General features: G+C 37.0%; 3 protein-coding genes across 4 annotated transcripts in view; all 3 read right to left on the minus strand.

Annotated features, from left to right (window-relative positions):
• Positions 1-2,004: 2,004 nt before the first annotated feature.
• On the minus strand, positions 2,005-36,373 carry NUP35 (nucleoporin 35). Of its 2 annotated transcripts, XM_028121305.2 has the most exons (9): positions 36,280-36,373; positions 33,114-33,284; positions 29,974-30,101; positions 27,755-27,821; positions 10,168-10,309; positions 6,955-7,024; positions 5,393-5,521; positions 4,178-4,342; positions 2,005-2,617 (listed from the first exon to the last, which is right to left on the minus strand). In XM_028121305.2, exons 1-9 carry the CDS (start codon positions 36,317-36,319, stop codon positions 2,540-2,542), a joined length of 990 nt encoding a protein of 329 aa, XP_027977106.1. In that variant the 5' UTR covers positions 36,320-36,373; the 3' UTR covers positions 2,005-2,539. The 2 variants fall into 2 exon arrangements, with proteins under 2 accessions (XP_027977106.1, XP_027977107.1); XM_028121306.2 differs by lacking the exon at positions 5,393-5,521.
• A 23,511-nt stretch (positions 36,374-59,884) lies between these two features.
• DUSP19 (dual specificity phosphatase 19) overlaps positions 59,885-72,089 on the minus strand; it is a 22,152-nt gene continuing 9,947 nt past the window's right edge. Inside the window, exons 3-4 of the mRNA XM_028121339.2 lie at positions 65,606-65,758; positions 59,885-60,150 (exon numbers count right to left, since the gene is read on the minus strand). Coding sequence (XP_027977140.1) covers positions 59,911-60,150; positions 65,606-65,758 — 393 coding nt within the window. The 3' untranslated portion in view covers positions 59,885-59,910. The remainder of the gene's footprint in view (positions 60,151-65,605; positions 65,759-72,089) is intronic.
• LOC114224870 (translationally-controlled tumor protein-like) lies at positions 69,483-70,977 on the minus strand. The gene is made up of 2 exons (XM_028124144.2): positions 70,885-70,977; positions 69,483-70,040 (listed from the first exon to the last, which is right to left on the minus strand). The coding sequence occupies exons 1-2, from the start codon at positions 70,975-70,977 to the stop codon at positions 69,624-69,626; spliced, it is 510 nt and encodes a 169-aa protein (XP_027979945.1). The 3' UTR covers positions 69,483-69,623.

Genomic DNA, 72,089 nt, shown 5'->3' on the forward strand with positions numbered 1-72,089 from the left:
TGACACTTCACCTCAGAGAACTAAACAAATCTTCAATGGTAGTTTGCTGTGATCTTATTAATAAGCACATCAATACCTTCCCATACAATGTGCTATTTTATTCTTTATAAAGATGTATTAAAGAAAGATGCAGATTACCTAGATACTTGTACTATGATGAAATATTATTTCAATTAAAAACCTCTTTTCACTCAAAAGCCAGCTTGATGAGGTTCTACTAGCTAAGGGTAATAATTTGAACAAAAGAATAATGACAAGTGACTAAAAACAGTGATAAAAAAAAGCTGTGTCTAGTGATACTAAAGGGAAAAACATTTTTTTTTAACTCACTGGACACCAATTAGAGTTGCCAGGGCGCCAAAAATTACTCTGAAAAATGTAAGAGGAAAGGATGAAATATTTATCCTGCCATTCTGGTATGAATATATTCCATGTAACCAAATAGCCCTAGTGGGTGGAGCAAGGTTTTTATATGTAAAAGAATTCCAGCTAATAAATACAACAGAAAATGATAGATTTGGAAATTTTTCATTTTGCAAACCTTAATGAAATAACTGACTCAGGCAAATACCATTAACGAACACTCTCAAAAACATAATGCAAAAAAGTTATAGGGAATTTTCCAACAAAGGTGTCAAGATTTTGCCTATGTGCCCAATGACCAATTGGAGCCTCAGTAAAAGTGAGACAACCAGAATTAAATGCATAGATTAAATATAAGGTGCACCATACTATCAAGTATTATTGCTCAAAAAAAAAGGAAGAAAAGAGAAATCAGAATCTAGTTATTCCTCTCTAGATCCAACTTTTAGGATACAGGATAAATGACAGAACAAATTAAACACAAGAGCAATCAACCAAACTGAGTCTATGAGACTCTATAGGCAACTCCCATGGTTTCTTCAAGAAGTCACGGTGTGAAGAGAGCAGGAACTAATTTAGATTTCAAGATACTTTAAAAATAAAACAACCAGGGGCACCCGGGTGGCTCAGTTGGTTAAGCGCTGACTCTTGATTTCAGCTCAGGTCATGATCTCAGGGTCCTGGGACTGAGCACCCCATCGGGATCCCCGCTCAGCAGGGAATTTGCTTGTCTCCCTCTGCCGCTCCCCCTGCTCTCTCTAAAATAAATAAATAAATCGTAAAAAAAAGAAAAAGAAAAAACAACCAAATATACCATGTACACCTACTCTAGACAGTGATTTGAACCAACCAACCATAAATACATTTTGGAGATAACTGGGAATTTTTTTTTTTTAAGATTTTATTTATTTGGGACAGAGAGAGAGAGCACATGAGCAGGGGGAGGGGCAGAGGGTCAAGCAGACTCCCTGCTGAGGGTGGAGCCCAATGCAGGGCTCAATCCCAGGACCCTGAGATCTTGACCTGAGCTAAAGTCAGAACTTAACCAACTGAACCACCCAGGTGCCCTGATAACTGGGAAATTTTTAAATGGACTGTACATTAGATATAAGAAACTGTTACTAATTCTGTCAGGTGTGATACTGATACTGTAATTATAAGTGGGAATGTTCTTTTTTGATATATCCTCAAGTATTTAAATTAAAATGACATCAGGGCGCCCGAGTGGCTCAATCGGTTAAGCGTCTGCCTTCGGCTCAGGTCACGATCCCAGGGCCCTGGGATCAAGCCCCACATCGGACTCCCTGCTCAGTGGGGAGCCTGCTTCTCATTCTCCCTATGCCTGCCACACGCTCTCTCTCTCCATCAAATAAATAAATAAAATCTTTAAAAATAAATAAATAAAAATAAAATGACATCATATCTGAGATGGGCTTTAAACAAAAGGGGGAGAGAAGAAACAAGGCAAAATATTGATGGTTCTTAAAGCTAAATTACAGGTATGTGGAGATTCATGACATATTTCCTCTATTTCAGCGAACACTTCAATTTTTTTAAATAGTTAATAAAATAAATCACTTACAAAAAAGGTTCAACATATATAATTGACAAAGTTTATTATCAAGAAACTTTAGTAGGTTTTTAAAAAGACTGTTTTGGTTTTAGAATACTGAAGGATGACAATCCACGACAAGACACGACACATATAAACAAGGATAATTAAAATATTAAATACTATCTAAATTAAAAGACCATAATTCAAATTGTTAATTATAATCTTTGTGTCTTGTCATAAGGAGCTGTACAAGTTACCCTTCATGAAATTCACCCCACCAACTCATGAAGACTACAAATCTTCACCACAAATTCAATTAGATAATTTACGGTAATCAATGCTGAGTTTTTGCGCTTAAGCATGCACTATCACAGAGAGCACAAAATCCTATTTACAGGGATTTTTTGTTTCTTTAAAACGTATCTCAAGCATCTTTTAAAGTGCGAGCTACAAATATGCTGTATCCTTAAAGAAAAAGGCTTCTAAAGAAAGTGAGATAGCTATCCAGTACTGCCATGAGTGGTTATACAACTAACCAAAGGAAAGGCGGCAGTACTCTGCTAACTCTGTTTTAGTGTAGCAGCCTCCTCCATGGTAGGTGAGTTCTTAGCTCTTACTATACTACCAGCCGAACATGTACTCCATTGCTTTGGATACAAGACTTTCATCTTTTTTTGGCGTTTGTCTGTCAGAAATTACCTATTAAAAAAACACAATTGTTAGGTTATAGTTTCCTCAGGATCATAGTCAATTCTAGAGTTAACTAATTTAAAAGAGCCAAACAGTTAAACGCATTTGTAATATTTAAAGATTAATATGTGGATTCAGTTAGAACATCCTTATGCTCTAAAGAAGGACAAAATCTTACTCCTTTGGCAAGATAAATTACATCTGCTCCTTTTATTAGGAAACTGAACAAACAACACAAAAGCTACAAGAGTTTTGTTTTGTTTTGTTTTAAAGTAGGCTACACGCCCAGCATGGGGCCCAATGCAGGGCTTGAACTCACAACTCTGAGATCAAGACCTGAGCTCCTGAGCTGAGATTGAGTCGGATGCTTAACTGACTGAGCCACCCAGGTACCCCAGGAAATGAGGATTGTTATTTTTATTTTTTTATTAACATATAATGTATTATTTGTTTCAGGGGTAGAGGTCTGTGATTCAACAGTCTTACACAATTCACAGCGCTCACCACAGTACATACCCTCCCCAATGTCTATCACCCAGCCACCCCACCCTCCCACCCCCCTCCAGTCCAATAACCCTGTTGGGTCTCTTATGGTTTGTCTCCCTCTCTGGTTTCATCTTGTTTCACTTTTCCCTCCCTTCCCCTATGATCCTCTGTCTTATTTCTCAAATTCCTCACATCAGTGAGATCATATGATAGGAAATGAGGATTTTAAAATACTGCTTTAGGGGCACCTGGTTGGCTCAGTCGGTAGAACACGTGACTTTTAATCTCAGGGTTGTAAGTTCAAGCCCCGCACTGGGTGTGGAGCCTACTTTAAAAATAAAAAAAAATAAAAAATACTGGTTTAAAAGAAAAAACTTAAAGGAAAAAAATACTTCTAGTCTCCAAATTTCAGGGTAAATCAAAAGACTAAATTGTCACTACCTGTCTTACTAAAGTGGAAAGTGTTTTATCCGCTGTTTCAGGACCCATGTCTATAGCTAGGCAAGTTCAGAACCTGGTTAACTTAGTAGGGGACAATAATAACATACTGAATGAGAGTCATAATACTTTTATCATTCTTCAATGAATACAATGAACTTTTCCTTTAAACTTTTTGAAATGAGAAATTATGAAATGGGAGCTGGCCAGTAGTTTCTCTGATAACCACAGCTACTCCAACCTGAGATTCTTCATTTGTGATGCCATCAGACTTAGTCAAAGGGTTTTGATATTCCCTCATGCCAGAGATGTTCACAAGAGAAAACTTTTAATGTATGCAAATATAACTCAGAAAAAACTAAAACTCTCAAAATGTTTTAAATAATGGGAAAGACATTTTTTAAAAATTCAACATAAGTTTTCAATTGGCCAAAGTTCTAATTTTTAAAATAGGAAATTTAAGAATGCAAAGTTTATAGGTATTTCATCAAGGCAATCACTTCAGTAAGAAATATTAAATGGCATACAAATCAACCCAATGAAAAAGTTAAACATGCTAGGCACTTCCCCCTTTAAAGTGTATCTTTTAATAAATAAATACAAAAACAAATAAAGTATATCTTCTTTATCTAATTCTTAAAATACCTGATAGTCACTAGTAGAAGCTTTGTATGCTGTAGCAAGAGGTCTCATGGTAGAAATCCTAGGAGTACTTCCAGGTTGGGTTGGTGTACCTAAGGTTTTGATTGGTGGTGTAAAGGCTAGAGATGGAGATGATAAAGCACACCTGTCATTGTTTTCCATAACACTCTGGAAAAATAAAGATAAAGAACTTCTCTGTTTATAAAGATAATATGTTATTATTCACTATTACATCCTATTTAGAAAGGAAACTTTATTAAAAGGAGCATATTTTCTTTGATCTAATTAACCTTTCAAACAATTTCAGCCTTGCTAAAACAATATAGGCTTCTTAGCTTACACTATTTGAGATACAATGCTCAGACAGAAAGTTCACTTCAGTGGCCTCAAACATGATCAAGACAACTAGAGACTTCAAAGAGTAAAAATCTAACAAATACTAGGAAAAAATACAAGGAAGAAAAACCAGAATCTTGAGGAAATCCTGGGGGAGGGGGGAGGACTGAAGTCCAGTGTTACTTAGTAGCCAGGAACCCCAGATTCTCCTCTAGCCTCTACAAACATCTGTTACAGCACAATATAATAATTACATAACTTTACAGCAACCACAGATTATAAGAACAGGAACCATACCTGCTTTTGTGCATTAATGTGTGTATACAAGCACCAAGCACAGTGCTGGTGGACAGTAGAAGTTCATGCAAAATTATTTAAGAATGACCATGATTTCACAAGCCACAAAGTATAAATTGTGCTAAATATTATTTTATAGGTATATATGTTTTAAAAGATTTTAAAAAAACGACTAATAAAAAGCTTCAGCGATTTAATAGTTAACCCTGTTAACTATTCCTGTGAAACCTTTTGTTCTGAAACAGCAGCATTCTTTTAAAGTATTTAAAGAATTTGATGTTGCTTTGCACAAGAGAATGAGAAGTTAAGAGACCTAAAATCTAGGTCTCACCTTTAACCACTGTAAGTTATTTAGGTCCTCTTGGCCTCTTAATCTGTAAAATGAAGTGGTTTGTATGGATTATCTCTAAATTCTAAAGTCCTGTGACATCTTTGGCTTCCCATGAAAACAGTACTATAACATCATCACATTTTGCAAGAAAAAGGGGCATAGTGAAGCAAAGTGGCATAACCGTCAATGTCAGTGCTTAGATTCCTGCTCTTCATATAGATTAAGCTATTTTCCTTACATCAGCAATAACTTACTTTATCTATACATGGTTTTACACCAATCATGATAGACTCTCCAAAAATCCTCCCATCTTTGCTTAAGGCTTTCCGGGCCTGCAGTTTAGATTGATAACGAATATGCATCCAATTTCCTGTGTTAGACATCTGCAAAGAATGAAGTTGTCTCTTAAAACATAAAATATATAAAATCTAAAAAATGAATTCTATTAGAAAATACAAATATATGAAGATATAGGGGCGCCTGGGTGGCTCAGTCAGTTAAGCATCTCCCTTCGGCTCAGGTCATGAAGCCAGGGTCCTGGGACTGAGCCCCACATTGGGCTCCCTGTTCAGTGGGGAGTCTGCTTCTCCATCTCACTCTCCCTCTGTACTCTCCCTCTCTCAAATGAATAAATAAAATCTTAAAAAATATATATATCTGCTTCCACTTTTTATTTGATGCCCCATAACAAGCTGTATGCAGGATTCAACAAAAATCCTATTAAACAATTTTTCTTTTTTTAAAGATTTTATTTACTTATTTGAGAGTGAGTTAGCGAGAGAGAGCACGAGCAGGATGGAGGAGCAGGGGGAGAGAGAGAAGCAGACTCCCTACTGAGCAGGGAGCCCGATGCAGAGCCCAACCCCAGGACCCTGAGATCATGACCTGAGCCGAAGGCAGATGCTTAACCAACTAAGCCACCTAGGCGACCCCTTATTAAACAATTTCAATAATTTCTACCTAACTCTCAATTCTCTACTATAAAGAATATGTGGCAAATACTGGGGCGCCCGGGTGGCTCAGTCAGTTAAGCAAGGAACTCTTGATTCTGGCTCTGGTCATGACCTCAGGGTCCTGGGATGGAGCCGCGTGGGGCTCCACACTCAGCAAGGAGTCTGCTTATCCCTCTCCATCTGCTCCTTCCCCAGCTCATGCTCTCTCACTCTCTAACATAAATATATAAATAAAATCTTTAAAAAAACGAGAAAAAAGGATATGTGGCAAATATTCTCTGAAAGTAATCCTCAAAAGATAATTGTTCCTTATAAATAAGTCTTATTAACACTTGCTATCAAGTTTTTAAAAATTGTATTCATCAATCTTATTTTCTGTAGGAATTAAAGTAAGTCAATCCCTGGTAACAGAAAAAAGATTTGTTATTTATAACTTGTTATAGGTAAGGTAAGATACTTTTTCAAAAAAGCTCTCTACAAGTTAAAAAAAAAGCCCTAAGAACTCTGTAAATCAGGAACTTCTCTCTTTTCCTTTATCTCCAATAAAACAAGCTCACACTGGAAGAAAGTAATATAATATTTGATGTAATTTTTGTTAAGACTGTGAACTATTAAAAAAGAAGTGGGGGGGTGGAGCCTGAAATTCTCACTCTCTTATCTTCTCTCTTCATCCCTTTTTATCAACTACTATGCAACTTCTAGCCTTCTAGACTCCAACAGACATATTCAATGAAAATTTAAAAAAAGAAAGAAAAACTTTTAAGTTTGGAAAAAGCAGACAATATTCAGCAGCAGAGTTTCCCTCAATTTACAGCTTATTTTTCTTCAGGCTAAATCTTGAACTGAAATGAAGTAAGCCTTACCACATGTTTTAAGATATTCCCATACTGTGCAAATTGTAATAATATATAGGAAGCAGATGCTTGAGGAAACCTGAAAAAAGAGTTGTCCAGTCAACTTTCATAATAAATACAAATGCAAATTACCATACTTGTGTTTCAAGATAAGTTTCCCATAACAGACTAGAATAATAGGAAATCCCTGATCATTGTTTCCCCCTGTATCAGCTTAAATCTATCATTGCTTATCACCCAAATGCAAGTATATTAAAGATAGTTTTGACTCAGCCATTCTTCTCCATCCCCAGATTCCATCTATGAAAACTCTAAAATTCCATTCTCACTGCCATTACCAAACCCTTAAGGAAAGAACTATGATGTTGCAGCTCTGTATATATTTTACAAGGGCATGTGAGCGTTTGTGTGTGTCTGTGTGTGTGTGTGTGTGTGTGTGAAATACTTAGGTATACTACAGTTATTAAGAGGAAAAGAATTTTAAATTATATACTCATATTATTATACATTGAGCACCAACTGAAAATTCAGAAATTTAGTTCTGAAACAAAAACGAAAAGTCAGTACCAATATCAATGGTATAGAAACATTTAAAAGGATGGTTACCAAGGTTTTAATAGCCAAAAATCTCTGAGAAAATTGTGATTTTTATTTTCTTCTTAAAGTTCTGTATGGTTTAAATATTTTATCAGACATTATTTTTATAGTCCAAACAATAAAGCTATTTTAAATTGAAAATCTGGAGTTTCCTTAACAAGTAACTCTCAGTTATCAAGAACCTGGATTAGAACCTAAGGGAAAAAAATCTGAGTCACAAAAATAAATGATAAAATCCACATATTAAAATGTGTATGAGTAAAATACTGCATTCAGGACTGAAATTTTACTTTATGTTATATATGTTTGGATATAAGATTTGTAACCTCAAAGAAAAGCAACAAATAAAGCAAAGTGCCTACAAAGCAGAGTTGAAGAAAATAAAAATGAAAGAAAATTAACGGTTGCAAGTGAGGGAGGTACTTGAAAAAGAAAATGTAATTCTAAAACTCTAGGGACCACTTTGAGTGGAAACATTCCAGTATCCTGTAAAAGAACCCCTTAAAATAATGAATAACATTTCATGATGACCCTGAATCAACAGGAAAAAGTTAAATTATCAAAGAAAGAACATCCATATTTTAGATGTACTACTCTAGATCACTATAAATGATCAAAATCTTTTTTTTAAAGATTTTATTTATTTATTTATTTTATTTGACAGAGGGAGACACAGCGAGAGAGGGAACACACGCGGGGGGGAGTGGGAGAGGGAGAAGCAGGCTTTCCGCTGAGCAGGGAAGCCCGATGTGGGGCTCGATCCCAGGACCCTGGGATCATGACCTGAGCGGAAGGCAGACGCTTAACGACTGAGCCACCCAGGCGCCCAAAATGATCAAAATATTTTATCCCTTAGAAGAAAACGTTTCATTTCTTGCAACCAAACTCATATAGAGGGTTACTAAAACATAAAACCAACAGAAAATTAATAGGTGGGAACGTGTATATCTTAAAAATGAAGAAAAAGACTAACAGAAGAACGTCAAGTAATTTATCTAATTACTGAGGAATCTTAAAAGTGACACCATTACTACTGAGCCCCAAAACAGATTTGGGAGTAGACATCCAAGTTCAAAGGCATAGCCATGTCGTGAGAGAATATGAAAATTTAAACATAAAAAAGAAAAAAACAATCAAGCCATCCAATTGCTATGAATGGGCTTTCTGGAGAATAAGATGATCTCCATTTTTACCTAAGGAGGATTAGAATCTCTCTGGAAGGTTACACAAAAGACAGGTGGCAAATACTGCCTTAAAGGGGAGAAAAACTGTAGCTGGGGACAAAAGTAGGAAGGAAAAGTTTTCACTGGAGATTCCTATATATTCCTTTGAATTTTTAAATTTTAAATAAATTGAATATATAAAGTCCACTAACATTTACTGTGCATTGTTCTTCAAGAAGCTCACTTTTTACCCCAAAACTAAATATAGTAAGACCAAATATCAGTATGACGTATCACACTTTCAGAAGCAAACCTTATGTAGTACAGTATGAACAATAACAGCTTAAAAATCAAAGGACCTAAGGCTTTTTGCTGACACTTTACTAATAACTAGATGTAAACCTCTGAATAAATCACTTAATCTAAAACCTCAGTTTTCTCATCTGCAGATGATGCAGTATGATCTCCAAAATGCTTTAAAGTACTTTTTTTAATCTAAAAATCTATTCAAAATGTATCTAGGGCATGTACAATTTCTATTAATACTCAGTATCCTGTAACTATAAAGTACCAACCTTGTGACACAGTATGTACATATACAAATGAAATTCAATTTGATAGTTCCAAACTGGTTAAGTCCAATATAAGCAGAGTAATACGGGCAACTGGGTGGCTTAGTCGGTTAAGCGTCTGCCTTCAGCTCAGGTCATGATCCCAGAGTCCTGAGATCGAGTCCCACATTGGGCTCCCTGCTCAGTGGGGAATCTGCTTCTCCCTCTGCTCCTCCCCATGCTCGTGCTCAATCCCTCTCTCAAATTAAAAAAAAAAAGGCAGAGTAATAACCACTACAAAGAAAGGAGATTCCTAAGTCTAAAGAGGCAATCCTGTTCCATTATCCAGCAAATACGCTTAAGAGAAAAGAACATGAGAAGTGGCAAACAGATAAACGATTAAAAAAAAAAACTACATACAAATACTGAACACTAGTTAATAATGTGCATGCTGGGGGCACCTGGGAGGCTCAGTCGGTTAAGTGTCTGACTCTTGATTTCAGCTCAGGTCATGATCTCAGGGTTGTGAGATGGAGCCTCACGTAGGGCTCTGCGCTGAGCATTGAGCCTACTTAAGATTCTCTTTCCCCTTTCCCCTACCCCTCCCTCTCTAAAAAAATAAATTAAATTAAATTAAATAAATAATATATATTCTGAAGTGTCAGGGTGATTGATTTGTAGTGATGTGTGCAACTTACTCTGAAATGTACCAACAAAAAAAGATGAATTAATGGAAGATAAAATGAATGTAAGTAAAATATTAACAACTGTAGAAGCCAGCTGGTAGGTATATGAGCATTTGTTGTGCGATCCTTTTTTTTTTTTTTTTGGTATGCTTGTTATTATAAATGCTGGGGATGGGTTTTTTTTTTTTTTTTTTTTTGGAAAGGTAAATGATTCAGAAACCTTACCCGAACACAGTCACCCAAGTGTCATCGAGATGATCTTCAGAAGTCAGAGAATCTCCTTGAGTATAAAAAGGATCCAACTGTGCAGGAGATAATGTTGTCTTTCGTGGTTGACCAATGTTTGCTGGACTAAACATACTTTGCCCTAGATTAGTATATTTAGTAAGTTAGTTACCAATTATAAACATCTTGGTTTATTTTAAATCAAAGATCTGTTTTACATGAAAAAAATACATTAAAAGCTGGCAACTGCAAACATAGTTCAAAACATACAACTGTAATTAAATGATAATTTTATACTACCATACAATTTCAGAGCTCATTAATAATTGAGCATAACTTATGATTTTGCAAAAGTTTTGTTATTATAAATTTGCTAATGTTTTAATTTCCAGTTCAGCCTACAGCAGAAGGATTTCCAATCAACCTCAAGGACTTCCATTTGGATTCATCTTCCAAACCTACCACTTTCATCACAGCACCTCTGCCTTAAAAATATGCAGTAACTCATTACCTACGGAAAAATCCAAATGCCTTGGCGTCCACAATATAGTTCCAACCTTATTTTTTCAATATTCCCCTAAAATGTATCTACCCTAGCTCCTGAGATGTAAATGCAGTTTTCTTTTATTCAGGTCATTTCTATCTGAAATGTCTAATTCTGTTCTTTCTTTGCTTACCCTTCAATAACAGCTACCAATTAGTGAGTACTGTTACATGTCCAAAATGCCAAGCTAAATGCTTTACATGTTCGTTTTATTTCAAAGGCACTGTCTTACTGAGACCACACATTTCTGAGAAGCAGAGATTATTCTTTCATCTTCAGAGTAGTAATAATAATGATTCACTCAAACAAAAAATATTTTTTAGCACTTAAATATGCACCAAGCAGGGGCACCTGGGTGGCTCAGTTGGTTAACCATCCGACTTTTGATTTCGGCTTAGGTCATGATCTCAGGGTGGTGAGATAGAACCCCATGTCGGGCTCCATGATGGGCATGGAACCTGCTTGGGATTCTCTTTCCCTATCCCTCAGTCCCTCCCCATCCTAGCTCATGCTCTCTTAAAAAAAAAAAAAAATTGCACTAAGCATATTCTAGGTATTGAAGATACAGTAGTGAACAAGTTAGACCAAAAAACAAAAACAAAACAAAACAAAACAAAAAAACAAAACCAACCTATCTCTAATGGAACTTAAATTCTAGTGGAAGAGAGACAAGTAAATAATGTTAGAAAACAGAAACTCCCACAGAAAAATAAATAAATAAAGCAGAGAAGGGAGAGAGGAAGAGTGTATATATCATACATCGAAGGGTTAAATGAAAAATGATTTCACTGAGGTGCCATTAAGCCAAAAAACAAAATCCCAATGGAATTGGAGGACAAAACATGCCAATATCTGAAGAAGTAAATGTTACCTGGAGAAAACAATCATGTACAAAGGCTGTGAGAAAAGATATGACTGGTGTTTGATGAACAGTAAGAAAACCAGTACTTGCACAGTAAGGAGGGGCACTTGAGGTCAAAACAAGTGTATGAACACAGAGAGGCCACAAGAAGTCAGAGGAAGAAAACAACCCTTTGTAACCCACTGTAAATAAAGCCTCTGGCTTTTACCTCAAGTGAGTTGGGAAGCCAATGGAAAACTGAGAGCAAAACTGACATAACAGGACAAAAATCTTGAAATAATAATGAACAGCAGCATTTTACTGAGTATTTATTGTACCATTTTTTACATGTACAATTTTATTTGATTCTAACAATCTAGGCAATCCAAATTCAAAGTATGAGCTCTTAGGAAGTAATGTAGTTAACACTTGTATTTACTACGGGAGCAGTTCTACAAGTGTGCACTGGAGACCCAGAGCTCCCGATGACCCCTCTCATGGGATCAAAATTTAAGGTTTCATTTGCCTTTACACTCTCACTTTCATGAGTATACAGTGGACCTTTCCAGAGGATACTTAATGTGATTCAATATAGAATTGAATATAGAGATTGAATATAGAAGTACATAGAGAATTCAGCTATTTCTTAAGCCAGACCTTAAAATTTGAAAAACACAAAGCAATGTCACTCTTCTCATGAGCATCTTTTCTTATAGAAAGTTATTTTTTACTTTAAAAAAAGGTTACTTATGTTTACATGAAACAAATTACTTTTAAATGAATACATACTGCAAAATATTATTTTAATTTCTAATGTAGTAACTATCAATAGCTATAATCCAAAAGCTCTTTGGGCTTCAATTTTTAAGAGTGCATTAAGGACCCAAGAGGTGCCTGAGTGGCTCAGTCAGTTGAGCGTCCGACTCTTGATTTCAGCTCAGGTCATGATCTCAGGGTGTTGAGCTGGAGCCCTGAGTCAGGATCTGGGCTCAGCGAGGAGTCTGCTTGAGGATTCTCTCTCTCCCTCTGCCCCTCTTCCCACACTCTCTCTAAAACAATAAATAAATATCTTACTAAAAAAAAAAAAAAAAAAGAGTATTAAGGACTCTGAAACTAAGAAGTCTGAGAACAACTACAGGGCCTTATACATGATTCACAATCCATGTTTACTGATTTCTGGAAGCTCTCTGCTCAATACATTTTTTTTTATTTTTTTTTAAAGATTTTATTTATTTATCCGAAAGACAGAGAGAGAGAAAGAGAGATCACAAGCAGGGGAGAGAGGTAGAGGAAGAAGTAGACTCCCCACCAAGCAGGGAGCCCGGGACTGGATCCCAGGACCCTGGGATCATGACCTGAGCTGAAGGCAGATGGTTAACTGACTGAGCCATCCAGGTGCCCCTGCTCAATACATTCTAACTATGTGTCTGCTATATCTGCTGCCTATTCATTTGTCCTGAATTCCCAATTGAGTTGAAAATCAACCTAAATCATTTCAAAGTGTTTGTAGTCAAATGGAGCTCTGAAAGTATGCTCTTAAAAAAATAAATAAAAGGGGGGGGGGACAAAGCTACTGTGTTAAGTTTTATAAAAGGCCATATACTATATATATTATCCTGATGGAAGATTTACAATTCACATAAAAAACTCTGAAAAATTATTGAGTAAAGAAATATTTTTAACTTTATTCAACCCCAAATCTCCTATAATGCCATTTTACCTTTATAAAACACGTATTTTGGTAAATGCTGATCTTGGGTTGAGTATACCCTATATACCATAAAAATGCTTGATTAACGAAAGAATTTACAGGAACTGCTATAAGGAAATGAATAATAAAGCTACTCAAGGGTGTGTGGGTGGCTCAGTTGGTTACACGACTGCCTTTGGTTCAGGTCACGATCCTGGAGTCCCAGGATCGAGTCCTGCATCGGGCTCCCTGCTCAGTAGGGAGTCTGCTTCTCCTTCTGACCTTCCTCCCTCTCATGCTCTCTCTCTACCATTCTCTCTCTCTCTCAATAAATAAATAAAAATCTTTAAAAAAAAATAAAGCTATTCAAATCTAAAGCTGAGATGCAAAAGGGTAGCTGAGTTTTCCTATTCATTAATTTCCTATTTATGAATACAAAATGATTTTCTCAGAACCATACAGAAAAAGTTCTCTTACCAAACATATTCAATGACCAGTCAGAGTGACACGCTGTTAATCCACAACAAAGTAGTACTGGAGACTCAAGTTACTCTCCAGCTATAACACTCAAAAGGTCAAACTAAATTTTAAAAAGAATCCTAAACAGCCCTCCAAATTTTATTTTGGGATATTATTACTTTATTTTAAATCCTCATGTTCCAACTGCTAGTGAATTACAAAAAATAAATAAATAAATAAAAGTATCTTTAATGTATGGGGGAAAAAAGAAGTACAATATCTTGCTTTTTTGGAAGGCAATATGTGATTGTGTTAGGAGCCCAGAACAGGATTGGATTGGATGGCAGAAGGCCAGTGTCACTAGCTCTGGACTAATCATTAACCTTGGTAGACAGCATTATGGGAAAATGAGAGAGAAGACAGTAAATGGGTATGTAGTTAGTTCACATGGAGTTCTATTACTTATTGTCACAACTAGAACAGGTTATTAAACCTCACTTCCTAAATATTACAACAAAAATAAAAACAAAAACAATAACAATATTAATGATAATTGCTAGCAAGTACTGAGCACTTATATTACATTCAAGGTGCACTTACAGGTTCTTTGCATGTATTCATATTTAATACTAAAAGCAATTCTATGAGATAGAACCTATGTTCTGCATTCTATATGCGAGGAACACAAAACACAAACATATATAAAACACCTATCCAACATAATTAAAGATTAACTGAAAGAACATGTTTAAGAGGTTCAATAAATGTTGGTTTCCATTTTATGAGGCCAGCATTATTCTGACACAAAAGCCAGATTAAGATCAGATGATCATCAATAGATGCAGAAAAAGCTACTGACAAAAATACATCCTCTTATGATAAAAATGCTCAACACTTGGGTATAGGAGGATCCTACCTCAACATAAAGGCCATATATGTCAAGCCCACATTTGACATCATACTCAATGGTGAAAGGTGAAAAGTTTTTCCTCTAAAATCAAGAACAAGGGTGCCCACTTACCACTCCTTTTGACATATTAGTGGAAGTCCTGGCCAGAGCAACCAAGCAAGAAAAAAATAAAAAATAAAAAGCATCGAAATTGGAAAGAAAGCTACAAAACTGTTTTTGCACATAAAATGATTCTCATACATGGAAAATCTTAAAGACTCCATTAAAAAACTTTTAGAACTAATTAATGGAATCTGTAAAGTTGCAAGATACAAAATCACATAGAAATCAGTTGCATTTCTACACCCTAACAATAAAAAAGAAATAAACAAGACAATCCCCTTTAAAATACCATCAAGAACAATAAAATACATAGGAATAAAATCAACAAAAGAGATGAAGGATTTGTATCCTGAAAACCACAAGACTTTGATGAAAGAAACTGAAGACACAAACAAATGGAAAGATATCCCATGTTCATGGATAGGAAGCATTAATTAATACTGTTAAAGTCCATACTTTTCAAAGCCATCTACAAAATCATCAACAAGATGAAAAGGCAACATATGGAATGGAAGAAAATATTTGCAAACCATATATCTGATAGGGGTTACTCCAAAATATACATAAGGAACTCATACAACTCAATGGCAAAAAAACAAATAATTTGTTAAAAAAAAAAAAAAATCAGCAGAGGAACTGAATAACATTTTTCAAAGACACACATATAGCCAACAGGTACCAAAAATGGTTCTCGAAATCACTAATCATCAGGGAAATGCAAATCAAAACCACACTGAGGTTTCACCTCACACCTTTTAGAAAGGCTATCATCAGAAAGACAGACACTAAGTGTTGTCACGGATTTGAAGAAAAGGAAATCCTTGTACACTGCTGGTGGGAACATAAATTGGTACAGCCACTATGAAAAACTGTATGGAGGTTCCTCAAAAATTACAAATAGCACTACCGTATGATCCAGCAATCCCACTTATGGGTACATATCCAGAGAAAATGGAAACAGGATCTCAAAATGATATCTACATTCCCATGTTCCTTGAAGCATTACTCACAATAGCAAAGATACAGAAACAATCAGTGTCCCTCAGTGGATGAATGGATAAAGAAGGGGTGATACATATATGTCATGGCTGTTTTTCAGCCACAAGAAGGGGGAAATCCTGCCATTTGCAAAACAAGGATAGACCCTGAGGGCATGATGTGCATGCTGTTAAGTGAAAGAAGTCAGACAAAGAAAAGACAAATACTGTATGATCTCACTTTTATGTGGAATGTAAAAAGCCCAATTCAGAGGAAGAGAGTAGTGGTTACTATGGCACGGGGGCTGCAGAATATGGGGAGATGTTAGTCAAAGGGTACAAATTTATTCATAATATGAGTAAGTTCTTGGGAGGTAAAGAACACCATGGTGATTATTGTTAATAATATTGTATTATATAATTGAAAGCTTACACCACAGTCATTCTGTAATATATGTATGTCAAATGAACACACCGTATTCCTTAAATTTAAACAATGTTTTATGTCAACCGTATCTGGAACTTGTAATAAATGTTCCCCTAAGTTATTATATCCCTAAGAATTAACCGTTAGTCCAATAATCAAATGGAACAGTGGTAGATAAGAACTCACAAAAGTTAACTGTTTTAACAATACAGAACTTCAATATAAATGATGTACTTGGTACAATTATTCTTTTATACTGAAGGCACAAATATATTGAGTCAAGTCTAAAAGACTTCCACAAATGATGTCCAACTCTTGCCTCCAGATGGTACCAAAACAAAACTATACCCTCAACAGGATCAAAAGTTAAAGGTACCAATTAAGTAAAAACTATTAATGCAACCATGTGATTCTAACTAAAAAGAAAAAAAATGTGGTCACCTAAAGATTTGAAAATTCTTATACAACTTGAATCCATATACTTCATTTGGACTCAAATTTAGAAACCCACAATTAATCTAATTTAACCTAGTAACACAGGCTTTCTTTCAGAAAAAAAATATGTTTCAGATCACCTCAGATCTATAGGCATTATTAAAACATCTATTTAATTCAGAACACTATCTTAGACACTACTAGAAAACAAGGAAAGATGCTCAAGACTGACTGCTTATGTTCAGTCATCAAGTAACCAGGTTAACAAAAAACAGCTCAGCAGCCAGAAAGCTTGAAAAATGAATATTCAAATATTTTTTTATAAAAGCAATCAAACAAGTGAAAATATGCAATCATTATTAACTCTAAAGAAAATGAAAAGGTATACAAGAAGGAAATGGAATCTCAGTATATTACATGGATCAGTCTTACAGATTTATCTTCTAAAACCAAATTCATGAAGAGACAATACAATTTGTTGGAAAAAAAGTCAAACCGCATACATGATTTAATACATTTAACAATTATTATTTTTCCTCATTATCACAGATGCATTTAATAAGTACAACACATTTTTGAAATGAAGACGATTTAAAATGGAACACGCTACCTGACAATTGTCTGCTTATCAACTAACTTATCAACTATCCCTTTAGGAAATAAGCAAAAGCACACAAAAGATACTCTTAAATAAATTTAGTTCTTACTACAAAGACATGCTTTTAACATACAAAAGACAGTAAAAGGCATTTTAGTATAAAATCTGAAGCCAATTCCAATTTTTTATGTTGTGTATTACCATTAAAAAGGTTCAATTTAGTAATGCTACATCATGTAATAACCCTCAAGCAAGAAATTAAATGAAGGCTCAAAATGAGACAACCATTATGACCTTTAAAAATAAAACAAATCAAAATTAAGTCTCAAACAAATAAGCAATCTAATTTTTGCCCTGTCAACTGCTCTGAAAAACGTAATTACTTATACGTAATCTAAAACTATTTACATAAGTTTAGCATAATTGCCCCCCATCTTGTTAATGTTTAATTGCTCCACTGATTTTACTTCCTTTCAATCAGACTTCTGGTACACACACATGCTAAGCTTTCTAAGATGAAAATAAAGTATACCTATCAAACCACATCAAATTGGACTGTAATGTGTCTCCCTTGGTAAATCACTATTCAAACACTCTTCATAAGATCAAATTAGAGGGCAAAAGACCTTATTACCCTTTATGAAATGTCTTCCATTAAGGAACAGATTCAATTATTTCAAAATAGGCCACTAACATCAATGAAAACAAGAGATAAAAAGAGTGGTAAATTTTAAACAGATACATGGCATATGAAACTTGGGAAAAAGAGATTTCTGGCAGTGTTGTTGCCTTTTTACCATGAAACAAAGTAGCACAATGTGTACTAAAGAATTTGGCCTCAGACCAAAGAGAGGTCTGGCCTTTGTTGAGGTTTCTGGAGGTAACCTCTAAATCCTAGTTATTTTCCCAGAGACAGGAGTGTTTTTGTTATTCACACACATGCCTCAAGGGCACTTGATAGTTTATGCTCAGGCTGGGAGCAGATCACACCATAAAGACCAACCATGTGATTCTGGTGGGGGTTTGAGCCATATGCCATCATCCCACCTGTAGGCAGAGGAGGGGACTGGAGACTGATCTTAGCCATTTGATCAATGACTCAATCAATCACGTTTCTGTAATGAAACTCCAATAAAAACTCTGGACATGAAGGCTTCAGTAATCTTGCCTAGCTGGCAATATTGCATGTATAAGCACCACACTAACAATGCTGGGAGAGTAACACGTCATGGAAGCTTCATGTTTGGAACTCGCCTAAATTTCGCCCTATGCGTTTCTTTGGCTCTAATTTATACTGTTTTGCCATAATAAAACTGTAACGTTAAACACAGCACTTTCAGTGGGTTCTGAGTCTTTCTGATGAATTATCAAACCTTAAGAGTAGGTTTGAGAAATCCCTGCATTTTTAGCCAATTGGTCTGAATGGAGAGCAGCCTTGGGGACCTCCAAATTTGCAAGTGGCATCTGAAGTAAGGGCAATCTTGGGGGGGGAATGTTTCCTCAGATTTTTCAGATAACAAACTCATTGTACCCAAGAGTATATTGAACAATGGATAGAACAATGCCCAATCAAAAACATGGCAAACTGAACACTTGTATTCATCTCTAAGCCCGGTCAGACACCCAATGACAGTGTTCTAGAAAGTCTCAGGTTTTGAGAACACAGGAACTGTGGAAGGTGTGAAAGAGGATGCTGGCTGAAATCAAGGAAAACTTGTTTAAAGTGTATATAAAAAGGAATGATATGGCAGGGCCTTCCTTATCTTAGGCAGCCAGAGGACTATCCTTCAGCCACTCCACCTCAAGAGACCAAGAATTCAGTATCTGAGGAAGAACCTTACTGACTCAGGACCCAGTGAGTCCAATCACAGTAGAGAACTATATGGAAACTGACTAAGTGAAAGTCTGCATATTGAAAAGGAGACTTCTCCCTTTTCTATATTCAGAATACCCGCTTAGACTAAAGATTGAATGTAAAGAACTCTTCTTTGGGAAATTAAATTCAAAGGAAAAAAAGACCTACATATGCTGAAATCAGAGATTTTCCCAACAAAAATCTAGCTGGACTGTTCATTCCTCTTACAGTAAAGCCCACTAAGAGACAAAACAGCCACCAATTTCCACTCTCCAGCCAATGTTGATCCACATACACGCACAGTTTCCAAGTACCTTTTTAGTGTCTCATTCAATTAAATACACCCCCACCAAGAAAGAATGAATACTGGAAAAAAAAGAGAGAGAGAGAGAGAGAGAAATAAGAACTAGAAGGAAAAAGGTAATATGAGCAGGAATAAAATAAAAACCAACATTAATCTCACTGGTAAGATATTTTACCCATAAAACAAGAAAAGGATACTATATTTTTAAGTACATTTAGAGAACTACAACAAAAATGTTCTTGGAAATTTAAAACGGCAAAATAAAAAATTAATACAAGAGTTGGAAACTGAGGTTAAAGACATGTCCTAGAAAGTAGAATACATATATAAAACACAATGTAAGGGAGAAAAAGTAGAAAATTAGAAATCTCTGCAGAGCTCACAAACAAAAGGAATTCCAGAAAAAGGAAACAAAAAACATAAGAGCAATTACCAAACAAATTCAGGGAAATTTCCCAGAACTGTAGGTAAGTGTCTTGATTTAAAGGATCTATCCATAAATTCCCCAGGAAAACAAATGAAAAAGTCCCACACCAAGGCACAGCTGTGAAATTGAGAACACAAACCATAGAGAGATCTTAAATTTTTGGAAATCAGGCCACATACAAAGCCTAAGAAATCATCACCACACATGACTTCCACAAAACACTAAAAGCTTGAAGACAATGGAATGATGCCTCCAAAATTCTGAACTAAAATACTATACAAACTAGCAATCCAGTGTGAGGACAGAAAAAAAGCATTTCAGATATGAGGTCTTAAATTTCATTTCTCTCACAAGCTTTCTTAGAAAGCTACTCAAATATGTTCCTCACCAAAATGAGGAAATAAACTAAAAAAGAAGCATATCATCTAGGGAAAATAGTTCAACTCTAGAAATTTGCTAAGGCAAGTCCTAAGATGATAGCTGTATACCATGCTGAAACAGGAAACAGCCAGAAGAGAGGTTGAGAGAGAAGTTCTCGGTTTAAAGCAAAACAAAAAAGTATTTGAAACTATCTTTGAGCATTTTTAAAAAGACAGATATGTATCTTAGCAACATTTGCTTAAAATAAAGGGAGCAGATGGTACAGAGAAAAGCAAACAGGAAAAAAACAATTATTAACTTAAAGAGACATAAAAATTTTAGAGAAAGTCTAAATTATACTATTTGGTTCAGCATAAAAAAGTGTTTATATAGTTGTAAACACTGACAAATGAATAAAGTCTGATGTAATTATATTCAGTAATGGAGGGGAGAGAAGATAGATTATCTCCAATTACCTTAAGATAAATATACCAATATTGAAAACTGAAAATCATTTAGCAACATAATCATATATGGTTGACTGAGTAATGGACCTCCAACATGACTAAATCCTAATACCTGGAACCTGTGAATATTTACCTTATATGACAAAAGGGACTCTGCAGATATAATTAACTATCTTGAAATGGGAAGATTATCCACGATTATTCAGGTGAGCCCCCAATATATCCGCTAGTGCCCTTACAAAAGGGAAAGGAAGGGAAATTTTAACTATAGAGAGGTGATGTGATGATGGAAACAGACTGGAGATACACTTGAAAATAAAAGGCACCACAAACCGTAGAATACAGGTAGCTGCTAGAAGCTGGGAGGAAGGAAAAAAGAAAAAAAGAAAATGGATTCTCCCCAGAACCTCCAGAAGAAACTGGTCCTATCAACACTTTGATGTTAGCCCAGTGATTCTGGACTTCTGACTTCTAGAACTGAAAGAGAATAAATCAAGTTATTTTAAGCCATTAAATTTGTGGTAATTTGTTACAGCAGCAATAGGAAACTAATACAGCATCTCATTTAGATAAATGGAGGTAAATTCCAAAAGGAATAGCTCTAAGATCTGGACTGGTTAGTTCTGGAGGAATAAAGCTAAAGAATGCTGCACTTCATTATAAGTATTTAAGTGCTGTTTGATTTTTAAAAACTATCTGCTTTTATTATTTTGACTAAAATATAAAATATTATCTGTACCACAATTAGATGCCACCGAATGGTACTATGGTTAGTCTGGCATGAGATTAAATAAATTTTGAGGACTAATTTTTAAAAAGTCAATATGGTCGGCAGAAAATGGTTTCCCAAATATGCCCACATCCTAATATCCAGAAACCATGAGTACATTACATGGTAAAAAGAAACAGGGATGTAGATGGAATTAAGACTGCTAATCAGCTGATCTTAAATGAGAAGATTATCCTGGATTAACCTAGTAGGTCCACATAATCACAAGGTTCCTTAAATGGGGAAGGAAAGGAGTGATATAAAAAAGGTCCAACTGGCTAGTACAGGCTTCAAAGATGGTAGGAAACCACAACCCAAGTAATATGGACAACTCTAGAAGCTGGAAAAGAGAGAGAGAGAGAGAGAAAATTCACCTTTAGAACCTCCAGAAAATAATATAGAGAAGAAAAAGAACCTACCAATGCCTTGATTTTAGCACACTGAGACACATTTTAGACTTCTGACCTCCAGAATTTTTATATAATAAATCTGAGTTGTTTTAAGCCATAAATCTGTGGTAATTTGTTTCAGTAGTATCCAAAACTAATGCAATCTAGAATAAGATTACAGTTTATTCTAATTATATATATGTGTGTGTATATATATATTTTTTAAGATTTTTATTTTATTTTATTTATTTATCCGACAGACAGAGAGAGGTAACAGCAGGGAGAGCAGCAGAGGGAGAAGCAGGCTCCCCACTGAGCAGGGAGCCCTACTTGGGGCTCCATCCCAGGACCCTGGGATCATGACCTGAGCCAAAGGTAGACGCTTAACCGACTGAGCCACCCAGGCGCCCCTAATTATATTTTTTAAACACTATGCCATGCCAAGTTGCACACAAATACTCCAATACTCTTTTTGGTATTGGGATGTCACTGCCTCAAAACATTATATACACATATATTGGTTTCCTGTGTCTCCTATAACAAATTACCACACACTGGGTGGCTAAAACAAAAGAAATTTATTCTCTCACAGTTCTGGAGGCCAAAAGTCCAAGATAGATCAAATTTTCAGCAGTGTCAAATGTATGCCAAAGGCACGAAGAGAAAACCCATTGCTTCCTCTCTTAGCTTCTGGTTACTACTGCTGGCATGTTTTGTTGTTCAATGGCTTGTAGTGACAACACTCTAAACTTTGCCTCAGTCTTCACATCACTTTATCCTCTGTATGTCTCTCAGGTCTGTGTCAAATCTCTCTCCTGTTCAGGACACTAGTAATTGGATTTAGGGACTACCTAGGTAATTACCAGGATTACCTTCTCCCCACTCTTCTCTCTCCGTAACTCCCTAGCTTTCCTTGGGAGCTCCTTCTCTCAAGATCTTAAACCATTTGTTTTAACCACAGAGGTTCTAGGGATCAGGACATGGACATATCATTTCACAGCCACCATTTAACTCACTACAATTTACATCCACCAATCCATTCAGTCAACAAATATTTACTGAGGTCCCTTTATAACCAGCTCTGTGATGGGTAAATAATGAAAAAATAGAAGGAATCTCTGTCCTGAAGGAGTTCATAATCCAGTAATGGCGAAAGATAGGAGCTGAGCAGAAAGAGCTGTACAGGAGCTGTACAGCTGCACATACAAGGAACCACTAACCCAGATCAGAAAAAGAAGTGTCAGGAAAAGGTCCCTCACAGATAAATTAGTCCTTTTCCTTCCCTTCTGAGAACATTATCAGAACTCTGAGCCCCTAGCATCAACAAAAGCAGTCAGAAGGTGCTATAGTCTGAATATCGCACTTTAATCTATTAACAATATGCTAAAATAATGACTCTAATTCAGTAGATAAAATTGGTATACCATCTGAGAAGACAACTGATAGATACAGGAAAGAGCTTCTCAAAAAAAATTTTTTTTAAGGAAAATTTAGAAGAGTATAAAAAGCAGAGGAATATTTAAATAGTAGCAGAAGAAAACTGAGGGGTATGGAAGGGGAAACAGGGCAAACATTCAGGGCAATAATAGGTCATGGTTGAAAAAAGTTTCTGAAAGTCTCTAATCTAGAGTTCCCACTTTGTAATATGACCAAGGTTTCCCTGCACCAGAAATAAGATTTTTAAAAAGATTTTAACATCAGGGCGCCTGGGTGGCTCAGTCGTTAAGCGTCTGCCTTCGGCTCAGGTCATGATCCCAGGGTCCTGGGATCAAGTCCCGCATCAGGCTCCCTGCTCAGTGGGGAGCCTGCTTCTCCCTCTCCCACTCCCCGTTTGTGTTCCTGCTCTCACTCTCTCTCTCTCTCTCTGTCAAATAAATAAATAAAATCTTAAAAAAAAAAAAGATTTTAACATCAGCTACAAAATTAAAACAAATAAACTCCTTACTGGACAAAGACCTAAGCATAAAATAAGTCATATCATTAAATCCCATGACATCCCTTTATAAAAGCTGCCCATCGTAGAAAGTTAAAATTGACAAATTATACAAGAAATCTTCATTTAGTTATAGGAGCTTAAAAAAAAATAGCTCTAAAAAGTCTGTTTTCCCTTCAATTTTCTCAACTCCTTTTCCCAATTCTTGCTTATTACTGACCATGTATGATAGATCCTCACGCCTATCATCTTTTCAAAAATATTATTTTTCACTTATGCCCCATTAAGACTTCCAGTGGTCAATTTATGATACATTTATTTTCCTACCACGGTTCTTGTATTTTCACATATAATTTCTAAAAATACAAGAACCTCATAGAAGTTACACTATTAGAAAAAATAAGATAACAAAAGGAATTAACTTTAATCATGTGCTCTTCCACTTGACAACAATATTATAATGCATGCTCTTCAAACAACTAAGAGATCCTTTAGAGCATAAAATACATTACTTAACATTACGTGTTTTTGCATTTTCAATGTCCCTGGGATCATTTATTGACTCAATTAAATAACTGAATAGTCACTACTGTAGCAACTAGTCAAGTAACAGCACTGTCATCCACCTATTTGTATGATCAGATTAAGACTATTAAAACCTGGACTAATTCCCCCAGAACATTCCACCTCACGTATGTAACTGAAACTGAAGTAACAAACCTAGATTTTCACTATAATATAGGTGGCAGACAGAAATCTAAAGATATCCCCTCAAAGTTTCTGTCCCCTGGTTTGACTGGTAATTCAAACACTAATCTAGGTACTACTAAGAAGGGACTTCGCAGATAGAATGAAGGTTATTAAATAGTTAGATCTCAAAATAAGGAATTACCCTGGATTATTCCAGTGGGCCCAGTGTAATCAAATGAGCCCTTAATAGCAGCAGATGACAGAAAAGTTAGAGAAACAACAGAAGAGGGAGGTCAGAGAGACTGAAAGTATAAAAAAGATCTTGATCTGCCACAGCTGTCTTTGAAGATGGAAAGGGAGCCACAGGCCGAAGATTAAGGGCAGCCTCTAGAAGCTGAGAAACACCTCCAGGCAACAGCAAGCAAAAAAAACAGAGACCTCAGTCATACTTTCACATGGAAGTAAATTCAGCCAACAACCTGAATGAGCTTGGAAGTGGATTCATCCCCAGAACCTCGAGAACACAGCCCTCCAAACACCTAAACTCTAAAGCAAAGAAACAATCTCTGCCCAGACATCTTATCTATAGGAACTGTAAGATAATAAATTTGTATTGTTTTAAAATCTTAAGGGCGCCTGGGTGGCTCAGTTGGTTAAGTGACTGCCTTCGGCTCAGGTCATGATCCTGGAGTCCCGGGATCGAGTCCCGCATCGGGCTCCCTGCTCAACAGGGAGTCTGCTTCTCCCTCTGACCCTCCCCCCTCTCGTGTTCTCTCTCTCTCTCATTCTCTCTCTCAAATAAATAAATAAAATCTTTAAAAAAAATAAAATAAAATAAAATAAAATAAAGTCTTAAAAAGAGGGGGGAGGGGAGCGCCTGGCTGACTCAATTGGTAGAGCATGAGACTCTTGATGTCACAGTTTTAAGTCTGAACCCCACGTTGAGTATAGAGATCACTTAAAAATAAAATCTTAAAAAAATGTAAGTTTGTATTGTTTTAAGCTACTAAATTTGTGATAATTTGTTAAAGCAGCAAATTAAAACTAACACAGATTCTGATACAAGGGGGTGCTGCTACAACAAATGCCTAAAAACATGGAAGTGGCTTTGGAACCAGGCGGTGGGTGGATCCTGGAAGAAATCTGAGGTACGTAACAGAAAAAGGCTAAATTGCTTTGATCAAACTGGTAGTAGAAATCTACCTACAAGTGACTCTAAGGACACTGCCACCAATGAAGATTTGGACTGCTACAAAAAACCTGGACCTAGAAGATAAAAAGATCTAACCTGTCATTGGATATTGCTTTTGTTATCCATTCTGATGATCTCTGCCTTTTGCTGGAGTGTTCAGTACATTTGGCTTTATAACAATTGTAGATTTGGTTCATTTTAAATCTACTGTCTTGCTATTGTTTCTTCTGTTCCATCTTTGTTGTTCCTTTTTTCTCTTTTCCCACCTTGCTTTGTCCCTCATTTGGATTAATGCAGTAGCAGCCTCTTACCTGGTCTCCTCGCTTCTACCCTCCCCTCACCCCAAAGTCTATAATCACCACAGCAGCAGTCTCATCCTATTTGTTTTCCACCTTCTCTGGGTAAAGATCAGTTGATACCATGACATACAAGGCCCTGTACTATGGGTCCCCGCCCATTATATTTCTGACCTCATTTCCTACTATTCTACCCCTCACTCGCTCCATTTCACACTAGTCTCCTTAACACCCTAGACACACTCCCACCTCAGTGCCTCTGTACTTGCTATTTCCTCTTTCTAGATCACTGTCCCTACTTCCCTTCCTTAGTTCAGGTTTCTGAGCAAATATTACTTCTCCTCTACCTTTCTGTAGGAAGCAGAGTAATGGCCCCCAGAGAGGCCCATGTTCTTATCTCTGGAACCTGGGAATAAGCCATGTTACATGGCAAAGAAGAATTAAGGTTGCAGATGGAATTAAGGCTGCTAATCAGCTGACCTTAAAATTAGATTATCCTGGATTATCCAGAAGGGTCCAATGTACTCACAAAGGTATTTAAAAGAAGGGGAGAGGGGAGGAGCGGAGATGTGATTACAGAAGAACGACTAGAAAAATGCAAAGTTTTGCTTTGAAGAAGAGGAAGGGGATCACAAGCAAAGAAATATGGGTAGCCTCTAGAAGATGGAAAAGGCAAAAAAACAGATTGTCCCCCAGAGCCTCTATAAACTAAACACAGCCTTACCTATGCCTTGATTTCAGCCCATTGAGACCCATTTCAGATTTCTCACCTCTAGAACTGTTGTTTAAGCCACCTTTAAGTTTGTAGTAATTTGTTATGGCAGCAACAGAGAATTAATATACTACCTTTTTTAAATCTGTAAGCCCTGACATCCCCTACTTTCCCCCTTTGCTGCTTAATTTTTCTCCATAAAATGCATTACCTTCTAACAAACTTTATAATTTAATTATTTTATCTATAAATGTAAATTCTGTAAATAAATGCAAGCTCCACAGAGGCAAGGTTTATATATTTTGTTCAGTTTCCCAGGTCCCACGAATATATGTATTCATATATTTGCTGAGTGAACATTTGACAGATTATATGAATATGTAAGAAGATTATGCTAATGATGATGCTGATGGTGATAAAAATACCACTAATCTTCAAGAAAAATTGCATATAATCAGTGGTTGTTTGCAGTTAATGACATTTAGATTTATAGGTATGCATTTCAAAACACCTTTATTTCAGTCTCTGTATTCCTTTTCTTCCCAATTGCAACACCTTTTTTTTAAATTACAGTTTTTAGTAATTCAGAAGACATTATTATGTATTTTTGGGGGGCACCTGGGTGGCCGACTCTTGATTTCGGCTCACGTCATGATCTCAGGGTCATGGGATTGAGCTCCACAACAGGCTCCATGCATGGAGTCTGCTTGAGATTCTCTCTCCCCCCTCCCTCTGTCCCTCCCCCCACACTCGCGTGCACGCTCTCTAAATAAATAAAAATCTTTAAAAAAAAAAAAAAACTGTGTGGGCGCCTGGGTGGCTCAGTTGGTTAAGCGACTGCCTTCAGCTCAGGTCATGATCCTGGACTCCCAGGATCAAGTCCTGCACTGGGGTCCCTGCTCAGCAGGGAATCTGTTTCTCCCTCTAACCCTCCCCCTCTCATGCTCTCTCTCTCTCTCAAATAAATAAATAAATCTTTAAAAAAAAGTGTGTTTTTTTTAAACTCTTAATATTTTGAGAATATCACATACTACCTATAAATTCAGAAAAAAAAAAACCCAATAAGCAAAGTATTTCCTCTCTGAATGAAGTTACTAACATTTGAGAAAGTCTCCAAGTTTGAAATATAAAAGAAAAAATTTTGGCAACGATCAACAGTCTTATATTATCTCAAAGAGAGAAGAATCTTTGATGTTAAAGTGTTATTTACCTGTTCCAGGAGTAGGAGTAGTTGTCATAACTCCAACAAGAGGACTCTGCATTACTGAAATGTTTGGCTACATGAAAATAGAATAAAGTGTTAAAGTAAAAGCACAAAGTTCTAACCATAACCATAACACAGTAAGTGTTGAAAGGTCTTATTTAACAGACAATTGCATGTCTACCAAGTACTATAGTTGCCCCTAATTAGTTCACAATCTAAGAGTACTCCAACTTTTTTCCTTTTTAAGTTGAGCAGTATTAATCTAAAATATGCTAGACCCTTTAGCATATTCTTTGTTTAAAATAAGTTACATCAGATAAAGGCACTATTTTTAGTAGAAAGTAACTTTGCTATTTGTTTTTAGTTCCTAAGGTATAGTATTTGAAATAACAGAGAGCATGGTGATTCTTCATTTCACCAAGCTCACACAGAAAAATACAAAGATGGCAGAATCCCATTTTTAAACAGACATTTACAAACCATAAAATAATACAGATTCAAATCAGTCTATATAATAAAGACAGCATATCTCTGTCTCTACTAGTAGGAAGTTACAAAGCAGGAAAATTATCAATACTAATACCTTTAAATGTGAGAAAATTAAAGATTAAACAGTTAAAAGTCCTATAAACAAAGACAACAATATCTAATCAAGAGTAAGAATAGACTCTCCAGAAGTAAATATACAAATACAGATTCTTTTGTAACAAACTCTGATTAAGGAAATCTAAAATCTGGCTATTATCTAGCAACCAGAACCAAATGTTGAAATAATGTTAAGAGAGATACAAAATACTTTATTGTTCAATTCCTAATGCCAGTTTCTTTCATAATTAGAAAGAGGCTGAGCAAAGCCTCAGGGGCAAAACTAATTGGGGCTTTAGTAATAATATTCTTACCAACCTTTAAGTCAAAAACATTCTCTACAAATTATGACACAAGGCTTTTAAACATGTTGAACATAGCAATAACTGTAAACAACCTTTGCTTTCACTGATCATCACAGAAGTAATGAAACCTAGCATGAATTTTTAAGCCAGTGGTTCTCATACCAAACTAAACATGAGATTTACTTGCCAACCTTTAGAAAACTATCCCAGGCCAGAATATTCTCATTTAGTTAGAATACCACTGTCCAAATATAACACAAGCAATATAAGTAATTTTAAATTTTATAGCAGACACATTAAGAAAGTAAAAACAAGTACAGTTTATTTAATCTAGTACATCCAAATTATCACTTTCAATATGTAATTAATATAAAAAAGTGAGATAGTTCATTCTTTCTAAGTCTTCAAAATCTGGTGTGTATTTTACACTTAAGTATATCTCAATTAAGTAGAGGACTGACCACATTTCAAGTGTCAACAGCCACACTTGGCCAGTGGCTACTGTGTTGGGACAGTAGAGCAGTTATAAAAGTGTTGGAAAGAGAAGGTATGTGTTTAACACAATGAATTAATTTTGCTTTGCTTAACAAGTAGGCCTAGTATGCTAGGCGTATCAAGCCTATAAATAGTCAAAATTTACTGAAAGATGCTTCCTACCATTCTTAAACTTTCCAATAACTATGCTATATTTGGTTTAGGGAAAGACAAAACATTTCTCCAAACCAAACAGCAGAAATGTCTTTATTCAAATAACTTACCAGTTTAACTGACACACTGTTTTAAGTCCTGCTAAGTACAATAGTGACAGAACACTTGTGACTATACAGGCTACTAAACTTCATACTTAAAAGAAAAATCCATATTACCTTTCCACTAACAAACAAGAGTTAACCACAGTAGTGTTAGCACAGCATGGCTGTTACAAACACTGGCTCAAGATTGAAGACTGCCTTTAAAGCCTGGCTCCACTAGACTAGTTGACAAATTACTTAAGCTTTCTGTATCCTAGTTTCCTCAATGATAAAATGAAGCTCATAATAGCTACTTTGCAAATTCACCCTGAGGAAGGATCAACCGAAATAATAAGATCAGAACCTGTAAAACCACAGAATTACTGATCTGAGAAAATAATCTGGTGTTCTATTACATTTTTAAGTACATTTCATGATAAACACAATTTAAGTAGATTCTATGATAAATGTCCTTAGTGCTTATTCTGTGCGACACAGTTACACTAAAGCAGACCTCAGAAAAACACTTTAAATTACTGATCCTCACTGTGCATCCACATAAAAACATGAAATCATTGTGGATCATAAACAGTATGTATGTCACCTGTCTTCTTGAAGTTAAAGGTGTTGATCCAAGTCCTGGGCTAGAAATATCATCGTAGATACTTCTAACTGGTGGAGCTCCACTTTTATCTTTATGAGCTGGTACAACTGGTTGTGGTGGTGACCCACCTACAATGTACAAAAAATACACTCAGGTGAGAAAAAATCTTCCACCTTTCTGGTAAGATTCTTTTTCATTTATATTTTTAAAATACTGACTTAAACTCTTGTTTCATAGGGCTTTTCAGACTTCAATACACTGAAGAATCACCTGGGAATCCTATTAAAATTCAGATTCTGATTCAGAACATGTGACGTGCAGACTGAGATTATGAATTTCTAACAAGCTCCCAGTTACGCAAATAAAGGTTTCAGAATAAGAAAACAGAAATTTTAGTTTTTAGTAAATACACGTAGCTTTTGCTTTCTCTACAAAATCCTTAACATTTCAATACAAAACTTAATGCTATTCCTCACTTGAAAGTAGGTAAACGGTTCCAGCTTGTATATACCTGAATAAATATAATCCCTTAATGTGGAATTTGACTGTCAAAATTAAATAGATCCCATTCATGTTTCTCACAATAGAAGTATATTTAAGTACATAATAAATATATAGGAAAAGGATCAACTTTTGGGGACATAAAGATGTCTTTACAAGTCAGAGAATCAGCAATGCCAAACAGTGAAACAATCCAGACTCTGTTATGACTTAATGTCTAAGCTTAAATAGTATAGAATAAGCTATTTAGAGCATAGGCTATAAAACAAGACTGACCTACGCTTTAACCTCCTCCTCTGTCACTTATTAACAAATAGGCTTAAGCAAGTTCTTTATTACATTAAGCCTCAGTTTCCTATTTTGAAAATCAGGTAGATACGACCACTTATCCTTTAAGATTGACAAAAGAATGAAAGTAACATATAAAATGCTTAGCATACTGCCTGGCTCATAAGTACTCAATATATAGTAGCTACAATAAAAATACATTTAAAATATACATTTAACCCTTGAAAAACACAAGTGTGAACGGTACAGGTCCACCTATACATAGATTTTTTTTTTTACAGTATAGTACTGCGAATGTTTCTCTTCCTTATGGTTTTTTTTAAAAGATTTATTTATTTATTTTAGAGATAGAAAGGGAGAAAGTGTGCAAGTGGGGGAAGGGGCAGAAGGAGAGGGAGAGAAAATCCTCAAGCAGACTCCCTGCTGAGTGCAGCGCCCAACAAAAGGCTCAATTCCAGAACCATGAGATCATGACCTGAGCAGAAATCAAGATTCGGATGGCCAACCTACTGAGCAATGCAGGCACCCCATCTTCCTTATGATTTTAATAACCTTTTCTTCTCCTTAGCTTACTTTACCATATGGATAATTTATAATACATATAACATACAAAATATGTGTTAATCGACTATTTGTTATTGGTAAGGCTTCCAGTCAATAGTAGGCTATTAGTAGTTAAGTTTTCAGGGAGTCAAAATTATATGAGTACTTTCAAGTGTCCAGGGGTTCAGTTCTCCTAACCCCTGCATTGTTCGAGGATCAACTGCATAAAAAACAAAATCCTATCCAGAATAGGATTAAGTCAATTACTTCAAATACAATTTATATTATCCCTGATCAATCTTAAAATAATAATAAACCACTTTAAAATAAATAATACCTTAAGGACAATCAAAGTAAGAAGTTTTCCATTTAAACATCCATTAAAAGGATATTAGCTCACATTTGGAATTCAACTTTTTTTTTTTTTTTTAAAGATTTTATTTATTTGACAGAGACACAGCGAGAGAGGGAACACAAGCAGGGCAAGTGGGAGAGGGAGAAACAGGCTTCCCGCCAAGCAGGGAGCCCGATGCGGAGCTTGATCCCAGGACCCTAGAATCATGACCTGAGCTGAAGGCAGATGCTTAACGACTGAGCCACCCAGGTGCCCCGAATTCAACCATTTTTGTAGCTAATTCTCACTACTCATAGTCAAAACTTCAGTTACCTTTTAAATTCTTTCTTTGCTAATGGAGTCATGTAAGATATATGCTTCATTTAGGTACTGATATTTTATGCTGATAACTGTGAATCCTGTGTAAAAAAAAAAAAACCCCATAGTTTGTAGAGTAAATCCTTTAACTAAACAAGGTGAGAATCTTAATCACTATGACTAGAAGTAGAATTCATATCTACAAATTTCAAATTACACTTCCTATTGTCACAAATGGCAATGTCTCATTCTTTTTTATGGCTGAGTAATATTCCACTGTGTACATATACCACATCTTCTTTATCCATTCATCTATCAAGGTCCTAGAGGGTACCGTGCTAAGTGAAATACGTCAGACAGAGAAAGACATTTCACATATACATGGAATCTAAAAAAACAACCAAACAAACAAAACAAACCAGACTCTTGAATACAGAGAACTGGTGGTTGCCAGAGGGGAGGAGAGTGAGAGGATGGGCAAAATAAAGGGGATTAAGAGAAACAAGGTTCCAGTTATAAAATAAGCAAGCCACAGAGATGAAAAGTACAGCATAGGGAATATAGTCAGTAATTGTAATAACGTTGTATGGTGACAGATGGTGACTACACTTATGGTGAGCACTAATATAAAATTTGCAAGTCAATATGTTGTACACTGAAACTAATATAGCATTGTGTGTTGATTATACTTCAATTAAAAAGACAAATTACAGTTATTTTGACTAAATATCTATTACCATATTTAAGATAAATTATTTAAATTAACTAAAATTATTCAGTTGAAGTTAAACGACCATATTTCTTCCCCAGCCCTCCACACTTTAACATCTTTGATATGGATAATTTACAAAAAATGGTATCTTGGCATTCTTTCATATTTAGTGCTTTTCTTCCTTAGTGGTACTTTAAATAATAGTGAGTTTTATAATCAAGGGCATCTTAAATTGGATGAGATGTAATACACACAGTTTTAATGAGTGGTTCCTGAAATTAACAGTAGCTTATACTACTTATACCTCTATTCCAAGAATCTAAAAATTAAAAAGAGGCATTGCTAATAAATGTGTTAATAAGGGTGAATGTTTTATCATTACTTTTTAAAATTCTAATACATGTATTAATAGTATTATGAAATTATTTTAAACAATTTACCTACCCGCAAGTAAAGGTGATCTCATTTCCATTATTCCTACTGAAGGGCCACTGATTGATCGAGGTTGTGGAGTTACTGGAGCTGGCAAATCCCCCATTAAAAATCCAGGTAAGAACTGGGCATTAACCCCTGGCTTTGGAGATGTTGGTGAACCTAGCATCATTGGTTCAGATCCTAAATGAAGCAAAAAATAAAACAAAGGACCTCAAAGTTACAATATCTAACAAAAAGATGCAAGAATCTAGCATAAATAATTTTGAGAATTTAACGAAAACTTAACACAGAAGCATAGTTGAATTTATTATTTTAAAAACCATCTATAAAAATGTATAAGTGTTTTTACTAACAATATTAATCTGCCAGTTGTTCTTGTTTACATTATTTCACAGGTTTAAGAATCAACATTTATTTTTAAATGGAAAAATTTTGGATTACCTTAAAAAAATTCTTACTACACACAGAATAACTTCTGGGTCAGCTTCTACTATGCAACAACCAAAAACAAGGGCAAGGCGCACTAGTTACTTACAGAAAGTCTTAGCAAATCAAACACAATGGGTTTAGCTTGCTATATGTCCCATTTTTTTTCTTTCCCACAAACAAAAACTGTAAATCATTTGTGTAATAAAAGTAAAATCATGCTCACATTAGAACACATATAAAATAATAGTAATGACTAGCATCCCAACTAAGAAACACTGATAAATTTGGAAAGTTTATTTTTTGGATCATTCTTTAAAATAATTTTAAAGTTAGGAATAATCAACAAAAGTCTCCCCAACATAAAACCAATTTAAAGAGAGCTGATATTTCGCAATCATCAATTCAAAATTAATTTTCACAATTTACAGGGTAGGTATTATTATTCCCACTATGAAGATAAGGAGTCTATAACCTACTCTAATTTCAGAGCAAAATAGCACGGTAAGGAAAACATGGGCGCTGGAGTCAGAGACCTGGGTTCAAGTCTCTCAGCAAAAAGGGTTACATAAACAGTCACAGAGCTTTGCTTAGAATTATAGCAAATATAGCACTTGACCCAGTACCTAATATACAGTAAGTACTCAGCAAACATTAGTTATTATTCTAAGGTTATCTTAGAATAGCAAAAACTAACTGACTAAAAGGTAAATGCAGAGTTTGCAATTTCTGCTTATGAAAACTTAAGTTTTCAACTATGTGACAAGCCTGAATGTGATTCATGGCACTCAGAAAGGTCAAACATTTGATGTATTATTTATAATGGTTAACTATTCCTTGACTTTTAAGCAGCCTCAAAAATGTGTTTCTTGCTATCCAAATGCAGAATTATTTATCCTTCCTCATTACAGCAGACCTAGATATTAACAATGCCAATCCAAGTGTATAAAAGAGGAAAAAGGCAAAGTCATTCAGGAAAAAATAAAGCAAATACTGAAATAAGTCGTGAAGAACGGTAACTACACTGTGATTATTTTAAAGTGCTATGTTACTATGTTACCATTACATATTTCCAAAGAACATACACACCAGAGTCTAAACAATGGCATATTCTGAACAGATCTTTAGAAACCTAAAGTAGTAAATACAAAGTTTTAGGTACCACCTACTACCTCATTCTCCCATCCCCCAAAAGAAAAAAACATATGGCAATTGTAAGAAGAAAAATTAAGTCAAGAAAAGTTCTGATATATACTGTGATACACTAGAAAGCACCAGAGTGAGGGCACAAAGGGGTCTTAACCCACCTGTTACTAACCACTCCTCAGTCTAAATTTCACTTGGAGAGTTATCACAATGGATCCTGCAAGTCTTAAATTCCATTTCATGGTTTGTACACATAAAATGATAAGTCCTAGGTCTTACTCAGCTAGCACTGTTTGCTCAAGTAACCCTTAATTTTAATATAACATTAGGTGCTGGGAAAATTATTTATTCTTCACCTGCAATACCTGCAATATGTGGACTTGAACAATTAATATCAGCAAATGTCGGCTTTCTAACCAGGCAATGAACAGGGACAAGTTTATTCACATTTGCAGCTCTAAGAAATACTGTGCACTCCCAAAATGTTTTGTTGAATAGAAAACTTTGGAACTGGAAATGAATGGTCTCCTGCTCTCTAAAATAACACAAAACATAAATACCTAGACCAACAATCTGTACATAAGTTTAAAGGTAGCAGAGTATCTGCACTGACATTATGCATTTAGTTTTTTATGACTAACACTAAAACAATTCAAGTTACTCTAGTCTCAAACATTTTGCACAAAGCACAGCAAGCACTAAACACCCTTCAAATCTAAAAAAACCCAAAAAACTCATTCTACAAACACATATCGCGCTTGCTCTTTTCCAAGCTCGGAATGTTGTAGCTTAATTTTCAAATGCGTCTTTTCTGCTCTAAAAATTTTGACAGTTCTCACAAGTGCCAAAAGTCAGGGAAAAAAAAAAGGAAATCGACCTCCTGTTCACTTTTTTTTTTTTTCAACATTTTCAGCAAGGCTCTCCGTTAAACAATGGAAATTTTTTTAAAAATTCATTACGTGACTGATTAGTAGAAAAGACCTCCTCCAAAGTCACTTCCCCAAGATAAAGGCGGGAAAATGGTACGAACTGCTGGCCTCCTATTAACTCCAATATCTCCACAGCTATCATCAACGGGTTAAATGTCACACGATTCAAGTTTCTATTAATAACAGATTCCTTTTAGAAGGCCCAGGAGAGGGAAAGAATCAAATAGGAACTAAAAGCCTTGGTGACCAAAGAACCGTAAACTGTAACTACATTCCAGGGCACCGCCCACCCACGTGTACGCGGGTCAGTTCCTTCCCACCAAAGCCTCCCCGAATCTGGGAACCCAGCATTGCGTCCCCAGCCCCGGGAGGTCTCAGGTATGGGCAGGTCGAGCGCAGCCCGCGTGTGGGGGGAACAAAACGGCGTCGTAACCACTCGACAATCATATCCACACTCTACCCAGAGCCCGCAGCTTCCCGGAGCCGCCTTGCTGGCTGCAGGGTGGCGACGCCCTGAGCAAGGGAACAACTAGAAACTTGGGGGTGAACCAGGGACTTGTCCCCGCGACCGAAACTAGCAAAGAGCCTGATGACTACTGGCTTTCAACCTTGCTTGCTCCCAGGCCTACGGCGTGGATCGCAGCGCCAGGGAGAAAAAGCAGTTTTTCACTCACCCAACGTGGGCGCCTGAGGTTCCACAGCAAAGGCTGCCATCGCAGCACCAACTACACTTTGCCCCGGACCTTCCCGATTTTCAAAAATGGCGGAAACTCTCCCCACGGGTAAGGGCGCGCTGCCTCATGAGGTTGCGTAACTTCCGGACTTGCGCTGTACGTGTATTGTGGGCGCTGCAGCCGTCATTTTGGAAACGGGCGAAGGTCTTTGCGTAGACTGCGTTTCCAACAAGCGTTTAGCGGGGAATGTGAAGAACCACAGTGGAAACGATGGTTTTGGGGACGCTGTGCGCCTCCTTAATTGTTGGTGCTTGAGTTTCATGGAAGCACAAGTTCTTTTACTCACGGTTTTATAATTACCGTTGAGTTTACCCAGGACCGTGTCATCTTTCAGCTTTTCCAAGGGACACCTGGAAAAATTACCTTAATGAAGCAGTTGGTGCCGTTTTCCAATATTGATTTCGGGCTTAGAGTGTGAGTCCCATTCTCAAAGTGTATTTCCTACCGTCTCTGTGCCATTTTAAAAAACACGTTATTATAGAGGCACAATTTAACATTCAGCGTAATACATATGCCGTTTTATTACATAGAAAAGATTTTAAATAATGTATGCTAGTAATGAACACACGTGAACCCAACACACTGGAGAATCCTGTGTGCTCTTTCCATCCTCCCCCCACTTTGCTGCTTTTCTTTAGAGGGTCTTCAAATATATGTTACACACACTCACATTCTATATCTCTTTGTGCAAAAATAATGTTTAATTTTGCTCACTAACTTTATGAAAATGATATGCTGCATGTATATATTTTGAGATGCTCTCTGCTCCATAACAAATTCATTATCCTCTAAATATCCACCCATCCTCCCTCCCTCTTTCCTCTGGGATTTCCTGAAATCCCAAATCCAGCAAGAATGTTGTAATTGAGTGAGGCAATAACAATTCCAGCATTATTAATATCTGGCAAGTTCCCAGAAACCAAACTTAAAACCAATTTATTTTTTTTAACAGGTGTGGGGGTTGAATTGGTCCCTCAAAAAGGTATGTTTAAGGTCTAACCTCCAGTACGTATATATGTGACCTTATTTGGAAATAAGGTCTTTGCAGATGTAACCAAGTTCAGATGAGGTCATACTACATTAGGACAAATTTGGCGGCTAAACCAACAAAAATTTATCTTTTATAGTTCTGAGGCCAGAAATTTGAAATGAGTCTTATGGGGCCAATATCAAGGTGTCAGCAAGACTGGTTTCTTCTAGAGGATTCAGGGGAAAATCTATTTCCTTGGGCTCATAGCTCCTTCTTCCCCCTTCAAAGCCAGTGGTATAGCATCTTCTATCTTCCTGACACTGCTTCTCTCTGCTTCTGGCATCACATGCACTTCTTCTGTCGTAAACTCTTCCTGTCCCTTCCTCTGATAAGGACATTTGTGATTATATTTAGGGCCCACTGAGATAATCCAGGATAATCTTCTCACATCAATATCCAGTTGTACTAAGTCAATAGTCATATCTGCAAAGCACCTTTTGCCATGTCAGGTAACATTCATAGGTTCCAGAGATTAGAGTGAAGATGCCTTCAGGGGCTATCATTCAGCCCAACACACCCACCAGTCCCCTTTTTAGAATGAAGGTACGGGTGCCTGGGTGGCTCAGTCCATTAGGCATCTGCCTTCGGCTCAGGTCATGATCCCAGAGTCCTGGGATCAAGTCCCACATCGGGCTCTCTGCTCAGCAGGGAGTCTGCTTCTCCCTCTCACTCTCCCTCTCTCTCAGATAAATAAATAAAATCTTAAAAAAAAATAGAATGAAGGTACCAAGAAGGGTTCATAAATGAAGGAATTTCTATATAAATTGTGATGTAGCCAAACAAAAGAACATTATGCACCTGTTAAAAAGCATGAGATATATTTGATGAGTGTGTGTATTGACCTAGAAAAATCTTCATGATTGATATACTGAAAGAAGCAATTTGAAAAATATATATGGCATTTTATCTTATTTCTTTAAAAGAATATTTGGATACATATGCAAAGGGGTGGGGGGAATGCTTATTTAAATAAAGGAAGAAGCTGAAAAACATTTGTGCCAAACTATTAACAGGGAAAATGGAGTAGGAGAGGGGTTTGCAGATTGGAGTGCTTAAGAAGGGCCTTTAACTTATTCTTTATAACTTTTTCGTGGTTGATTATAGGTGCTGTTTACTATTGTTATTGTTCTTCCAACTTTGGGGGCACCTGGGTGGCCCAGTCGGTTAAGCGTCTGCCTTCAGCTCAGGTCATGATCTCTGGGTCCTGGGATAGAGCCCTGCGTCAGGCTTCCTGTTTAGCAGGGAGTCTGCTTCTCTCTCTCTCTCTCTCTCTCTCTCTCTCCCTCTGCCTCTCCCCACCACTCATTCTCTCTCGATCTCAAATAAACAAAATCTTTTAAAAAAAAAAAAACTTTTTTTCTTTTTTGAAGAAAGTTATTTTCCTTTCTTCACTTGCATTTCAATCTTCTACCCTTTCAACTGGCTCTTTCTTATCAAGTTATAAAGATGCCCAGTTTGCCCTATCAAAAAACCTTCTCTAGACATTGTTCCTTCTTCTAGATACCATGCACTAATTTCACTCACATTCTTTTTTTTTCAAGATCTCAAAAGAAGGGTCTACAGACTTTAATAGATGATCTCTTTCCCTAACATCTCCATCTTTTTTTTTAATTCATTACATACTGGCCCCTGTGTAAATCCTCTTTTGAAACCACTGACGCCAACTCTCTCTCCTAATTGCCAAAAGTCAAGGCCTGCCTCTTTGACCTCTGCAGTATTTAACAGCTTTGACAATCTTTTCCTCAATACAAATGTTTTTTCCTATTTTGGTGATGCTACATTTTCTATTTCTCCTTACAACTTTCTCCTCTTTCCCAAACTTTTCCGTACCTGATTCCATTTCATTCTAACCTGGACATATTATTGTTAGTCAAAACTTGGTCCCCCCCGCCTTCTCATCTGTACAGTTAAAGCCCCACCACTCTCTAAGGCCAAATGCTACTTTTCTAGATGCTTGCTGAACAATCTACCAGCATATAAAACCTCAAAAACAAACTCATCTTACCCCTAAAACAAGCCCCATTGCATTTGTCCCTTTTTCTTTCAGTCTCTTAGAAACCCAAAATTAAAATCATAACATGTTAAAGCAGAATTTAAGGTCAAACAGACTTGAATTCAGAGCCCAACTTGCCCACTTAAATCCTATATTACTTGGATTTGTACTGAATATCTCCAGATTTTATTTTCTGTAAAATGGAAACAATACCTTAAAAGGTAAACTACAATCTTTAACAATATTGCATGTTCACCATATTCTTCTATACATGAATATTATTATCTTAATTACAATACTTGTTTTCCTACTTTCCTTTCTGAACATATTAAATAAAATTTCCCATAAAGTGGAACACCTATTCCCTAGTTCTATTCTGCATTCATGGTTCCCTGAAGCCGGCCCTCTGATGACATAAGATTTCATCAAAGTGCTATTTTTGTAGACTACTGATATTCAAACTTAGATGAGGGAACCCTTTCTTTAAACAAAGTATGGTGCAGATACTTACTACATACAAGAGAACTGCTCTCGTTGGAAAAAAATGGGAAGAACATGAGGCCCCACTAACTCATCAGGCTCTTGTGCGCTAAACTGTCTATGGACTCTCACACCTCCAGGTGAGCCCTGAAACCCTTGGGTAGAGTACTTGGGGCTACAGATAGCCCAACTTGAAAATTAGTTCTGGGCATGATGTATATTTGAACTTTCTTCTAAAGTCAAAACAAATTTGTTAGAATTCAGAAATATATGAAATCTCAAAATTTATTTATGTTCAATATATTTGATATATTCACAGCCAAACTACTTGTGTATATATCATATATACTCAATACTCAGTACCTACTTATGTTTATCAATATGCAGTATTTATATATAAGCATAAATTCATTCTCCTAAAAAACCCCCGCTCAGTCTATTCTAAAAATAAAAACAAAGAACTTTTTAAAATTAAAGTGGAGAAAAAAGATACCACCTTTAAGAAAACTTTAAGAACAGGACAGTTTATCACCTTCAGAAAGAAAGCAGGGGGAGGAAACATCTTATCACTCACATTCTCCTCATCTCAGCCTTTGGCAGTAGGTGTAGTATGGTCTGCCGGTCACTTAGACTGTGATGTCACATAAAGCACACAGAGGAGTCATGACTTCGTAGGGCCCAAGGACAAGTGATCTCCAAGAGACTTTTGTGATGTTTAAGATGTAGGGAACATGTCTAGAAAAACACAAATCCATTAGTTACTATTTGCATTATCTGACTTCTATAAATAATCACCAAAACTATGTCTTTATAAATTAAAAATAAACTATTACATTTAGGAATGTACAAGTTTTGTCTTATTTCATTACAGTAAACAACTGACAGAAAGGGGGCAGCCAAATGTCAGGAAACATCAAGTTAGCTGATTCACCTGTTGTTTTTAAATCAATTAAATGGTTCCTTGCATCTGTTGGAAGTGAAAAAGTAACATCAAAATTTGCATAACTTTGAGAGGGAGGGATGAATAGGTGCAACCCAGAGGACTTTTAGGGCAGTGAAACTACCCTGTATGATACATAATAGTGGAAAAATGTCATTACAAATTTGTTCAAACCACAGAATATACAACAGGAAGAGTGAACCCTAATATAAATGATGGATTTTAGATGATAAGGATGTGTCAGTGTAGGTTCACCACAAATGTACCATTCTGGTGGGAGATGGTGGGGAGGGCAGCATGGGCACAGGGCATGTGGGAAATTAGCTGTGAATTTAAAACTGCTCTAAAAAATAAGGTATATTTTTTAAAAACTCATATAACTTTCAGGTATAATTTTATTCCTTGCATTTATATTTGAACTATCATATAGATTTAATCAAATATTTGAAAGCCCTGTGGAAGTTTATAGCAAGCAAAATAGACAGCTTTGAAAAAAAATAGGATTGATTTTAGAAAGAGCTTTGTCTGGGATTTGCCTTGAAATAATCTATTGGGGTGGTGAGGGCAGGAGCAGGGAAGGAGTATAATGGCTGAAGGTATCCCTTAAACAAGAAAAACCATGGGGTGATAATTACTGATGGGTAATTGATTATGCTATTTTCTACAATTTTGTGTATGTTAGACATGTTTGCTAATTAATTCTTTTTTTATCCAAAAGCCTAAATTCTAAGATGTTCAAGGGTCATACATTTTGCCCCAATTTATGTAAAAAACTGTGAGCAAAAAAAAAAAAAAATCAATGGAAAAATAAATCTTTTCTTACTTGACAGTGTCTTCATTTAGAGAAGCAGCATTTTGTTGAGGACAGGAGTAAATCTTGATTTTAAATAATAGTATGTGATATTAAAATCTCTAAAAGTTAGCTCTTTTATCTGAATAGTGGAAATAATAGTAACTACCTCATATGTAATACATTGACTTATTCACCTAATGATAGATATATAAAATATATATTCAGTAACTGAAATCCTAATGTTCTTATCTGTCATTCAGCATATTACATAGCTTTTAATAAACTAATTTGGCTTCTTTCTCCATTAACCCACCAAACAGCTCTTGCCAGCGTCACCAAAGATCTCCATGAAACTGAATCCAAGACATTTTCAGTCCTCATATTAAACAAATCTCAACAGCATTACTTCACATTAAACACTCTTTGAAATTCTCCTTAGTTTCTTTCATATTATACTCTCTTGGTTTTCCTCCTACCTCTCAGATCATATGGCTATGTTTCTTTTCTTGACTCATCCTTCCTTCCTTCCTTCCCTATGCAGCCTTTAAATGTTGTTGTTCCCCAAGTTTCAGTCTTGTGGTCTGGTCTTTTTTTTTTTTTAAGATTTTATTTATTTATTTGACAGAGAGAGACTTAGCGAGAAAGGGAGCACAAGCAGTGGGGAGTGGGAAAGGGAGAAGCAGGCTTCCTACTGAGCAGGGAGCCTGATGTGGGGCTCGATCCCAGGACCCTGGGATCATGACCTGAGCTGAAGGCAGATGCTTAATGACTGAGCCACCCAGGCACCCCCCTTTTTTTTTAAGATTTTATTTGTTTGAGAAAGAGAGAGAGCAGGAGTAGGGGGAGGGGCAGAGGGAGTGGCAGACTCCCCGCTGAGCAGGGAGCCCAACCCGCAGCCTGACCCCGGAACCCAGAATCATGACCTGAGCGGAAGGCAGACACTTAACCGACTGAGCCACCCAGTGTTCCCTTGTGGTCTGGTCTTACTCAAAACTCTTTCCCTGTGTGATGTCACCTGTGTCCATTCCCTCAGCAGCTCTCAATTCATACCACCAACCCAGATCATTCTCTGAGGTCTGAATTTATATATCCAATTGCTTCTATGACATCTGCACTTAGATATTTCAAAGGCACCCCAAAATCAAATATAAAAACCCAAACTCAAGATCTTTTCTGTAAAACATGAATATTTATCTCAGAGAAAGACACCACCAGCTATCTAGCTGGAAAAGCCCGAAACCTGGGAATGGTCTTGACAACCTCTTTGCAACACCAATCCAGTGTCAGGTCCTATGAATTCTGCCTTCAAATACCTTTCAAGTATATCCACTTCTTTCTGTTTTTACTGCTATAACCAGATCCCAGCTTTATCATCTGATACCTGAACTTAGCTTCCTGACAGCTCTTGTCTTTCCTCCCTGATCCATTCTCCACAATGCACTGAGAGTGGCCTTTTAAAAACAATATTCTGAGCAAGTTGCTCTCCTGCTTAGGACCTTTCAGGTGTTTCCACTGCTCTAAAAGACCAAAATCCGAAAGCTGCTTGCTTATAAGCCTCTACTTGACTGGCCTAATGGCTCAGCTTCACCTGACACCATCTCATCTCTTGTTCACTGCTCCAGCCACTGAGCCTTCTTTCCATTAATGTGCTGTGCTTCTTCCCTTTCCTGGATCTTTACATGTGTTCTTCCCTCAGTTCTGAAAGATCCCCAACAACCCACTCCCCCTCAATCGGTTAACACCTACTTATCTTTTAGAACTGATCTCAAATGTCACTCAGAAGTTAGGAAAACTTTCCTGTGTAACTAGACAAGACCACACTTTGAGTTATACACTTCTGTAATGTTTAAAATAATATCTATTTTCTGAAAAAGAATAAAGTATGCTTATTATATAGTTTGTAAACTATATAATAGTTTAGATTGTCACCAAAATTTAAAAGGCAATACCATTTATAATCACTCAAAAAAAAAAAAGAGAGAGAGAGAGAGAGAGAACAAAAGAGGGAGAGAGCTAGATTATAAACTCCATGCGGTCAGGTACTTTGGCTTTTTTGTTAATGTTTTTAAAATGAAATTTTTTATTTTGAAATACTTGCAGATTCACAGGAAGTTGTAAAAAGTAACACATAACACAGAGATCCCATATATGCTGTTCCCAGTTTACCCCAATGGTAACATCTTGCCAAACTATAGTACAATGTCACAACCAGGATATTGAACATTGATGCATCAAGACACAAGATATTTCCAGTTCCAGGGGGGTCTGTCACGTTGCCCTTTTATAACCACAGCCACTTCCCTCTGCTGCTGCCAACTTCTTTTTTTCTGCCAACCACTAATCTGTTCTCTGTTTCTATAATTTTGTCGTTTTGAGAATGTTATATAAATGAAATAATACAGTGTGTAACATGTGAGGATTGGCTTTCCACTTGGCATAACTCTCTTGACGTTCACCCAGGTTATTGCAGGTGTCACAGCTCATTTCGTTTTATTGGTTCGTAGTGTTCCATGGTATGGATGTGCTACCACCATGGTATGGCTAACTGTTTAGTCACTGAAGAACATCTAGTTTGTTTCCAGTTTGGGTTATTATAAATAAAGCTGCTCTCAACATTCATGTACAGGTTTTTGTGTTAATGAACATTGTCTTTTCTCTGAGGAAAATGATCAGTATTACAGTTGCCAGGCCTTTTGGTAATTGCATGTTTAACTTTTTGAAGCTAAACTGCCAAACTGTTTTCCAGAGTGGCTGGACCATTTTACGGTTCCACCAGCAACATGTAAGTGATCCAGTTTCCTTACATCCCTGCCAGAACTTATTGTCACTATTTTTTATTTGAACCATTCCATTAGGGATGTGGTGATATCTCATTGTGGTTCTAACTTGCACTTTCCTGATGTCTAATGATGTTGAACATCTTATCATGTGCTTATTTACCATATGTATATCCTCTTCAGTAAAATGTCTCTTCATATCTTCTGTCCATTTCTAATTTGATGGATTTTTTACTATTGACTCTTGAGAGTTCTTTATATATTCTGTATACTAGTCTTTTGTTGGACATATGGTTCCCAAATATTTACTTCCACTCTGTAGCTTATCCTTTCAACCTTTTTTTTTTAAAGATTTTATTTATTTATTTGAGAGAGAATGAGAGATAGAGAGCACGAGAGGGAAGAGGGTCAGAGGGAGAAGCAGACTCCCTGCTGAGCAGGGAGCCCGATGTGGGACTCGATTCCGGGACTCCAGGATCATGACCTGAGCCGAAGGCAGTCGCTTAACCAACTGAGCCACCCAGGCGCCCTCCTTTCAACCTTTTAGTAAGGTCTTCCACAGAGTAAAATTTTAAATCTTGATTAAATCCAGTTTATAAATTTTTCCTTTTATGGATCTTAAGTTTGGTGTCAAGTCTAAGATCTTTTTGCCTAGCACTAGATCCCAAAGATTCTCTTCTATTCTTTTCTAGAATATTTATAGTTTAACATTTAACTTTGTGCTCCATTTTGAATTGATTTTTGTTGAAGGTATTAGACTACATCACAGTTCATTTTTTAAGCTATGGAAATCCAGATATCCAATTGCTCCAGCACCATTTGTTGAAAAGGCTATCTTTCTTTGTTTGAATTGCTTTTGTCAAAAGTCAATTCAGTGTGTTTGTGTGGGTCTATTTCCAGGGTTCTCTATTCTTTATTGTTCCATTGATCATTGTGTCTATCTGTCTGCCAATACCACACAATCTTGATTACTGTAGTGGTATAGTAAGTCTTAGAGCTATATGATAAGTACTGCTATCGCTGTATAAGCATACCTTTATTCTTTTTCAGAATTGTAGCTATTCTTGTTCCTTGCCTTTCCATATACATTTTAGAATAATCTTATTTATATCTCTAAAAATTCTTGCTGAGATTTTGGTAGGAATTGCATTAAACCTGTATATCAACCTGGGGAAAATTGACATCTTTACTATGGTGAGTATTCCAATCAATGAACACAATATATTTCTCCATTTATTTAGATATTCAATTTCTTTCATCAGCCTTCTGAGATTTTGGGAATAGAAGTCCTATACATATTTTGTTAGATTTATATCAAAGTATTTCTCTCTGTCTGTCTCTCTCTCTCCCCCTTTCTCTCTCTCTCTCTCTCTCTTTTTTTGAGTTATTATAAATGGTATTGCCTTTTAAATTTTGGTGACCAGGTGTTCATTGCTAGTATGCAGAAATATAGTTAATTTTAGATATTTATCTGGTATGCTACAACCTTGCTGAACTTTAACTTATTCTAGTCTTTTTGTAGATTCTTTGGAGTTTTTTATGTAGACAACAGTGCTGTCTGCAAAATGAAGACTTATTTCTTCTTCTCTGATCTGTAAACCTTTTATTTCCTTTTCTTGATTTATTGCACTGGCTAGAAACTGAAGCAATATATTGATGAAGAGTGGTGAGAATGCACATCCTTGCCTTGTTCCCAATTTAAAAGAAAAATAAAGAAAAAGAAGCATGCAGACTTTCACCATTAAGTATGTTAGCTATAGATTTTTTGTAGCTCCTCTTTATCAAGTTGAGAAAGTTCTCTATTTTTCTTATTTTTCTGGGAGGATGCTGAGTCAGTGTTGAAGTTTGTCAAAAACTTTTTCTGCATTGATTGACATGATCATGTGATTTTTCTTCTTTGCCTGGTATAACAAAAGAGAATGACTTGATGCCTAATTTGCTCCAAATTCCTCTGACCAAAGTATTGCAAAAGGTAGACCAGTCATTGGTTGGTGTGAGTGTAGTTGAGCCTCAACTGGACCAAGAGTCTGCAATGTCAAGGAGCCATACACTTGTGGCATTGGTCAGTTTGGGGTATTATTTATGAACAAGGTCCACAGTGTTCATCCTTGCTGAATGGGAAAAGACTAAAACATTGAATTTTAGTGATGTCCCCATTTCTTAACTCTACTGAAATAGTAATTTACTTCTTAAGTAAAAGTTTTATGAATGCTTCTTTTATCTGTAAATAATAAGAATTGTAGGTTATGTTAGTACTTACTTTAAAAAAAGAAAAATAGTCTTCTTGAGATCTAAATAAGTGCTTAACCAATGGACTATATAGTGAGAATTTTCATTCCTAGGCTACTAATCATATGAAAATGTACTTTAATTTTTTTCAATTGAGTGCCTACTTTTAAGCTAGGTGCTATCATTGTAACTTCTTCAATAATCTTACTTAATCTTATTGTAATAATAATTGCAACACCTTTCAATCAAGAAATGAAAAGCTAACATTCAATTGTTAATTCTCTCAACTTTCTTGTGAGGACAGTTAATAAACAGCTTACCCATGTTAACAGATACAGTCATCCAAAGGCTCCATACCTTCATGGAATAGAAAATATCAATACTTTTTTTCTTTAAATATCAGGCTTGACTAATATTTTTTAATTAATATTTTAAAAGAATAAGGTTCTTTTTGAAAATCACTAATAAAACATTCACTACCTATATTTGAATATATATTATGTATTATATGATATATATTCTCAGCTTGATCAAAACTCAAAAAACATAAGCTGCACATTGGGGAAGGAAGTTTTATTTTTTTTTTAAAGATTTTATTTATTTATTTGACAGAGAGAGACACAGCAAGAGAGGGAACACTAGCAGGGGGAGTGGGAGAGGGAGAAGCAGACTTCCTGCAGAGCAGGGAGCCCGATGCAGGGCTTGATCCCAGGACCCTGGGATCAAGAACTGAGCCAAAGGCAGACGATTAATGACTGAGCCACCCAGGCACCCCAGGGGAAGGAAGTTTTAAAACTATGATTTTTGCAGCAACCTCTTTGACATCAGACATAGCAACTTCTTACTAGACACATCTCCAAAGGCAAGGGAAACAAAAGCAAAAATGAACTATAGGGACTTTTGCAAGATAAAAAGCTTCTGCACAGTGAAGAAAACAATCAACAAAACTAAAAGGCAACCTTCAGAATGGGAGGAGATATTTGCAAATGACATATCTGATAAAGGGTTAGTATCCAAAATCTGTAAAGAACTTATCAAACCGAACACCCAGAAAACAAGTAACCTAGTTAAGAAATGGGCAGAAGACAGGAATAGGCATTTTTCCAAAGAAGACATACAGATTGCTAACAGATACATGAAAAGATGCTCAACATCACTCGTCATGAAAATACAAATCAAAACTACAATGAGATATCACCTCACCCCTGTCAGAATGGCTAAAATTTACAACACAGGAAACAACAGGTGTTGGCAAGGATGTGGAGAAAGGGCAACTATCTCGCATTGTTGGTGGGAATGCAAACTGGTGCAGCCACTGGGAAACAGAATGGAGGTTCCTCAAAAAGTTAAAAATAGGGGCGCCTGGGTGGCTCAGTCATTAAGCAGCTGCCTTCAGCTCAGATCATGATCCCAGGGTCCTGGGATGGAGCCCTGCATCAGGCTCCCTGCTGAGTAGGGAGCCTGCTTCTCCCCCAGCTTGTGCTCTCTCTCTCTGTCAAATAAATAAAATCTTTAAAAAAAAAAATGTTGAAAATAGAACTACCCTACAATCCAGCAATTGCACTACTAGGTATTCACCCTAGGATACAAAAATACTGACTCAAAGGGACACATGCACCCTAATGTTTATAGTGGCATTATCAACAGTCAAATTGTGGAAGGAGCCCAAATGTCCATCGACTGCTGAATGGAGAAAGAAGATGTGGCATATATATATATATATATATATATATATATATAATGGAATATTACTCAGCCATAAAAAAGGAATGAAATCTTGCCATTTGCAATGACATGGATGGGGTTAGAGTCTATTATGCTAAACAAAATAATTCAGTCAGAGAAAGACAAATACCATATTATTTCACTTATATGTAGAATTTAAGAAACAAAAAAGATGAACATAGGGGAAAAAAGAGAGAGGCAAACTATAAAACAGACTTTTAACTATAGAGAACAAACAGGGTTGCTGGAGGGGAGGGGAGTGGGAGATGGGCTAAACAGGTAATGGGGATTAAGGAGGACACTTGTTGTGATGAACACTGGGTGTTATATGTAAGTGATGAATCACTAAATTCTACTCCTGAAACTAATATTACACTCTATGTTAACTAACTAGAATTTGAACTTGAAACAAACAAATAAAACTATGATTTTTAGGGATCTTTTCTTACAATGAAAAGAATACACAACTGGTGTCTGTAGACAAATTTTTACCTGGTAATGATAACCAGGAAATTGCTTTCTTTAAACTTTCTTTTTTCATTGTTAATTGATGTTACCATTGTAAGAAGATGCTGGTAAGGAGGAGTTTTTTATATTTCTTCTTAAGACTGCTATTTACTTCAACAGGACCAGGAGTAACTGTGGAGATGCTTAGAAAATCCTGCCCTTTCAGACCAAGACTTTTGGCAATTTGTCTACTTCTCCTAAGAAAAAGGGCTCCATGGTTTAGACATTTTAATATAGGAAAAAAATCTCACCAGCAGAAGACTAAGAGATCAATGTAGATAATATCTGATTATTACTTAACGGTATTACTTTGAACACAAGCTCTACAGGGGCAAGAATTTTTGTTTTGCTCACCATTGTATCCCCAGTGCCTAGAACAGTGTCTGACATGTGGTAGATGACCAATAAATATTTGTTCCATGAAAAAATAGTCCATAGGGGAGCCCCTAATATGAAATGAGTTCTTTTTATGTGATGAAAAAGTTCTGAGAAAAACTGCGAATGATGTCCCCAAAGTCAGATCAGTCATATTTGAGGCATGCTGTGAGAGTGCCATATAGCTGAAGATAGGCCATTATTATCTCAGTTTATTTATTTATTTAGTTATTTATTTATTTATTTAGTTAGTTAGTTAGTTAATTGGCTAGTTTAGACCGGGAGTGGGGGGCAAAAGGAGAGGGAGAGAGAATCCCAAGCGGATTCCCTGCTGAGTGCGGGAGCCTGACTCTGGGCTTTATCTCAAGATCATGACATGAGCTGAAACCAAGACTCGGAGGCTTAACTGACGGTACCACCCAGGTACCCCATCATATCAGTTTAAAAAAAAAAAAGGTTAAATGAGAACGCTGTAAATTATACATAAAAAGCTATTGTTATGGGAAATTATACATTTCTAAATCCTGGGAAAAGTTTATAAATCTTTTTGCTTCTGAGCACTTATAGAAAGGATACACCAGAGAAAACTTTGTTTTATGAAGTCATGGCCGATAAAGAACCACTTCTTTCAGTGATGGAATTACTAGGTTGCTGGATGGAGAAAAGTAAGGCATAGGAAAGAAAAAAACAAAACAAAACAAAACACCACACTAGCCTTGTAAACCGTACAAAAGAGTTTACTTAGGGGAGGGATTACAATTGTTTAAATGGTTGATTAACTTGAAAAGGAAAATTCAACTAAGCTGTGTCTAATGATATGTAGTAATATGCAGAATTGCTCTATCCTAAACACTCCAACTCTTTTTGTCAATAACCTGAATAAAGATAGACATAGCATTCTTACGAAGTTCACAGATTTTATGAAACCAAAAATAATAATATGGTGGGTGGCAGAATCAAGATCCCAAATGATCTGCAGTGTTTAGCATGCTAGATATTCTCTCTTGGATCCTATAGATTTACTATCTTTTTCTGTTCTGCCGCACACCTCAGGAGATCTATATATAAAGACTGTGTCATCTTGGGTTCCACTGACTTCCTGCTTCCAGCTGAGTCAGCCAATGAAAGTCACAGGAAAGAGATCGGAGGGGAGGAAAGAGAATTCCAGGGCTCCCTCCCTGTCAGGCCACAGTTTGGCAATGGCTGTGTGCCTCTACCTAAGGCTACTGCTCTCTTCTATCCAGCAGTACCTCTCCATGGCTACAAGTTTCCCAATGTTCTGGTAACTTCTCTTACCCACCCGACTTTCTGTCCAAGAGGTTGCAATGGCTGTCTACTATTGCTAGATTCAAGGTGCTTCTCCATCTCCTGAATGTCCCCTCTGTCCACACCTTTGTAAATTCACCCTTTATTAAATTATCTTTAATTCCTTTTTGAGTAAGCCATCTTCCCCCCTAGTTTTAAATTCTACTTAGGTTGAGGGGGGCAAAGAAAAAGTGCAAGATGGAGATGTGAAAAAAGCAGTAGGATCAAAAAAATTATAATTACAAGTACAATATGAGACTCTAAGTAATGTGATGAGGCTCCTGGGAAAGCATTTAACTTTGAGTTGCCCTAATGCATCTATCAGTGACCAAAACTAGAGAAGTCATACTCACACACACCGGGGTCTGTTGTTTTGTACTCTACTCTCTGCCACTGATCTATTTGGCTCTCTTTGCATGAAAACCACACTATTGAATGATGCTAATTACTATTGGGGGCATTTGGGGAGTTTGTGTTTTTAATGGGGGGAGTAGAAGAAATGCTCCTGTATTCTCAGTAGCTATCTGCCTCACTAGGCAAAGCACTTACATCCCTGTTTTAACTAGTGGCTAAAGCCCCCCACTGCTGATTATTTAGCAAAAGTGGGGAGGAGCCAGCCAAATGCCCAACTCACCTCCCAACCCTTATACCCAGCCCACACCAACACACTGTCCCCAGACAATATCCATCCACAGCCTCAGCTTAGAGCAATTCTGGAATGACTCCATCTCCAAAGGAGTCCTAAGTATACACGATTTATGGATCCTTTTATCCTTAATCCACATTCTATTTTTCAGAAATTGCTCAAAACTTCTACTCTACTGGTGACATTGTTTCTTGCTTTACTGTGCTCTTGAAGATTTATGTATTTATCTATCTTTCTAGTCATTTCTAAGGGAGTAGTTTATCAGATGAGGCTGCCAGCTGGATCCAACCCCAGTAACTATTATACTTTTACTACTTTAATAATAGTAACTAATACTTACTGAGAACAATGTGCCAGGTGCTGTACTAAAAGATTAGCTTATATTATCTCCATCTTTAAAACAACTTAATGAAGAGGCCTAGAGATGTTAACTTACCCACACAAGCAATGGAGTAGAAATTTAAATTAAGACAATCTGACTTCAGAGCTCAGGCTCTTATTTCAGAAAAAACACATTTGCTTATATAAAAAGTATATATAAACAAATCTCTAGTGGCAAGACATAATCTGTTTTCATTTACCCCTCAGAGTTCATGAAGTTGCACAGCAGTAATTACAATGATTATTAAGTAATTCACAAATTAAGGAGAAGAACTGAACTATAGAAAGAGGGGAATGGGCGCTTAGAGAGTGTAAGCAATGGAACACATTTCCTCTCCTGCTGATATGCAAGTGAAAGAGTGGGTAAAAAACAAGAATAAAAGCAAATTGTACTATTTGTGTGTTTTTTTAACTGAAGAATTCATCGCTCTGTAGATAACAGGCATTAACAAAATCAGGTCATTGCGTATATCTTACATCGGACACCATTTATATTGATAGAATTAAACCCTCAAAAATATTCCAACACTAATTGCAATTTGAGCTGTTATTATGATAATCTGCATGATTGTAACATAACTTGAACTGCTGTTACAAATACTCCACACTAACCATTACTAAAATAATTGCACACTATAGGCTGGATCAGCCTGGATCCATTCAGCAGAGATAAACCACACACTAATTTGAACAGGGAAGTTTAATAAAGATTTATTAACTATAACAGGATTGGAGTAATGAGCGATTGTTTAGAACTAAACAACATAGGAAGAGCAGATAAAAGAGCAGCCACCACGCGTGGGGCTGAGAGTTCAAGGAAGAACATTCCCGGGGTTGCAATCTGAATCTTGTTGCAGAGGGAAGCCATGGCTCACTGGATGGCAGAGATAGCGCTGTGATGTTGACTGGTAGAACTTGCTGGGAGGTCACTCTCTAGGACGCCAGGCAAAGCTGTCGACAGGGAGATGTCTCACCATAGGTACTACTACGAAACCACCCCAGGGAATTATCTGGGAAGCTGCTGGCCCCTGGGCGTTACAGGAGCCAAGCGCTGGAGAAGCCACCCGCACCACAAGACCAGGTGGCGGAGAAGCTGTGAGCACCATAGGACCCTGGCTGTACCGCCAGAGAACAGTCCGTACTGCAGGAGCCCACCTCGGGAGCAGATCAGACCTTCCTCCTGAAAGGTCTCTCCAACACAGTGCCTTCCACTGACAAAACTCAGCAGCATACCAGTTGTCAAAGGAAAAAAATCCTTCAATGGCCCATCCTCCTTTTTGCAGAAGCAATGAAGGGTGGGTGGGTTTAGAGCTGAGAGACAATAAATTGATAATCGGCACATAAACCATTGTTTTTGTATCATGAGTGAATGCAAAATACCATATACTGAATACTTTTGCTGATGTTTTGATTTCTAAATAATTTTGGTAGAAGACTTTACCTTGGGTAAAAGGCATTCATATTTGCTGCTGCTGAGTCCTACATGGATCCTGTTTCAGACCTATCATTCCAAACTGTCACCTTCATGCACTATCAGATGTGGCTGCCGATGTACAGGGTGGACCATTTGCCAGAGCTTGAACTGAAACCTGCGGTGGCTAGTATTAAACTGCCACAACGACCAGCATGCAACAATGTCCCCCCTTCCTCCCTCCCTCCCTTTCTTCTAACATGCAATTTTTGAAAGACTACAATGGGATACACACTGGTATACATAAACAACATAGTAAAAATCTCTGCCCTGTTTGGGAGCCCAAGTTTGTTTTGTTTTTTTTAAGATTTTTATTTATTTATTTGACAGAGAGAATGAGAGAGAGAGAGAGTACATAAGAGGGGAAAGCGGGAGAGGGAGAAGCGGACTCCCTGCTGAGCAGGGAGCCTGATGCAGGACTCGATCCCGGGACTCCAGGATCATGACCTGAGCCGAAGGCAGTCGCTTAACCAACTGAGCCACTCAGGTGCCCCGGGAGCCCAAGTTCTGATGGAAAAAACAAAGTATGGAAGTAAAATAAATAGAACGTTGGTGATAATGAGGGCATGCAGTAGGAAAGGGAGATAAAAGTGTTAGGGATGGGGGTAATTTTGAATAAGGTGTCAGAGAAGGCTTTACTAAGACTTAACACTTGGGCACAGAGCGGATGTTTCTGCTGGGGAAGTAATGCCATAGAGTCTTGATTACGTGTATGCAAGCAACAGCGGAGGCCAGCGTGGCTGAAGCAGAGAGTGAGGGAGAAAGCAGCAGCAATGAGGTCAGAGAAGTAATAATGTGTGAACATGGGAGGTAGGGGCCAGACTGTGTCCAAATAATCTCAATGCTGTCATGGCTACAATATTCAGTAGTTTTAAGAGTAATTCAGCATATTCTCTTGATTTAAAAATACTAGAATTTTCTATTGAATTCCCACTGCCAATTTATCCACAGTAATGCCAATTTTAAGATCTTTAGTTTTTCATTTCTTGAAGTAGCCGGCACAACAAATCTCCATAGACCTTTAACTAACTTATATTCCAAAATGTATAATTTTGTGCCTTGCTAATAGAGGGTTTAACCCAGAATTTGACAACAAATAAGTAGTAAATCTTTTAAAACAAAGTCTCAAAGAAATAGATATTAATAGGGGAAAATAGTATATGTATTATTTTTATTAAAGTATTATCAATACCTAGAAACAATTAAGGGTACATTATAAACATGGATACAAAATAAGTAGGTCAAAGAGTCACCTGAAATAGAAAACTAACTATAAGTTATTTTTAAAAGTATATCAATGGAAACAAACCATAAATTTGTTAACTTTAAATGCCACTATATGTATTGTAAGAATATAAAACTTTAAAATCTTCTTGTTTAAATTCTTCAATAACTACAGAATGACTAAATATGTTCAGGATCCTTTGGGCATAAAAATTATTTAGAGTCACCTAGCAAGCCAAATACAGTTGACCTTTGAACAAAATGGGCTTAAACTACATGGCCCCTCTTACATGCAGATTTTTTTGCAGTACAGTACCATACATGTATTTTCTCTTCATTATGATTTTAATAACATTTTTTCTCTAGATTACTTTATTGTTAGAATACAGTACATAATGCATCACCTGTTTACCTTATCCGTCCGTAAGGCTTCTGGTCCACTGTAGGCTATTAGTACTTAAGTTTTGAGGGAGTCAAAAGTTATACATGGATTTTTAACTATGTGGGAGTTGATGCCCCTAACCTGTGTTGTTCAAGGATCAACTATAATTCATTATGCTGTATTTCTGTTGTTTTAAAATGTACCACGGTTTTGCTTATAGAGGTGTTAATTTATTAACTCAGAGTAATACCATAAGACAAAATACTCTGACTTATATTTGCTACATTTTGAATATTTGGAGAAATTACTTTATACATTTGAACCATTTGAGTTACTAATAATCACACTGACAAATTCAGAAAATTTCCCCACCACCACTGAAATTATCCATCAGAATCAAAGTAGGTTCCCTATGTCACATGCAAAAAAATTTCCACGTTCTATATCCATACATTTCAATCAGGTTCAAAAGAGAAGAAGAGATGCAAAAAACTGCAATAACAATTTTAAATACCACACTCCATTTTCCCTTAAATCTTTGGCTTTGAGTTAGTATAATGGTCTAAATTTTGCCCAAAAGAAACTAAGAAAAATATTTGTTTTCCAAAAATTTAAATACTTCCTGAACTTTCAATTCAAATTATAGGTAATCACAAACCTATATTAAAGTACAAAGTTAGCAAAACATTTAAAAAATATCAACCTCAAATAAATATAATTTTATCTTATGTTCCAGTACCTTTGTTCTACTCATCTTTTTCAGCTTGCTAGGAAGGCTCTAGATCTCTTTTCAATGTTTAAAAGCAAATGATATTTTCATTCCTCTTCCCTTTAAAAACGGTAGAAAAAAATCTATTTTAAAACAGAGGCAAAAACTCCTTGAAACATTTTTCCTCACCTCAAAACAGACCTATGTTTGGTATACATTTTTTTTTAAATTTTTAAAACAGGAGACAGAGGATCATAATGAAACAGTTTTCTTCTTATAAGTAATGAGGTCTGACAGTGACATATCCATGGGACACACAAGAAAAATACTGTGTGTGTGTGTGTGTATGACACACATATATATAACACACCATTGCCTTATATAGTTCCCCTAATTTAAAAGCCTGAATTACATTCACTGATCTATTTATCTATTTTAGATATGGAAAATTACTATCATTTAAGATAAAACAATACTGATGTTCAAAGTACTTCTGTAGATGATACAGAAGATATGTTTGCCCCATGGCCAGATAACAGGCAACAACAAAGCACACAAACCAGAGACATAAATCATATACTATCCATTATGAACAAGTTCTAGTCAAGGCTTCATGTCAAAACATTTAATGGCTAAAAACTAAAGAGCAGCTAGCAAAAGAAAACGTATTTAAATAAATGCTTTCATGTGAATCGAAAAGGTTCACTTAGCAAACCCTCACCAATACTGACCATAAAGACATTATCAGTCTCACACTTGAGAAGATTCTGTCTCCTTGGTCTGCTTCAAAGAGCTCACTGTAGCTTGATTACATATATTTATGCTGCTTCTCAAGAGAAGCAAAGTTCATAGCTTTGCATGTGATGGCATTTTGTCAAGCTATAAACACTCTCAAAATGCAAATATTTGCATTTATCATTTCTACTTTTTGATCATGGCAGTGTAAGAAAGCCTGCCTTCTCAAATACACAGAGGTACTCAATGTGCACTTTCCAACTTACACATAGGAATATGCTTGCTCTTTAGAATGTGTATTTAAGAAGAGCTCAAGACTTTCTTAATAAAATCTAGATGGCAATGAAATTTTCTAAGTCATGAAAGACTATTTAAAAGCTATTAAATTCTATCCTAATTACTATAATTAATTTTAAGTACACTTTATTCTGAATAATTCAAGCAATATCTTTAAGCAAATTTATAATGTACAGAGTTTAGCCTTGCCAATATGGAAACTTAATTAAAAAAAAAAAGAAAGAAAAGAAAACTATTCAAAGCCTCTGGCCAGAGATAAAATTATGATTTTAGGCTTTCTAACAAAGTACTTAAATTTTCTTACAAAACCATAACTCTTCTTTCCTTAAAAATACATTCTCTAGCAGAATACCAAACCAGAAAAGAGATTTGAACAAATCACACCTAAAGCATGATCTTTCAGTGCAAAATATTTTTCCACAGATCCAAGGAGACCAAAAATTATGACATGTAACCCCAAAACAGAAGGCTAGGGACCCAGGATATGAAACACCTACTATAAGAGACCAGATCACCAAAAGAACCATAAGCTCACAATCACATAAGAGAGAACATCTATACAAAAGTTTTAAAAATAAAAAATAAATATAGGCAATAGAATTAAGTTAAAAATAAAAATGAAAAGTAGGTACATTTTCATAAAAAGACATAAAAACTTTGTGAATACTGTAACCACTATATAAATACAGGCCTACCCCAGAGATATTGTAGGTTCAGTTCCAGACCACCACAATAAAGCAAATATTGCAACAGTGAGTCCAATGAATTTTGTGGCTTCCCAGTACATATAAAAATTACATTTATACTATACAGTAGTCTACTAAGTGTGTAATAGCATTATATCTAAAGAAACAATGTACATATCTTAATTTAAAAATACTTTATTGCTAAAAAATGCTAACCATCATCTGAGCTTTCAGTAAGCCGTAATTTTTTTGCTGGTGGAGGGTCTTGCCTTGATGTTGATGGTTGCTGACTGATCGGGGTGGTGGTTGCTGATGGTTGGGCTGGCTGCGGCAATTTCTTAAAATAAGACAATAATGAAATTTGCCGCATTGATGGACTCTTCCTTTCGTGAACAATTTCTCTGTAGCATGAGATACTGTTTGATAGCATTTTACCCACAGTAGAACTTCTTTCAAAATTAGAGTCAATCCTTTCAAACCCTGCTGCTGCTTTATCAACTAAGTTTATGTAATATTCTAAATCCTTTGTTGTCATTTCGACAATCTTTACATCATCTTCACCAGGAGTCGATTCCATTTCAAGAAACCACTTTCTTTGCTCATCCATAGGAAGCAACTCCTCATCCATTACAGTTTTATCATGAGATTGCAGCAATTCAGTCACATCTTCAGGCTCCACTTCCAATTCTAATTCTTTAGCTATTTTTACCACATCTGCAGTTACTTCCTCCACTGAAGTCTTGAACCCCTCGAAGTCATCCATGAGGGCTGGAATCAACTTCTTCCAAACTCCTGTTAAGGTTGACATTTTGACCTCTTCCCATGAATCACGAATGTTCTTAATGGCATCTAGAATGGTGAATCCTTTCCAGAAGGTTTTCAATTTACTTTGTCCAGATCCATCAGAGGAATCACTATCTATGGCAGCTATAGCCTTACGAAATGTATTTCTTAAATAATAAGACTTGAAAGTTGAAATGACTCCTTGGTCCATGGGTTGCAGAACAGATGTCGAGTTAGCAGGCATGAAAACAACATTAATCTCATTGTACATCTCCATCAGAGCTCTTGGGTGACCAGGTGCATTGTCAATGAGCAGTAATATTTTGAAAGGAATCTTTTTTTCTGAGCAGTAGGTCTCAACTGTGGGCTTAAAATATTCAGTAAACCATGTTGTAAACAGATGTGCTGTCATGCAGGCTCTGTTATTCCATTTATAGAGTACGGGCAGAGTGGATTTAGCATAATTCTTAAGAGCTCTAGGATTTTCAGAATGGTAAATGAGCATTGGCTTCAACTTAAAGTCACCAGCTGCATTAGCCCCTAACAAGAGAGTCAGCCTGTCCTTTGAAGCTTTGAAGCCAGGCATTGACCTTTCCTCTCTAGCTATGAAAGTCCTAGATGGCATCTTCTTCCAATATAAGGCTGTTTCATCTACATTGAAAATCTGTTGTTTAGTGTAGCCACCTTCATTAATTACCCTGGTTAGATCTTCTGGATAACTTGCTACAGTTTCTACATCAGCACTTGCTACTTCACTTTGCACTTTTATGTTATAGAGACGGCTTCTTTCCTTAAACCTCATGAACCAACCTCTGCTAGCTTCAAACCTTTCTTCTGCAGCCTCCTCACCTCTCTCAGCCTTCATAGAATTGAAGAGAGTTAGGGCCTTGCTCTGGATTAGGCTTTGGCTCAAGGGAATGTTGTGGCTGGTTTGATTTTCTATCCAGACTACTAAAACTTTCTCCATATCAGCAATAAGGCTGTTTCGCTTTCTTATCATTCGTGTGTTCACTGGAGTACCACTTTTAATTTCCTTCAAGAACTTATCCTTTGCATTTACAACTTGGCTAACTGTTTGGCGCAAGAGGCCTAGCTTCCGACCTATCTCTGCTTTTGACAGGCCTTCCTCACTAAGCTTAATCATTTCTAGCTTTTGATTTAAAGTGAGAGACATGCGACTCTTCCTTTCACTTGAACACTTAGAGGCCATTGTAGTATTATTAATTGGCCTAATTTCAATATTGTTGTGTCTCAGGGAGAAGGGAGGTCCAAGGGGAGGGGAAGATGGGGGAAGGGCCAACTGGTAGAACAGTCACAACACATGCAGTATTTATCAATTAAGTTCACTGTATTATATGGGTCTGATTCGTGGCACCCCAAAACAATTACAATAGTAACATCAAAGATCACTGATCACAGACCACCATAACAAATACAATTATAATGAACAAGTTTGAAAGACTGTGAGAATTACCAAAATGTGACACAGAGACACGAAGTGAGCAAACGCTATTGGAAAAAAATGGTGCCAATAGACTTCCTCGATGCAGGAATGCCAAGTTTGATTTGTAAAACACATAACATCTGCAAAGCACAAAAAGTGAAGTGCAATAAAATGAGGTATGCCTATATTGTGTCAACCTTCAGATTTGGGTTATCTCTTTGGGAGGTTTAAGGTATTAGTTTTTAATCTCAAATTCTTTACAAAGAAATTTACCTCCCTCTGAAATAGTAAGTCAAGTAGCACTTCAAGTTTTTTCCTTCATGGAAATGGTTGCTGGAATAGAAAAAATCCTTTCATGCTCTAATAAAGATTTTGAATTAAATCTTTTTCTTCTACAGAAATCAATTATTGGTAATACATTACCTTCTCTTAGCAAATTAAAGAAGCATTCAATCACACATTATAATACCAAAGAGAAAATGATACAATTTAAAAATGTGTTTATACACTAGCTCAAGACAATCAATTAACCTCCATTTCCACTTGAAAAACACAAGACAAAAGGAAGTTTTTAGTAGTCTGCTCTTCAAAAAAGGGGACGGGTGGCTGTAGGGGCCAATTCAGAAATTACAGTTGTCCTTTATCTGCTGGAATGTAACTCATGAGCTGTCACCCCTTTCTAATTCCTGTATGTTGTCACACTTATTGCTTTCTTTGCCCTCTTGGTATGTACGAAGCTGCTCCATGAAGCCAGCATTTGGACATATGGAAGGCCTTGCATTTTTCACCAAAGAGAAAGCACTGGTAAATGAGATTTCTTCAGAATTCATCAGGAAACCTACTAGAACTGCAGCAGCCCTGGAAACTCCTGCATTACAATGAACAAGAACCACTCCATCCTGCAATAAAATCAATCAAAAATCTCCATTATTCACTTCAAAAGGTTATTAAATCACTTGTACATTCTTATACTACCTGAAATTATAAAAACATTCCTTTTATCAATTTGTTTGATTCAATGTATTCAATTACCAAAATACAATTCCTTGTAAGCAATGAATGGAAAAAAAAAAATCAATTAATCAATCAACCAACTTCTGTTCCTACCCTCCAGGGATTGAAATGCCTTGATAATGTATTTAGAATTCTGGAAAAGTATCTTTTATTAAACTGAAGTAATATAGTAAAGTACATATAAAAGCCTAGTAAACTTAGGAGATACACATCCATAAATAAGAGAAAAATCACAGGTAATATATGTGGAAACAAATAAAATGACAATCATAACACGGACCAGAAAGACCGAGACATCATAGGTACACGCAGTGTTCCTGTAAAGAAACTAGTGTCAACTGGCTTGGTAATCTATGTGTAAAATGGCCAGCAAGGAAAAAATTTTCTACCCTTGTATATACTTCATTCTGGAAGGAAGTAACTTAAAAAACAGTTACATTTATGAGGTAGTAAAAAGATGACACTAACAGCTCATGACAATGTGAAGTAGAAAAGGCAATTAGATACCTTAGATCAGGTCAATAAATGAAAAATGTTTGGGTTAACTTGCAAATGATACTTTACAAGTGAAGAGGGACACAGTGCAAGACCAATGCTGATGGGGGTAATACTGCATTAATAATGAAATGATGGAGTTGACGGAACAGCACTGATATAGGTTGGCTTATCTCAGGCTTTTAAAAAGTTAATGATCTAGATGAAATGAAGTGAACCCTACAAAATTACACATTCTGGTTAATTACTTCATTTCCCGATTCTTCTTTTGGTACAACACAAAAGAAAGATGGGAACAGGGGAAGGGGGACAAAATAAAAACTAAACTGAAAACTCTCTACCCAAAGCATAGATTAACAATACCATACTTAGGACTCATTGGATTATTCCACTTTTGCAAGGCAGTTCTCTCACAATTATAAATCTGTTGCAAAATTCCTTTCCTAATCTATTGCAATAAATTTGCAAATGCTTCTCATTTCAAGAAAACCAAATGATTCACAATAAAATTAGTTAATATTTTGAAAATCCTCATTATCAAAAAAGACAATTTCAATTGTTTCCTTATATATATGACTATTTCCAAATTTTAACTGATTCTGTATAGGATGGGCTAACACCAATACTCACTATGCATACATGCAACTTTTCTCACTTTGTGTAATAGCTCATTTTTATGAGATTAGAGGCATTTAAAAATCATATTACAGTAAATGATGAAAACTAGTAAGGAACTTCTTTCATCTCAAAACAAATCAGATGTTCAAAAGAAACCCAGAATTGTAAGCTAAATAAGAGATATCATTCAATGTCATTTTTAATATTTCCTGACTACATACTACTCATCTCTGTTTTGACTCAAAATATGTCTTTGAAAATGAAACTAACTTTATTTTCAGTCTTATATACTATGCATCCAGTGTCAGCTCATGTTTAATAATGTTATTATTTTCTTCTTTCTTATACCCTTATGTAACAGCTACCTTTCTGTTGCTTTCTATAGCCTTTGAATTGACTTATCTTTTATTATTCTTTGGGTATCATATAGTCCTTGAAAGTATTCCCAGAGGGGCTCCTGGGTGGCTCAGTGGGTTAAGTGTCTGACTCGGTTTCTGCTCAGGTCATGATCTCACGGTCGTGAGATCGAGCCCCAGCCTGGACTCTGTGCTCAGCGGGGAGTCTGCTTGAGATTCTCTCTTACTCTCCCTCTACCCCTCCCCACCTCGCTCTCTCTCTAAAATAAGTAAATAAATCTTAAAATAAAAAGGAGAGAAAGTATTCTCAGAAAAGTTATTGGCTTGGGCGCCTGGCTCAGTCCGTTAAGCGTCTGCCTTCGGCTCAGGTCATGATCCTAGGGTCCTGGGATCGAGTCCCACGTCAGGCTCTCTGCTCAGCAAGGAGCCCGCTTCTCCTCTCAGGCTCTCTGCTCAGCAAGGAGCCCGCTTCTCCCTCGGCTGCAGCTCCCCATGCTTGTGCTCTCTCTGTCAAATGAATGAATAAAATCTTAAAAAAAAAAAAAAGTTATTCGCTTTATATCCCCTTTCCAGGACTCAAAATAGTAATGATTTAAAAATTTATAAAGAAACATTTTCCGCACTAACTGCTGTCCTCCACCCGGAAGGCCTTTGCTCCGCTTCTTGGTCCAGCTAACACTGGCTTCTGCTCTAAGAAGCCTGTCTCTCTCTGAGTGAGATGGGGTCCAGGGGGTTTCTTAGCCATCTTTGTATGCTGCATCCTTGGCGCTATTTTAGGCACACAGTAGATATTCCATGAATGTTTGCCAAGCAAATAAATTAATTTTGTTCTCCATTCCCAAGAAGAAAGTGTTCTCTTAAAAATTTGAATCACCGTTTTGCTATGGGCAGATAGAAATCATGTTATAGTATTTCCAATTTATCAAGCATTCTTTGTTCTCACGCTGTTGTGAATAACTTTTCAACTAGACTGCAAGCTCCTTGAGGGCAGCAGTATGTATGTATCCCTCATATCCTCTCAGAATAAGTGATTAATATTTCTTGACAGATTAACTGAGCCACGTTTAGGTCTTTTTTAAATGAGTCGTTTGATATATAAAAAACTATATATGAAAATGTTACCAGTAATTACGTCTAAATGGTGTGAGGAGGGTAAATTTTTACTTATTTGTATTTTCCAATTTTTCTACAATGACATAGTTTACCTACATCATGTTTTTAAAATCACATCTAATAAAATGAGTAATAAAGTAAATATGGACTATCAAATACACCTTTTCATATTAGCAAAACCTTTTGTCCATAAAAAAAGGGAGTCAAGTAAATTTTCATAAAAGAACTCTTAAGGCTACAGAGGTTACTCTACCACTTTCCTCTTGTGTGTATTTCTGTCCCTTAAGGCATAAATCTAACAAATAATGCATGAGGCAGACATAGAGAAAAGGCAGAGAAACCAAACAACAGGGTTTTACAAGTACAGAGGAAAATGAGAAAAGACATGGGAAAATAGAAGAGATTCCTTTTGGCAGCTGTATGTGAAAAGATAAAACAACAAAGTGTAGGGCCTAGAAATGTAGTTTTGAGACACTCAATTCACTGAGTAATCACATTTAATAAAACCTGCATATATAACACAGAAAGTTATGAAAAGATCTCTTCTAGAAAAAAATGAAGAAAATTCAAGAATTCTATTGCTACAACTAAGTATGTATTAATTTGAACAGTAAAGAGTTTTCAGGGCAAGGAAATATTGGCTGAGGTTAGGACTGCAGTATAAAACATAATGCTTGAGAAATGAGAACAGATTATGGAATTCTAATACATCTAGTAGCAGAAACCTTGTAGGTACCTCCTCAGATTCCCTTGGTGCCATCACTACATGGGCCCTAAGCTTCTCCACCTCAGCCTCCACTTCTTGGCCCATTGTCCCCCTTAGGCCTGATGAGTTTTGCTGGCCTACTGAGAAGACCTGGCTCTTCCCGTGTGATGGTCTCTGCATAAACAAGTACACCCTGAGTTCTGGATTCCCCTGCTGCTTCTAAACGTGGATGCAAAGTCCACAGGCCACTGAGTTTGGCTTCAAGGCAGCTGCTGAAGGACAGAGTGTATAACCTGGAATTGTGGGATTAGTTACCTCCCTGGGGGGTAAATTTTGACCACTAAAACAGGAGCTGACAGCGAGCCAGGCAGATGAGTTCTCTCTTCCCTCCCTTCCCAAGTCTGTACAGAGGTGGTGGAGTTTCTTTGTGCTCCCTGCCGGGAGATGCCTTAAGTGGCAGAGCAGGTACACCTGCTAAGCACCCAACTATTCCACTGTCAGCTCATTGTGCAATTCTGCTTAGCAAGGGAAACGCATCAACTCACGTGGCTTCCCATCCTTTCCTGAGTCACTTCCCTTTCTCCCACTCTCACTGCCCATGGATTCCATCTCCCAAATGAGGCACCAGCTCTTAATCTTTGTCTCAGGTTCTGTTTTTTAGGAAACCCAAGCCAAGGAAACTTTTAATCAATTATTACCCTTTCTACTTTTTGCTTGCAACATGTACATATCTTCGAATATGAATATGCATATGGATGATGCCTATATTTTTCTTTTACCATTTAAGGCATATCTCACATCTCCTTAGAGAAGCAGCTAATACAGAAACATGATCATGTTTATTTTTAACACTATCAACTGGCACACTGGAATGTTATAATCCAGATCTCATAAAATTTTTCATAAAAGAAAATACTGGCCAATACTAGGCCTTCAATTAGAAACCCTCTTCCTCTTCTTTTATCTAAATATCTGCTATTAAATAAAGCTGAATGGTAGAGTTGAAGAGTTCTATATTTTCCAGATAATCTAAAGGAAAGCACCTAGAACAGTGCTGGGCACGTATGGCATTCAATAAATTCTACTAAATAAAAGGAAGAAAAAAGGGAAGGAGAAAAGGTAGAAGGGAAATCATTAGCCAGAATTCAACTAAACTGGATTCTAATCTTGAGTGTCATTAATTGTTAGGTGCCCCAGGAGAGTTAACTTTTCTCTGTAAGTACTTCTACACTCCCATCTATTTATCTCACACAAATTTTCTAAGAATTATATGCTAACTAAAAATGGTGTCATTTCAAGGTATAATTACTGGTAACAGCCAACCGAGAAGCCCAGCGATGACTTGGATCTATTACCAAAGTTGAAGAAGGATGTTATCTGTTGGTCTTATAAAGTAAGAGAACCGATGGACAGCTTCTGATCAGCTTTTTCATACAATCTCAGTAAAGCAATACACGTTTAGTCCTTAGAGCACCCTATAACTTTCTATTATTAAAAAATGCATAAATTCACTATCCCTAGCACATCCACAAAAATGCAAATTAATCTTCATAAATACATTAAAAGGACTACAGCAGTATCTATCCCATACTCCACCTAATTATCTTGCATATTGGTTAGAGGGCAGGTGGTTATAAACCATCAAAGGAAATCTAAGTACATATAAACACAGGAAAATTCAGTTAAGTGGAAATTTTTATCTCCTAATATTTCTCAGGAAGCCATAGGAAGATGAGAAATTAATGTTAAAAGTAAGTATCACATTGAGGGGCGCCTGGCTGGCTCAGTCAATAGAGCATGCAACTTTTGATCTCAGGGTCATGAGTTTGAGCCCCTCATTGGGCACAGAGATTACTTAAAAAAAAAAAAAGTATGTATCTCATTGAGAAGAAAAACTGGAGAACTAAAAAGTTGTAGGAGTTCATGAACGATTGGTAGAGGGGAAATTTCATAGTGGTTCTCTGTATTCATCACAAAAAGAATAGACTGGATAATGGACTTGTATTTTTAAATTTCTGCCTTTGAAGAACTGTGGATCAAAATGAAACTTACCTTCATTTTTGCTTGTTTAATAAATTCAAAACATTCTGGAAAATAAGACAGGATATTGGTTTCAGGCAGATCCAATATAGAAATGCTCTTATATATAAAGTCACTGAGGAAAGCATTTTCAACTCCATATGCAACATTGAGAATATGAGTCACCTTAAAGAGAAAAAAAAAGATAATTTTTTAAAAATTCTCTAATGAATTAATATTAGGCTAATTAAAAAGAGAATGGGATGTTGAGATTTGTAACAAGAATAAACAATTTAAGCATAACTCACTTGAATAATACTTGCAGGAAGCCTTCTCTGACTGCCCATCCCTCACCAGAAGTGCTAATTTCTATACATTCCCATAGCACCCTCTACTTGCCCTAATTATAGCTCTTACCACTTTGAGATTATTTGTCTCCCTCATGGTACTAGAAACTCCATGATGGTAGGGACCATGTTTGGTTTATTCACTATTCCAAGTAAGCAGTGTGAGTGAGCAGTGACCTGAGCACAGAAATTACTTAAAATATTTGTTAGAAAAATCAATGAATATCCATATAATAAACTCGAATAAGGGAAGTAGATCGATAATAGAAACTTCCCTTTCAATAATTATTTCCCAATTTTCCTTCATATTCATCATAAATATGATGGTTCTTAAGTATGCCTGCCCATCAGAATCACTCAGTGAGTTTTTTAAAAATGTCAATGCCACAGAGCCTCAAACCCAGAGATTCCAATGAATTAGTCTGGTTGAAAGGATGGTCATGAAAGATTTTCTTTCAAATGGTACACAAAAGCAACCTTCTACTACATCTGTGCATTTGAGTTCCTTTCCTACAGTCTACCAAGCATGTGGAAAGTCAATTAAAAGAATTCAAAAGCAAAATGGATCAGAAAAATAAGGCACTGTTTCTTTTTTTTTTAATATTTTATTTATTTATTTAACAGAGAGAGCGAAAGAGCACAAGCAGGGGGAGCAGCAGAGGGAGAGGAAGAAGCAGGCCCCCTTCCGAGCAGGGAGACTGATGTGGGACTCGATCCCAGGACCCTGGGATCATGACCTGAGCCGAAGGCAGATGCTTAACCATCTGAGCCACCCAGGCGCCCAAGGCACTGTTTCTTGTTACGACATGCCTCACTGTACTTATTCTCTCTTAACATGGGTGTTAGGTTTTGCCTGATCTCTGTATTTTCATGTATTTCACATATATTTTAGACTATCTGTCCAGCTCTGCCTCTCTTGCCCCTACTAGTCCTAGATATTGCTCTGACAGTGCCCTACTCCTCCCCTAGTACAGCTGACTGGATTCAGGCAGACACCTGACTTAAACAAAACTGATCAAATAATCTTTAGAAATTTTAAAAATAAGGGGCAACTGGGTGGCTCAGTCGTTAAGTGTCTGCCTTCAGCTCAGGTCATGATCCCAGGGTCCTGGGATGGAGCCTTACATCGGGCTCCCTGCTCGGCAGGGAGTCTGCTTCTCCCTCTCCCACTCCCCCTGCTTGTGTTCCCTCTCTCACTGTGTCTCTCTCTGATGAATAAATAAAATCTTAAAAAAAAATTTTTTTTTTAAATTTTATGGGCGCCTGGGTGGCTCAGCTGGTTAAGCGACTGCCTTTAGGCTCAGGTCATGATCCTGGAGTCCCAGGATCGAGTCCCACATCGGGCTCCCTGCTCAGTGGGGAGTCTGCTTCTCCCTCTGACCCTCCCCCCTCTCATGCTCTATCTCATTCTCTCTCTCAAATAAATAAATAAAATCTTTAAAAATAAATAAATAAATAAATAATAAAAGAAACCTTAAAAAATAGGTATACAAGACAGCTAGAATGATCCACAAACTGGAGAGCTTTAAGACAGCCACTTTCTATTAGGCGCTCAAAGAAGCTGAAAATTTCTGCTCCCAAATAAGAATAGAGTAGATATGCAGAGAGGGGCCATGATGCCAGTGGGAGAGAAGCACCATCTTGGATGGCATTCTCTTCTCCAGTACAGCTACTCTCTGCTCTCAGATTCCAGAGCTCCCCCTAAATCATTATACACATTCTCATTCCTTGCTCAGGTTTCTGTGCTTCCCAACCCAAAGAACATTGATTAAGACACTCCAGGAATTAGGCCTTATGAAGACAGAGACATAGGCCATTTACTAACCTAACTGCCTTGTGGAAGAAAGACAACAGAAAACACCTCAACTGTCTACTCATGAAAGACTTAGAGAGGAGATGGGAGAAACTAGAAAGGTAAGAACATTTTTAGAAGATAAAGTCTGAAATGTCCTGTTTTCCCCAGTAAAGTCTTATCTATGTCAAGTCACTCACTGTCAGTGTACTTCTGACCAGGATTATATTATGATTCTGCCCTTAATTATAGAACATCTTCCAATGTTATATTACGATTCTGCCCTTAATAATATAACATCTTCCAATGTTTTACGTTATTGATGTGTTCGCCTTGTCTTTACAACTGTATTCTACATTCCCAAAAGAACAGAAATGAGGTCTTTCATATATAGATGTATAGATCTATAGATCTTCACAGGATTATGGAGAAAACCAGAATCTTGGGAAAACCTGTTGAAAGGTAAAAGTGCTTTACAAATATTGTGGATTACCAGTGCCTGGGGAGTTTAGCTGTTGGGAAATGCAGTTTATATGGGTATTGATTGGTCCTGATTAAAAAGAATTGTACTGAGTCACAGGTGGTGGTGACATCCAGTCTAAAACCCTTTCTAGTAATTAGGCATACTTCCAAAATGTAGTTACAGAGGTCCTAACAATGATTGCCCTTGGGAAGCCCTTTGTAATACGGATAATAATAGCCCCTTATTGAGAACTTGGTATGTGCTAGGCATATAAGTTATGTCACTTTATCCTCACATTTAGGCATTATTATTTCCAATTTTAATAAACTTTTATATTTTGAAACTGGTTCAGGGGCACTTGGGAGGCTCAGTCGTTAAGCATCTGCCTTCGGCTCAGGTCATGGTCCCGGGTCCCAGGGTCCTGGGTTTGAGCCCCACATTGGGCTCCCTGCTCAGTGGGAAGTCTGTTTCTCCCTCTCCCACTCCCCCTGCTTGTGTTCCCTGTCTCACTGTGTCTCTGTTAAATAAATAAAAATCTTAAAAAAAAAAGAAACTGGTTCAAAAATCAGAACATTACAAAATAGAAACATTAAGAAATCTTGCTCTTACCATGTCCCTATCTATTCCATTATCTCCCACAATAATGGTAACCACCTTTGTTGGTTTCCTGTATATTCTTTAGAACATCTTTTTTTTTTTTTTAACTGTTATTAGTCTTTTATTCTTTTGGTAATTTCCTCCAGAGTTAACTACTTCTGTTTGTGGGTGATGAAATGTGTAAGGAATCCACTTCCAACGTTGGCCCAGCTATGAGCATGGTCTTTCCCTTTACTTGAACTCAGAATGAAGACTTTTTTGATTCTTGTTTTTTATATTCCAGTCCCAGAAGTAGTTTTTTACTGTAGAAGTTATCTGCAGGCAGTCTTATGCTTTCTAGCAGTAGTCTACTACCAGGCTCTAGCTTCTCCAGGACACTACACAGGATGGATTTAAATGTGTGTTAAACTAAGAGGCATTCTCTCAAATGAGTTTAAATGCATTTTATTTTTTTTTTTAAGATTTTATTTGTTTGAGACAGAGAATGAGAGAGAGAGAGAGAGAGAGAGCATGAGAGGGGGGAGGGTCAGAGAGAGAAGCAGACTCCCTGCTGAGCAGGGAGCCCGATGCGGGACTCGATCCTGGGACTCCAGGATCATGACCTGAGCCGAAGGCAGTTGCTTAAACAACTGAGCCACCCAGGTGCCCGCATTTTATTTTTAGACAACCTATATGACAGGTTTTTCTTTTTCTTAAAAACAATGCCCCTGCTCCAAATAAATCAGGGTCAAATCAAATGAAGAGCTCAAGAGGCCATCAGTCCCATCTGTCTAAGTCCTGGTGTCATGTGGGTGAAGAGGAGCAGCCCTTTAATGGCAACAGCTGATGCATCCAAAGTCATGGCCGAATTCGTTAACATTTCTCCATTTCTAAACCGTCCTTAAAGAAAATCATATATGGGTTCACACCATCCTCACGGGAGTCCAGCAGAGCAACCGCACCATGTGGATTCATGTTTTCACCAATAAAGAACTGGTAGTTTTTCAAATTAGCAAGGATGTGACTGATTTGCTCTGCAGCCCCTGTCATAAAAGGTTTTACTCTTTCTGGCCTCTGTTCTTCAAGTTTGCCTTTGATTGATTTCATGTAATCTTTGATGTACTCCTTGTAGGCTTCTTTTGTGAAGCTGGTTTCCTGCAACTGATGGTTCATGACAGTATCAAAACCAGTGATTACCGTACTCTCGGGACCTTCGCCCCCCGGGCCTTCGAAGGACGCATTTCCACCAAAGAGTGAGTCATCAATGTTACCCTCTGTCTGTCCTACTGACTATGGCTGAGGTCCTGGTGGATGATCATGCTAAGGCACTACCTTAGCAGGAGCCAGGAGCTCTGACCAAGCGCGGTGCAGCCAGAGCTGCACTTTCTATTAAGTGCTCAAAGCTGAAGGCGGGGGGAGGGCAGAAAAGGCCAACTCAGCCGCTCCCCAACTTCATACAGAGGGCACGAACAACCCCTTACATCATCGCGCACTTTTAGAACATCTTTAGGCAAATAATTTATTCCCTTTCTTACACAAAGACAACACCTTGGGTTCCCCTCTCACTTAAATATGTCCTGGAGATTTTTTTCATATATTTACAGACCCTTTTCTTGGTGTTCTTTTGTATAGCTATACAGTATTCTATGGTGTGAGTGTACTGTTGTTTAAACAGTTCCCTATCGATGAACACGTGAGCTGTTTTCAATGATTTGCTATTATGAACAATGCAGCAGTAAGTACCTTGGAACATTTTATGTCAGTCAGTTTTCTATCTTCCATAGGGCTTTATAGGGCACACACCAGGCACTTGGATACCTTATTAATAAAGCAACTACTATTATTGTACCTAAACATTAAAATGAAATTCCTACTGAAAGTTCTGAAATGGTCCTCCACAAGAGAATTTCTATTAATTATAGCACTTTATGGCCCTGAGACAGAGGATGGCCTGGAATGACCGGGGTGCATGAGAGAGCAGGTGCACCTGGACCTTTGGGAGGAGAAACATGCAGGGACTGAAAGTTGGTTTTTCCAAATTACATTAGATCTGCAAAACCTCCTTGTTTTGCGGTGAGATTCAGCAAAGTCTGAAAGGGCCCGGGAGGCGAAGCGGTTACTTCAGCCTCCCTACTCGCCCAGCAGGCTGGCCTCCACCCTCAGGGGAACGCGCCACCAAGTCACTCCTTGAGCGCACCCAAGTTCTCCCGTGGCCACCGCAGCTCATTTCCTCCTACCCTGAGGTCTCTCAACCAATAAGTTTGCCTATTCACCCAGAAAAGCAACTACCGGTGACAGTTCTACGGCTGGAGAGTGAGTCCATGCTGGAACAACAAATCTCATGCCCGAGAATGGAGCTGAAGAAGCTGAAAGGAAAGCGGAGTCCACACAGGAGAAACAAAGGAGGGGATTAAGAGAGATGTGGCACCTCCATCATCTGGACATTCCAGAGGAAACCTCCAGAATGGCCCACTTCCCAAATGTAGATCTATCTAAAGCCAATGAGATTTTGTTACCCATAGTATTCTCTGCCTGGTGCCCAGTGATATGCTCAATGGAGGTAAAAATGCAAAGTATGGCCTAGAAAGAAATTTATTTTTGTGGTTTCTTAGAAATGACTGTCATCCGTAGCTCTCAGCACGTGATGCAGCAGATGGAGTTGCATACGCCCCATGGAGGGAGGACAGTTGCAGCGATTTCTTTCTAACTCCAGTGCATTTCTTACTGAGACATAGGAAGGCTCATGGAATTTGATGCCTTGGCTCATCACTGCTCAAGACTCAATTCAGCCCAAATTGCTCCTGTTGGAGAAGTGAACTCGGATGGTTCCTTTAATGAGGCAGGAAGAGGAAATTCTGTTTTCTGCCTGAGCTCAGTGCAGCCTGCCCGAAGGCTGAGGGGTCCAGATGCCGAGCCATTGACCGACTTGGATCCAGGAGCAGCAGTGTCAGCAGATCTGGAGGCTCAGCCTCGCTTGGAATCAGATGCTATTAAAGCAGAAGAGAATCTCCTCTGAACAAGCTGCCATCAAAGCTCCCATGGCCACCATCTGCTGTAGCAATGTCCCCACCATGATGTGCTCCCTGCTTCTTCTGGTTACCTTCCCATGCATGTAGTGCTGCCTGATTTGGGAGGCTGTAAGCTATAAATAATAGCTTGAGCACCCCGACTCAAGACAGGAGCAGAATTCTCTATGGTGGAATCATGCCAGCGCAGGGAAAAGGCAGTGGTGGCCCCTCATCTGCCTCCCTCCCTCCCCCCAGTTCCCTCCCGCCAGTCCCCACCCTTTCTTTTTCCAGGCCTCTGGGGCTCTCTCTTGCTTGGCAGCTGCATCTGGTG

This window comes from Eumetopias jubatus, unplaced genomic scaffold, assembly GCF_037043125.1.
Source record: "Eumetopias jubatus isolate StellerSeaLion01/CBP00866 unplaced genomic scaffold, mEumJub1_p1.0 scaffold_3, whole genome shotgun sequence".
Lineage (NCBI taxonomy): Eukaryota > Metazoa > Chordata > Mammalia > Carnivora > Otariidae > Eumetopias > Eumetopias jubatus.

Bases quoted from the DNA above. Each gene is read 5' to 3' on its own strand.
- NUP35 (XM_028121305.2), bottom strand. From the start codon at position 36,319: ATGGCAGCCTTTGCTGTGGAACCTCAGGCGCCCACGTTGG. The intron at 33,285-36,279 runs GTGAGTGAAAAA...TGCTTCATTTAG, and splicing joins ACCTCAGGCGCCCACGTTGG to GATCTGAACCAATGATGCTA. The intron at 5,522-6,954 runs GTAAGGCTTACT...CATTCTTTGCAG, and splicing joins GGAATATCTTAAAACATGTG to ATGTCTAACACAGGAAATTG.
- LOC114224870 (XM_028124144.2), bottom strand. From the start codon at position 70,977: ATGAGCTGCGGTGGCCACGGGAGAACTTGGGTGCGCTCAAGGAGTGAC. The intron at 70,041-70,884 runs GTAGGGAGGCTG...CCTCAGCCATAG, and splicing joins GAGGCCAGCCTGCTGGGCGA to TCAGTAGGACAGACAGAGGG.